This window comes from Glycine soja, chromosome 12 (genome assembly GCF_004193775.1).
Source record: "Glycine soja cultivar W05 chromosome 12, ASM419377v2, whole genome shotgun sequence".
Taxonomy (NCBI): domain Eukaryota; kingdom Viridiplantae; phylum Streptophyta; class Magnoliopsida; order Fabales; family Fabaceae; genus Glycine; species Glycine soja.
Window position 1 is genome coordinate 2,634,409 of NC_041013.1, and position 69,703 is coordinate 2,704,111.

General features: G+C 33.2%; 9 protein-coding genes, 1 non-coding gene and 2 pseudogenes across 13 annotated transcripts; 5 read left to right on the top strand and 7 right to left on the bottom strand.

Annotated features, from left to right (window-relative positions):
* Positions 1-12,145: 12,145 nt before the first annotated feature.
* Positions 12,146-12,954, bottom strand: LOC114378603 (auxin-responsive protein SAUR71-like). Its single transcript, XM_028337250.1, has one exon. The coding sequence runs from the start codon at positions 12,824-12,826 to the stop codon at positions 12,419-12,421; it is 408 nt and encodes a 135-aa protein (XP_028193051.1). The 5' UTR covers positions 12,827-12,954; the 3' UTR covers positions 12,146-12,418.
* Positions 12,955-18,633: 5,679 nt separating this feature from the next.
* LOC114379607 lies at positions 18,634-23,021 on the bottom strand (annotated as a pseudogene). Its single transcript, XR_003659541.1, has 2 exons — positions 19,748-23,021; positions 18,634-18,975 (listed from the first exon to the last, which is right to left on the bottom strand). The product of XR_003659541.1 is annotated as a 2-(3-amino-3-carboxypropyl)histidine synthase subunit 1 pseudogene (transcript).
* Positions 23,022-23,174: 153 nt separating this feature from the next.
* LOC114379608 lies at positions 23,175-24,752 on the bottom strand. Its single transcript, XM_028338295.1, has 3 exons — positions 24,584-24,752; positions 24,408-24,473; positions 23,175-23,460 (listed from the first exon to the last, which is right to left on the bottom strand). The coding sequence occupies exons 1-3, from the start codon at positions 24,629-24,631 to the stop codon at positions 23,413-23,415; spliced, it is 162 nt and encodes a 53-aa protein (XP_028194096.1). The 5' UTR covers positions 24,632-24,752; the 3' UTR covers positions 23,175-23,412.
* Positions 24,753-28,881: 4,129 nt separating this feature from the next.
* Positions 28,882-30,335, top strand: LOC114379660 (annotated as a pseudogene).
* A 2,564-nt stretch (positions 30,336-32,899) lies between these two features.
* LOC114379872 (amidophosphoribosyltransferase, chloroplastic-like) lies at positions 32,900-35,014 on the top strand. The gene has a single exon (XM_028338664.1). It carries the CDS (start codon positions 33,011-33,013, stop codon positions 34,709-34,711), a length of 1,701 nt encoding a protein of 566 aa, XP_028194465.1. The 5' UTR covers positions 32,900-33,010; the 3' UTR covers positions 34,712-35,014.
* A 1,660-nt stretch (positions 35,015-36,674) lies between these two features.
* On the bottom strand, positions 36,675-36,758 carry TRNAL-CAA. The gene has a single exon. It is a non-coding gene; the product is annotated as a tRNA-Leu (tRNA).
* Positions 36,759-38,040: 1,282 nt separating this feature from the next.
* LOC114379505 (probable transcription factor PosF21) lies at positions 38,041-42,560 on the bottom strand. Its single transcript, XM_028338187.1, has 5 exons — positions 42,336-42,560; positions 41,033-42,250; positions 40,822-40,954; positions 40,642-40,726; positions 38,041-38,592 (listed from the first exon to the last, which is right to left on the bottom strand). The coding sequence occupies exons 2-5, from the start codon at positions 42,223-42,225 to the stop codon at positions 38,351-38,353; spliced, it is 1,653 nt and encodes a 550-aa protein (XP_028193988.1). The 5' UTR covers positions 42,226-42,250; positions 42,336-42,560; the 3' UTR covers positions 38,041-38,350.
* An 8,258-nt stretch (positions 42,561-50,818) lies between these two features.
* LOC114378552 (polyprenol reductase 2-like) lies at positions 50,819-54,747 on the top strand. Its single transcript, XM_028337170.1, has 7 exons — positions 50,819-50,936; positions 51,024-51,230; positions 51,734-52,071; positions 53,443-53,677; positions 54,070-54,165; positions 54,249-54,320; positions 54,419-54,747. Exons 1-7 carry the CDS (start codon positions 50,826-50,828, stop codon positions 54,521-54,523), a joined length of 1,164 nt encoding a protein of 387 aa, XP_028192971.1. The 5' UTR covers positions 50,819-50,825; the 3' UTR covers positions 54,524-54,747.
* Positions 54,748-55,776: 1,029 nt separating this feature from the next.
* On the bottom strand, positions 55,777-58,322 carry LOC114379175 (NADP-dependent D-sorbitol-6-phosphate dehydrogenase-like). The gene is made up of 6 exons (XM_028337776.1): positions 58,148-58,322; positions 57,768-57,862; positions 57,532-57,649; positions 57,051-57,183; positions 56,343-56,562; positions 55,777-56,211 (listed from the first exon to the last, which is right to left on the bottom strand). Exons 1-6 carry the CDS (start codon positions 58,278-58,280, stop codon positions 55,981-55,983), a joined length of 930 nt encoding a protein of 309 aa, XP_028193577.1. The 5' UTR covers positions 58,281-58,322; the 3' UTR covers positions 55,777-55,980.
* A 193-nt stretch (positions 58,323-58,515) lies between these two features.
* LOC114379176 (V-type proton ATPase 16 kDa proteolipid subunit-like) lies at positions 58,516-60,294 on the top strand. The gene is made up of 3 exons (XM_028337777.1): positions 58,516-58,717; positions 59,213-59,498; positions 59,741-60,294. Exons 1-3 carry the CDS (start codon positions 58,525-58,527, stop codon positions 59,871-59,873), a joined length of 612 nt encoding a protein of 203 aa, XP_028193578.1. The 5' UTR covers positions 58,516-58,524; the 3' UTR covers positions 59,874-60,294.
* Positions 60,295-61,610: 1,316 nt separating this feature from the next.
* LOC114377910 (epimerase family protein SDR39U1 homolog, chloroplastic-like) lies at positions 61,611-67,158 on the top strand. 3 transcript variants are annotated; one of them, XM_028336384.1, is made up of 13 exons: positions 61,611-61,818; positions 61,916-61,969; positions 63,138-63,213; positions 63,646-63,705; positions 64,027-64,145; positions 64,487-64,531; positions 64,684-64,762; positions 64,976-65,037; positions 65,676-65,778; positions 66,019-66,079; positions 66,268-66,338; positions 66,645-66,784; positions 66,872-67,158. In XM_028336384.1, the coding sequence occupies exons 1-13, from the start codon at positions 61,741-61,743 to the stop codon at positions 66,971-66,973; spliced, it is 1,050 nt and encodes a 349-aa protein (XP_028192185.1). In that variant the 5' UTR covers positions 61,611-61,740; the 3' UTR covers positions 66,974-67,158. The 3 variants fall into 3 exon arrangements, with proteins under 3 accessions (XP_028192185.1, XP_028192186.1, XP_028192187.1); XM_028336385.1 differs by lacking the exon at positions 61,611-61,818 and adding an exon at positions 62,886-63,028; XM_028336386.1 differs by lacking the exon at positions 61,611-61,818 and adding an exon at positions 62,932-63,028 and having other exon boundaries at positions 61,943-61,969.
* Positions 67,159-67,320: 162 nt separating this feature from the next.
* On the bottom strand, positions 67,321-69,557 carry LOC114377909 (polyol transporter 5-like). Its single transcript, XM_028336383.1, has 3 exons — positions 69,389-69,557; positions 68,964-69,310; positions 67,321-68,573 (listed from the first exon to the last, which is right to left on the bottom strand). The coding sequence occupies exons 1-3, from the start codon at positions 69,549-69,551 to the stop codon at positions 67,488-67,490; spliced, it is 1,596 nt and encodes a 531-aa protein (XP_028192184.1). The 5' UTR covers positions 69,552-69,557; the 3' UTR covers positions 67,321-67,487.
* Positions 69,558-69,703: the final 146 nt, after the last annotated feature.

The following is a 69,703-nucleotide window of genomic DNA, read 5'->3' on the forward strand; positions in this document are numbered from 1 at the left end:
AACTCTTTTTTCTATTGACACCAAGACTTGGATGAATTTTACTTCCAAGTTCCACCTCAAACAAACGTTATCTGAAGACACATGCCAAAAATAAGATTGAAAGTAACTGGTTTTTCCTTTAGCAGGAGGACCAGCAGAGAAAATAAGGGTGCCTGTGCTTAGATGGTCCTCTCTGAATTATTATTAATGCTTCCTTTTTCTTTCTTTTGGTTTGAGCCACAAAACACTTCTGACACACAACTCCTCTTGTAAGTTATAACTTCCAAGCTAGCCAACTTGGCAACACCAAAAGATCATATGTCTTCACCTTTCCACAATCCAATTTTTTATGTCCCTCTTCAAAATAATTAAATATCTTCGCCCCATTTCTCTCTTGTCCATGCCTTTGTTTTCTCTCTCTCGAGGTCGTTCACAAGTACACATGAGGGTTTGATTTTGTCTGGACCATAAAATATTCAATCAATTTAAAGAAGCCAGTAGTTCAACTTCAAACAAAATGCAAGTTGGGACTTCATTATGTGGCGAGAGGAAATTGATTGATTTTTCAAATCTCATATAGTGTCAAGTGATAAAAAGAAAACAACTTCTGTATTAGTTTAAAAAAATTATACTAAGCTTTACATCAAACTTGAAAATTATTAATAAATCATTTTATTTTAAAATTAACTTTATTCATGAACAATTTTACAAACCATTGTTCAAACATAATTTAATTATATCTTTCATTGTTTTTCTTTATGTAATATCTATTAGTTTCTATCTCCAATAATGCATTTGCACTTTGCCATGTACTTCACTTTTAATTTGCTGCTACATCAAATTCCCAATATAGAATAATTCAGGGTGTTATTATCTATTTCTTTAACTATGCTAGGATTTGAGATCTACTGTATGCAATTTCTCTGCTGAAAATTTGTCCCTAGAGTGCCCCACCCATGTGTTCTCTGCTATTTCGTGGAAGGTTCCCATCTTGAACTATTATCTTAGAAACAGATTAAGAATCAGAACGGTAATTTCAATCAATGTTACCTTTTTTGTTTTGTATTAGCAATTATCTATAACATCGTGGAAATAAATAAATAAATAATCTTAGGACATATTTGGTTTGTTAGAAAAGAAAATGGTTTATTTTTATTTTTATAAATAATTATAAAAGGCATTTACTTAGTTTATTTTTTATTTTTAAATATTTATATAAAAATGATATATATATATATATATATATGTATATATATATTATTTTGTATCATTTCTTATATTTTTTAAAACAGTATAAAAATAAAAAAAAAATAAACTATTTTTTGTAATTATTTAAAATATAAAAACAGAAATCATTTTTTAGACCAAACCAATCATTACATGACTAGTTTTTGCAAGAAAATAATTTATAATAATATAATATTTTAAAAATAATTTTTCTATTTTACATTATAATAATAAAATATAAGAATAGTATAACAATATAATATTATAAATAGAAATATAAAAAGTTCCTGAAATACTGGAACAAACTAATTTTCTAATATTTAGTAGTATATAGAGTATAGACTATTAGAAATCTGGGGGTGGGGGAGCTAAAAAGGAGTGGAATATGACTAAACAAAAACGTGAAAGAGAAGAAGAGCTTTGTGTGGGAAAAAGTTTTATGGAAAAAGGACACCTTGTTCAACCAAGGCCAACGTTTTAATTATTATATATAGTAAATAAATGAATATTTACAATAAAGGGAGCTTACCGTGCATAAGGCCTAAGGGCATATTTTATCAACCCTGCATGTGCATGTGTATGAAAACATGAATACAAAGTCACGCCACAACCCTTCCTGCTGGCCAACCTACACCCTTTTCCCTAATGCTCGAACCTATAGGTGTCGATGTGATAACACATAACAGAGGAATAGGGATCATTTGTCATTGCATCAAAATAATGGTTATCAGTCAAAAGAAATAAAATGGCTTAATTTGATTGTAAAAGTATTTGTCCAAATCTAGTCTTTAGTCGAAGAAATAAAATGGTTTAATTTGATTGTAAAAGTATTTGTCCAAATCTAGTCTTTAGTCGATGGTATAAGCAGTAATCATTTTTTTTATTAATTCTCTGATTGATTAGGATAAAAAAGATCTTAATTCATTCAAAACTCGATTAAAAGATAAGTAAAATTTTATTAAGAATTATTTTTTTTAAGAATCGAATTCAGATGTTATTTAAATAATTTAATATTAACTTAGAAACATCAATCACTTGTGTTCAATTATTTAATTATAAGTAGTGATTATTTGATGAGCTTTAACCTCCTTTAAAAAAAAGAAAAAAATAGTTATTTGAAAATTAAATTTAGATACCCACAAATTTAGTGTTTATATAAATCAAAAGATTAAGATAAAAAATAATAAAACACGTCAAACACTATAGGAGTGATTGGTGAAGTCCTTATTTGATAAGCTTTAGCCTCCTTTTAACAAAAAAGAAAAAAAATAATCATTTGAAAACTAAATTCAGATACCCCACAAATTTAGTGTACTTATAGTAAAGCACTTTGAGATCACACACTATAGCGGTGATTGGTGAAGTCTTTATTTCTTATTCTCTTACTTTTATTTTTCTTCTTATTCTTGATTTGTTTAATTAAAGGGGGGAAAGTTCGAGCTCTCAATTTTTATTTTATTTTACTTATTTGTTTAATTTTTGTGATCACTATTGACGCTGGGCTAAAGACAATGAAAATGACCTAAAAAAAAGATGGAATGTGGGGTGTAAGTATAGAGAAAGCGTGTTGGGCTGCCCAGACAAATTTGAGAGAGATGGCACCAATTAAGATATAGTATTGCCTCCATTTGCAGCATGGCGTGCTATATATATATCATAAATATTACTCATTTCGCCTCATCTTATCTGTCATTTTGGGTGTTTTAATTTGTTTCAAAATACTTATCACTTTAAAGAATCAAGATAATATTAATTATTTTTTAAAAATAATATCTTCATTTATAGGTATCTCACATAAATACTTATATTATATAGTTCACGGGTACATTCTAATTCTTTTAATAAAAGATATTTATGTAAAAAAATTATTTATTATAATAACTTGTGTTGTTAATATTTTAATCTTGCTCGGTAATTTTATTTTAGTCATAAATGTTAGTCTTAAAAGTGGGAATCCAAATATCTATTTTGAAAAAGGAAATCAAGATTTTTGCGAAGAGTGTTTCATCCGAATAATTGTTTCACAAGATATATAGCTTGTATTTAATTCAGTTTATATATTTAAAGAATAATTGTTTATTTTTATAAATATTTTTATAACTTTACTAAACATGTTAATAAAAGATGACAAGATAGGATTATTATCCAGTGATGACATATTTAATAATTAATAATTATTGTCAAGCATATCTTATCAAAAACTAGGGAATATTCTATTGTTGTTGTCCTTTGGATCAAAACTTTCAGATTTGGTCTCAGGTACTAGTTTTATTGTTGAGGAAGAGAGAAGGGACAAAATTGTCTTCTCATATCAAAAGTACGAATTCCATATCGGGTCCAACCGGTTTAGGGAAGTATAATGTCACCCGCAGTCACCTATCCAAAAAAAAAAACTAAAACTAAAACTAAAATGCTATTGCTGATTGTGACTGAGGGCCACCGAATGTTGCGGTAGGAGGTGATGATGGACCCCACCACAGAAGATGGTAAGTATTTGGTAGGTATGAGCAGCACGTAATAGACGCCCCACAAAACAAGGGCATCACCACAAAAACTCTTAAGCCTTAGACCATCACATGACCTCTCTTCATTCACAAATCAAAACACTAATGATCCTATACGTAGAATGCATGAATGGCTCCTCACAACCGCAAAATGCATGAATTTTGATTATACATCAAATTATTATTATTCTCAAAGAGTTGTTTTATATACTCTTATAGCATCTTTGAAATAATTATTCAATGAACAATAATGAATATACTTGAAGACATAAAATGAGTATGGCGTAAAGATTACTAAAAGAAGTCATTGGAAGATTTGAATTCATGGTCTTTTTGTGTATTCCATACGTTTATCTGAAGATCATGATAGATACATGTTCCTCTTTATATATAAGATATACTTTGGTACTAATTGGTTTTGTTCAACAGAAGAGACAGAAACAGAAAATAGCATCTGAATGGACGAAGATAGAGTGTTGAAAATCTCCTCACTTCTTTTTCCCATGTCTCATTATTCTTCCATCTCTATCCCCAATCCTAGACTTTGTGTGTGTACAATGGAATTTTGTCATTCTTATTATACAAAAACTTGCTTTGACAGAATTGACACCCTTGTTTATGATTGGATTCTTAATCACGAAAAAAACTGTCATTAATTCTCATTAGTTAGTATTAGAAGTTTGTCTCTCCGTAACTCGTTTCTTCTTGGTTGGAAAATTTAAAATATCTTGTATTATACCAAAAAATAAACATTTCTTCACTTTTTTGTAAGAGAATATGAAAATAAATAGATTTGCAAACATCTCATATATTACCTCATCTGATTAAAACAAAAGTTGTTTAATTTTTAGTAAGAGGTCGTGTTTTTTTATTTGTTATTTAATAAAATTAAAAATGCTAATATTTTTAAGTTCATTCTTTTCTTTTTAGTATTTCTAGCTAGGAAATAGATGAGAAATGTCATGAATCAAAACAAGAGGATGAATTAGTTAGCAATTGTTTTTTTAAGTTATGAATATGTAATACCTTTATTTATTATGTAGAAAATATAATGAACCAATATTTTGAAATAGACTGGGTAGTAGATATATAAAAACCTTTTCATGTATCGTTATTAAATTAAACATTTAAGTATATAAAAATCAAAACATTAATGATCAGAATAATGATCTTTTCATTATTGATAACATATAATTTACATATACAATAAATTAAATCTAAATTCAACATCAATCAATATAAAAAGACCCAAAATTTGAATACTAGAGACATGCCATTTGCAAATGCAGTGGATTGGGTGTGCTCAGCGAATGGATAGAAGTTAGATGTCTATTTTAGAAATGACAAGACCAAGCTCTCGTACCCAAATCAATTAATGACGCTTTCTTTCAAAAATAAGTTCTCGAGACCTTTTTAATAACGGAAATGTTTAACATATACCCACTTTATCTTTTATATCTCCTTTTGCTTTTTAAGATAATCAGTGTGTTTATAAAATAATATTTCTCTAATGATATTTTTTAGTACGCATATACTTAAATGATGAATTCTTAACTGCATATTTAATAAATAAAATTATGTGTCAACCATGTTAGATCATATTAATATACGATATATTTCTTGGGGTGTATGTTGGACTTGTTTTACTTTTTATTGTCCCCTTTTAATATTTTATTTTCTCGTATATAAACATATATATCTTTTCAGAAAAGTTGAATCCTTCAGGCTTTAGCATGTGGGAAATGATAGCATGAGGGCCCAACAGGAGGAAAAATGTTGTGAAGAATCCAATTAATGAGAAGACAAGATCCATTGAGGCTGACCCAAGTAATGCTTTCCGTCGAAACAATCAGTTGGTCTCGGTTTGGATACTTTTAGACCATCATTATTCAAAGACTCCCAGTGGGCCCTTTCTTTTTACTTTTTCTAATCTTCTTAGGCATAGACATTAACGTCCTGATTAGAACAGGATCATTAGCCCTTCAATCACTCTTGGCACTATTCCAAGCATGATGTTAATCACAATGACAATGGGAACCCCACAATAATCCTTACCGTTTCAAACCACCCTCCAATAGAATTAAACATTTATGCATTATGTGTAGACATTAAATCATCTTATTGCTTTAACGTTTGCACAAGTAATTCGGTTTTTTTTTTCTGTCTTAGTCAAAGATTACAGATTATATATATTTGTTGTTTTTATTGGTCCAAATAAATTTCACACAAAACAAATTAAATATAATTTTTTTATTAAATAAATCATTTTATTATATGAGTCTTTTAAACAAAATTTAAAGTTTAGTCTCTAACTTAAAAATATAATCACAACTAAAAATATTTATTTTATTTTAAAATAGATCAACCCCGACAAGAGATAGATCCAGCGAGTATCAAATAAAAATCTCAGATGGATCCCAATTACACAAAAAAGATGATCTTGCTTTACTGAACAAATCTATTGCCGTTAACAGCGCTCCAATGACTATGATGATCGGCTTAATATATGCATCTGTGCTTGCACATGCAGTACTTTATTCTTTCTAGAATAACAGTCTATCCAGTCACTGATCACTACCTTTTCTTCCACATTGTCAGCAAAACAAACCCGTGATCCATGTCATGTTGCAAATTTAACATTTTGTTTTTCTCTTAAAAGTGAAAATATATATATATACTTCGTTAAAAAAGAATTAAGTGAGTATGATATAAGTGGAAAAATATATACGTACTCATTTCTTTGTGGTGTCAATTGTGAAGCTTATTGTGATTTGTCGATTAACCTATTAATTAATATATACTACTCTCTCCTTTTGAGTTTTGGGTTCCCTGGCCTAACCCAACATTGACTATGAATAACTTTATATCAGCACTAAAGAGTAAAGAATATAGTGATATGAAAATTGTTCAAGTACGGAGAGAACTAAAGCTGAATTGTTCGTTGATTAAGGGGGTCAAGCTCAAGAAAAAATAATATTCAAAACAACAATGATAGTAATTTAAATACCGAAAAGAAAATGGGAAGAGGGAGAGGACATGGCCTCCCACACACTAGAAGAGGCATCAGTCACTAAGTACTCCTGCATCCATTCATAATGATAAAAAGTGAGGAAGAAAAAGCTTGGAATAATCGATTTCATATCAGACAAAAAGAGATGTAGAAAGAAAGCATACATTTGCATCAAATCATGGTGAATTGAACAAGTATGATTTTAGATTTTTATTCAATTCAATGTATAATTTTCGTGTTTCGCCTACTTAGATCCTGAATATGATATTTGAAAAGTCGGCATTACTTTTACTTTATTAAAATAAAAATAGGATAAATCTTTATCGTTATAATCGTTTTCATTTTTCTTCTTTATGTCATTTACATATGATATATAACCCAATCCTTTCCGTTTGCGTACTATCGTGCTTGCTCAATTATTGCAAATATGAAAATTCTTTTGGATAAAAGTTATTTGGATGGGCAAGCTTACGTCAAATCATATAGTTATCCGGTGTATGAAGATTTAAGACCACATCTTATAAAAAAATTCCTTCAATATGTCTTAAATACAGACGAAGGAAAAGTTGTCTTTTGATACCGTGTTCTTTTGAAAGAGTTTTGCTATATTCTCTTAAAGAATCTTCTTAATAATTATCCAATTCAAGACAACGCTCAATTAAATTTTAACGATTTAAAATTATAATTTTAAACTAAATCAAGGGTAGATATACCTTATTTATTTAGAGAAAAAAATTATTTAAAAAAATTGGTAAAAAAAATAAAAAGGAGTAGATGTTCAATATCTTCAAGACATTTTTAAAACAATATTAATAAAAGATTTTATTTCAATTGGGGCCATTTATTTCTCGATGATAAAAAAAAAGATGGGGCCATTTCATAATATCATGTCAATCAAAATTACATAAGGTGCCTTTGGTTCAGCTCAAGGTTTATTTTTTTATGATATATAGGTTTGTTGGAATTTTTTTTTAAAAGGAATCGTTAAATTTATACTATGTTCTTTTTAAGGTTTTGTTTTTCATTAAAAGTAGAATATAAATTCTCTTTTGTAATTATTTTAATTAAAAAGTTGTCTTTTCTTAAAAAAATACAAAAATTTCAAAAAATAGTAATTCCTTGATCACACTATCTTAAAAAATATACATCCCATTCTTTTTATAAGGTATATACATTCCATTCTTGAATTATTTTTAAATAAGAAAAATGACGTAAATTTATTATACATATCTTTTTTATTACTTCAAACATTTTTATTTATATTTTTATATAATTTAATATTATTTTAGTCTCTAAATTTTAAAATTTTCTATTTTTTACATTCTTAAACTTATTTTTCATCTATTATGTGTTATCCATTAAATGCTCACATGACTTTTACATCTAAAATTTTGATGATGTGACATTATACATCAATCATTAGTTTAAAATTTATCATCTTTTTGATTTTTAATCTTTAGGTTTAAATGTAATTTTAATTTTTTTATTATTAAAAATTAGTAATTTTAGTATTTTTATTTTAAAATAGAAACATTTATTTTTTATTTTTTAAAATTCATAATTTTAGTCTCTTATTTTAAAATAAAGATATTTAATCTCTTATTTTTATAAAATTTATAATTTTGATACTAATGTAATTGCCACATATATTAAATAAGAAATCAATTTGATAGAAAGATCTTATAGATTTTATTAAACTAAAGGACTAAATATATTTATTTTAAAATATAAATATTAAAATTATGAATTTTGAGAAATATTATAACTAAATATATCTATTTTAAAATTAAAAAAAATTAAAATTATAAATTTTAAGAAATATAAAAACTAAAATTACATTATTTAAGCCTAAACCTTACGTGACCTTACACACCTCTAATTGTCTTGTGTGGTGTCGTGTTGTTTAAATAATAATATATCACTTACCCCATACAATGTTTATTTAAGTTACAAAACTAAAGTAAAATCATACAGACTCATTATATTTGTATATATAATATTTAAATTTGATTTATTTTTATGAAATTATACAAATTCATTCATCCATGAATATGTTAATATTCATTATTGGTTTATCCTAGAATAAAAATAACTGGCTCCGCCCCTAGATAGCGTATGTGTCTATAATGAAAAATAAAAATGTCAAAATTATCGGCTTGAATGAGCAGGACAGGCAATTAAGAGCCTTCCAAAGTGTCAAATTTTCCACGTATAGACCTCCTAACATTCCAGTTTGAAAATACGTATTTAATCCTTTTATTTGTTGTTTTTGATAACAATATTTTATTTGTATTTTTCTATTCATTTAAAACTTTAGAATAATATTTATTATTATTTAAATTATATCTTTACCTTTATAATTTTATTTGTTCTTTGATTATTTTATACATTTTTTATAAATAAAAATTAAATATTAAAAATTAAAATTAAAATATTAATTATATCTTCATTTTATTTATTATCTTTTATTTTAAAGTCAACAGTTAATTAAAAAAAAAAAAAGGAAAGAAGTCAACTATGCTATCAAGCTTCCGTCCTTTTAGCCTTTTAGGGCTCCAAATTCGCTATAGACATCATCCAATGCAGACGAGAAAGACCTCCTAGCATTTAATCATCATCATAATAATAAAAGTTCCTAACATTGGATTAACAACCATTAAAAATAGATATCAAGTGTAGTTAAGGGATTAATAAACATTTTTATGAAAATAAATTATTTAATTATATAATTGGTCTCTCAATTAAGATTAAAAGTTCAATTAAATTCCTTAATTATTAAAAAGTTTATTCAGATCCTCTAATAAATTAAAAATACTATAATCATATTATTTTTGTCAACTTTATTAGTTCAATCATATCATTCAATTATTTAAAAACACTATAATCAAACTAACAAAGTTGATAAAAAAAAAAAAAAAGGACACGATTGTAGTGTTTTTAATAATTGAGGAAACTAATTCAACTTTTAATTATAATTTAAAAAAATAATTTTATAATTAAGCATTTTAACAAATTTGATGTATTGATGCAGCTTAATATTTGATTGTTAACTTAGACATGAAATTCTCTTAAACTCCTCATTTGTTTCTTAGAAATATATATATTTTTTAATTTCTCTAGTTATTTTAGTGAATATTCCAATGTTTTTAATCAATAGTATCTAAAAGAAGATATTTATAAATTGTCATCAAAATAATATTTTTTAATTAAAATAATTTAAAAATGAAATGTCAACATTTCATATCTTAATTTATACTTTTCTATTATCAATAAAATATATTTTGTTAAATATATACATTTAGTATTTCACTTATATTTTGTAACTCAAACACTAGTTAGCTTGTAAAACAAATAAATTTTCAACTTAGCCCTTGAATATTGTGAGCATTATCACTTTAGTTCTAAGAATCTATAATTTGTTATTCAAGTTAGTCCTTCCATTAAGTATTTTGTTGTTAACTTTTAACCAAGTATAATATGTGGCATGTTAAAGTGCTTATGTGGTACACACATGGCATGTATCTATAGTTCATATATGTAGGATTATTTTGAAGAGTTTAAGACTAATATTGAAAAATTATAAACACTTCAATTTAGATCATGAATTTGACGCTTGTTGTCATATCAACTACTAAATTTAGCATATGTTCTCATATGAGTCTCTAGGTTTGACAATTTTTTTTTATAAAAAAAATAGTCTCTAATTTGCATTCCACAATTCACATTAGTCTAAAAATTAACTCATTTTTTTTTATGAAGCATCCTAGTCGTGCCTATTGTACACACATGAAATTAATGACCTTTATGTTCTAGTCAATAAGGACCAAGATCCTGCACCTTAATATTTCATTGCATCCTCACTTTGTGTTGATTACAACTATTATGAGTTAGTTTTGTTTAAATTTATTTTTTGAAGTAAATATTTATTTTAATAAAATAAGTAGGTTTTTGTTTTTTTAATGTATTTATCTAAACTGATTATACTTAAGATAGTAATTTTTTATTTATTTTAAAGAATAAATCTTATCTGTTTATTTAACAAACACTTATTTTAAAATTATTTTAAAAAAATTAAACAAACTCACACTTTGCATGTCTTCAGGGGCTAAAAGACTTGAAGCTCAAAGAATTTTCCTAATTGAAACCATGAACCATTATTAAAACTCACCTTGAAAGCTTTTCAAATTTCATTATGCTTCTTATCAATTATTTCCTTTAACCCCATATCTCACTCAAGCCGCAAAAAAGTGAAACGGAAGATAAAATCACTTGTCGCATATCAGATGGAGATCATCACCATGCTCTATGTGGACGAGGTAATGCATGACATTGTACCAATGACTGATCGCATGCGCAACAACATTAGTTCACTGTGTTGTCACTACATAATGATGTTAATTCTGGTGTTTATTGTAGAATGATTTCCACTTCATACCACTCCCTTAAAACCTTAAAAAAATCTAAGAATTGATCCGATTATTTATCCTTTGATTTATCTTTAAGATAGATGATATTTGATTTTATCAAATGATTCTGAATTAGACCTATTGAAATTTGTTTGTTTAGATCGACAAATATTAAAATAAATACATTTAATAAAGAAAAAATGAAATACATTTTTATATTTTTTAAAAATAAATAAATAAAAACACAAATTGTGTGTGTTCCACTAGCTAGCCAGCCGATCCACTGCTATGCTGATCATTGAGAATCATCATCCCAATAAGTATAGATTAGGACATGAAGAAAATCATTATGTGTGTGTCACAAAGAAACTTAAAAACGTCAACTATAACATTTTATAAAAAATAACTTTTTTTTATTAACGAATAATTTTTTAGTAAAAAAATTTGAACTCATCACATTTTCTTTCTTTTCTTATGTGAATATCACCAAACCAACCTTATCATCCTTTATTAGAAATAACATTAGTTAACTTTTTACTACAGGAGATGACTAAATGTAAAGTAAGAGAGTTTTTTTTTGTCTAATCAAAAGACTATAACATAACAATATATGTGAAATCCAAGAATTAATATGACAACGGGAGTAAAATTTGAGAATTAAATTGAAAAATTTACGTTTATTCACATTTAATTAAAGTTATAGGATGAACTTACTGATTCAAGAAAAAAAAATAAAGAGATTATGAATTCCAATTATTTTTACTAATAAAAATTATTAAATTAATAATTAGTATTTGTGAATAAAAAAATGAATTAAAATTGATAATGTAAATTTTTTAACCTGACAACATATAATCATTAACTTACAATTTTTTGTTTCGTTAATATTTCCCCACATTTAAGACCAATTTTTTGGGATTTACTTTTTTTATCTTTAGTTAAACTGAACTGTAAGAAAACTTATCCATGAATTGCACTAAAATTAAAACCAAAATTTAAAAGAGGAAGAAGACATCTTGTAACCTTGCTCAAAAATTGATCCAAGTAATTTGCATATATTTTACAAAATACAAATTACATATACATTTAATAGACAACATTGGATCTAATCCAATTCACCCGCTCGACTTATAGCGAATAAATGAAATAATAATAATAATAATCAAACCCGGCTCACTTTCTTTTCATCATTTCCCTAATAACTAAAAAAAAAAAACACCCCGGAAATCAATAATTAGGGTAAAAAATACAAACCCAAAAAAAGTAGTTAGTGATTAACGATTAATGTATTTTCAGCAAATTGGCTCGTCACGAAGCAACGGCCACGATTCTCCTACGACGTCAAAGCCAGTGGAAACATCCATGTGGCAGCGTCTCTGGAAATCCTCGAGCGTGGAGAATCCGGGTACGGGTCGGGACACGACCCGAAGAAGCTCTTCGAAGAGTGACTCGTCGCAGGGTATAGCGAGAGGACCGTGGTTGCAGAAACCGTATTCCTCTTCGGCCTTCACAAGAAGCATCTTGAAAATCGGGTGGTTCAGATGCGTGGCGCGAACGATGAACCTCCTCCTGCTGGGCCCCACGCACACCGCCACGTGTCCAGCCGGAACGTCCGCCGCTGCCTTCCTCCGCCACCGGAGAAGCATTTGCCTCACCCGAACTATGCGCCGGATTTTGCTGCTTCCCGTCGACGCCGACATTATCAATCAAAAGACTAAAGAGTGTGGAAATAGGAACAGAGTTGGTTCGGTTTTTTTTTTTTGAGGTTTCGATTTTGGAAGTGTGAAACGGTTTGTTTTGGTAGGTGGAGTAGTAGAAGAAGTAAAGGGGGCGCGTGGGGGTATATATGGTTGGAGGGAATGGGAAATGCCAGTGGAGTTTGAGATAATTACGAGATTGTGGCTGTTGCCTCAATCGTAGTCAAGCCCATGTGGAAGCGAGTGGGATGACTCATGTGGGCTTTGCCTTATAGCCCACTAAGCCCTTATCGTGCATTGTACTAGGTCCCCTTTTAGAAAGCTAAAATAAAATCTCCACTTTTTATCCTTAACAGCTGGTTTCTCTGTTCTCATCAACCTTTTTATTTATTTCTTTGCTATGCTACCCCTTCCACGCTCTCTTAGTATCCTTCGGATCTAGGCCGACCAAGCCTTAGACAAGCACCAAAAGAGACAACCCAAGTTACACCCTCAAGAATCTTGAACCCTAGCACTATAGATTATACTTTACACTTAATGTTTTTAGACTAAATCTCATGTTTTCCTAGACACGATCTAACTACCAGAGTAGATACAAATCACATGTATCTTCTACAATAAACAATTATACTCAAATTATTTGGATTAATATGAACAAAAAATATCTCTTTCATTCCTTTTGAATATTTGTATATTTAAAATTACTAATTAGACTCTCGAACAATTCATGTCAATTGATACCCGCCTTTGGTGATATTTTGATATAGTTTTTAATTGTCTTGTTTTAGTAGGGTTCGAATTCACTGTGTTAAAATTGAACGAAAAGTGGTAATGTGAATTATAATGAATGTGATAAGATGATTCGAAAACAAGAGATTTTAATTATCCGTGATGCTTTAGAAGACAATCCACCTGTTGTCAACAATCAACATAATTCATGGGACTTTGGATCCATCTATAGTGTACCAATTGCAAGAAGAGGTGGGAGTTGAATTAATGTTTAAGAGACCAGGCCACGATACAATATTTGACTCACATCTTGATATCTACAATTCTACATCACCGCATGTTAATAAAATTTAATTAAATAATTGAAAACTATAATTTAGTTATCATTAGAAACTAGAAAGGCGTGGAAGTGGCTCTTACTAAATTCATATGTTGTTTTTTTAATAAAAAGAAATCGTAGAAACGGAGATGTTGTGATTTGTGAATCAAAACAATTTTTTATTTTCAAGTTGGAATAAGAATTAAGCTAGAACAATTAAGGCGTAACTTTGTTTGTAGGTTAAGTTACTAAACAGGCTCACGTTACATGTGCTTGCCTCAATTAATTATTATGTTTCCCCATATATAACATCGAGATTATGGGAACTCAAAACCTGATCTTTGTCTTTGAACTAGATTAGATCCCAACTACATAACCCTGTTGAAAATTTGCACTGTAGCTTTGGTTATCTTGAAAATTAGATATATATTTTGCGCATACTGTAGTCAATTACTACGTATCAAGAACACAAAAATGGGAGTGCATCTGAATCGTTATGATTAGATGAATAATGAGAGAAAAAAATATAGCACCGTTAGCTTCGGTGGACATCGACCAACAAGAAAAATCATTTTGCTTTGAATTGATTAACTATAGAAATTGTTCGCTTTTAGAAACAATGATTTGATTCCAAAATGAGATAATAGGAGAGGGAACTTTGGTGTAATATAAGTCATGTTTCCAACCAACAAAGTATTATAAATTACTCATAAAAGTTAAAACGAAAAGAAGTATGGTAGCGGGGCAAAAGAAGACATAAAATATGGAGGTGATGAGATTTGGTGATAACACTCAGGTCAAATCAAATTAGTAAAATATACAAAGGATTGTGAAGAAACAGACAAACAAGGAGGGATAAAATAAACTGCATTTCATTTTGTAATGTTTCATTTTCTTAATATCCCATGATTTTGTTGTCCCCAGAATCATTTTAACACAGTAATCCTGATTAGAATACAGGCATAACTGATGATTTTCAAATATATGCTGGCCCCCGCATCGATCAACAATAAACAGTAGACAGAAAACGTTAACTGTTTTGCATTTTCTTTTCAAGCATCACAAATATAATGTGATAGGATCCAAATTCTTCTTAAATTTCTGTCCTTTTCCTTATACATATGGGCATTACTATCGGTCCTTATCAAATTACTCTTGACTCCTACCATTAATGAGTAATTATCAAATTATCATTCACCTTCTTTAACCCATCCAAAATACTCTCTTCTTTCCTTCCCTTTCTCCATTCATTCTTCTTTCCCTTTCTTTACTTGTTGTTAAAGGGTTTTTTTTTCATAAACATAACAAAATCATGATTTTATTGTACATTTTTACACAACAAAATGATGGTTTCATTTTTTTTCCTGGTTTTTGGTTACACAACAGAATTACGATTTGATTGTATTAGACAAATTAGTACATAATAGAATCACGATTTCGTTGGGTTGCAAATTGTTCAGCAAACACTTTTTTCTTAGAAATACCCAATTTTATTTGTATTGCTTTTGTAGGTCAATGAATTGGAATACATTTATATCTTATGAGGTTATAATATCAAATGGATGAGAAAATATGGATAATGAAAGCCAATTTTTTTTATCAACTCGACCTTTTATATGGAGCCCAGCCTAATGATATTGGTATGGAGAATGATAATGATAAAAATGTGGGTGGTGAAGACACTGAAATGCAATCACAACCTAGCTATTGTGACTTTTCTAGTTATTTCATGACTAATGAGGTATATTTCATTATATGTTTGTGTTTTGTTACTGAATAATATTTTTAATTTTTTTAGGTTTTTCAAGAGTGTGATGAATTATTAAATTGGACTTGACATGTGGAAAATGAGCACGGGTTTGTGGTTGTGATTTATAAGTCAGAAGTAAGTAAAAAAAAACATATTTATTGGATTACAAAAAAGGGGGGAAAGGAGTACAAACAATACAAAGACAAGTTAGTGTGCAAGTTCACTGGAATCAAAAAATGTAGGTGTCCTTTTAAATTAAAAGGGAGGTTTGTGAGAACTATAGACTCGAGAGTTATTGTATAATGTGGTTTCCATAACCATTAAGTGATGACAACACCGTTTGGTCATTCATATGTTGGTCGTTTAAGTAGTGAAGAAAAAACTATGGTTAACCAATTGATCAATAACATGGTGAAACTTGATCAAATTTTGTTAAAAGTCAAAGATCAAGACCAAGCAAATATCAACACCATCAAAATCATATGCAATGAACATCAAAGATATTGTCACTGACAAAGGAGACCAAGAACAAAAATACAACATCTGATGAAATTGATAGAACACGAAAAATGTGTTTACTTGTTTAGACTGCTAGGTAATGAAGATGTCATTAGAGATATATTGTGGACACATCCAAATTCCATGAATTCATTTCCAACAGTGTTGATTTGTAATACAACTTACAAGACAAAAAAATATCTTCTTTTGCTATTAGAAATTGTTAGTATCACTTCAACAAACATTACTTTCATTGTTGCCTTTGCTTATTTAAGTTTTGAGAAAACGAATAATTTTGAATGGATTTTAAATAAGGTGAAAGGATTGTTTGTGAAAGATGATGTGTTGCCTCAGGTTATTGTCAGTGATAGGGATTTTGTTTTCATGAATGCATTGAAGACTATGTTTTCTTCTTAATGTTGCATTGGTTCACTTATCTTGGCTGCAAAGTTAGACCTTTCCACTTAGGAGTCCCACGCTAGTTGTGTCCCATCTCATTTCAATTGGATTTGTCAATGAAAATCACTATGTGCAGGTATACATTATCCACTAAAGATACCATTTACCTATGTAAAATAATATTGATGTATTTGTTAACTCGGTCTTTTGTATGATAATGTAGCTTTTTTAAGTGATAATTGTTCCTTACCTCCTGTTCTACCACAATGGAGAAGATACTACACACCGAAAGCTTATTCATGGCAAAAATCTTACATGAGATGCATTCAAGCCTTCAACTAATACAATTTCAATCAGTTAGAGGATCTCAAAATATAGTAAACTTTTCTAAGGATTAAAATAATTTTAAACATTCAATATGTATCCAATTAATTTTATAAATGTGTATCTCAATATGTAGTATGTAGTAGACATTCCTATGAAATTTCATTTAATACTTAAGTTTTTTCTCTCTATATGGTGTCTATTTTTTTTACAGAAAAAATGCACAATGAAATCACAATTGAATACACAACAAAATATATTTCTAAAGTCACCTTATCCTGGTTATTAGGTAGAGGTGACTTAGACAGAGGTGACTTTAGAGTTTTTGAGGTAGAGGAGAATGCAAATCAAGATTCCATTGTTTATTTTCTTTTTTATTTATTTTTTAAAAAAATAATACAATAAAATTTCAATTCTGTTGTTTAAGTTTTTCTTATCACAATGAAATTGAGAATTCATTATAATAGAGGGGGGTGCCAAAACAAATAACAACAAAATCATAAAAAAAACTTACACAACAGAATCCCGATTCAGTTGTGATAAGAGGGGTGCCAAAAAACATATCAGAGTCGTGATTCCGTTGCTATGTTTGGGATAAAAGAAAATAACAAATAGAATCGTGATTCCGTTGATATGTTTGGGATGGAAGAAATATACAACAAAATTGTGATTTTGTTGTATAATATATAACATAATCACGATTCCGTTGTGATAAGAGAGAGTGACTTTCATTATGCAACGAAATCATAATTTTGTGAAAAGAACATTTTTGGAATAATAAATACCATTCATCCCTTGGTAGGGACCAAGAGCAACTCCAATGAAACCAATAGCAACCCCCTATACATATTTGGAGTTAAATTTAGCAACGTTAGCCCATTTTGGTCAAAGTAAATCCATTTAGATTTGTTTAAGTTCGTGTGTTGTTCACTGCATTGAGCAATTCTCTCACAAAAACAAACATGGGCTTTGGATATAACCATCTCGTCAAGCATGTTAAATCTATTGAATATTTGACGAAGAAATAGGACCATTTTTAAAACTTTGGAGGACGTCCTTGCTCATGCTTTGCTTGGGTTCAGTCTTAATATATGCAAGACTTCAAAATGATGAGATACATCGTTCCATTACCTTCACTCATGAGAGGAAATATTTGTTGCAATGTTGCGGAGATTGTGAAGAAATTTAATCATGATTCGCTTGTTATTCAGCGACAATTTATTTGAGAAACCCACAAATCCACATTCATAGTAGTGCATAGAAGCACAACCCCAATCAATTTTAACTTTTGAACCTCAATAATATCAACCTTAAATACCGGTGGAACCTTTGACATTGGACAGCAATAATTTAACGTTGAACGATAACAACGTAAGAACTCTTAAAACTCGAGCGTGAACACAAGGGCAGGTTTGGCGTGATATCTAGATAAAGTATTTTACACTTACGACAATACAAATTATAGAAACCATATACCATTTCATGCTAGTCTTGCTATAAAAAAAAAAATTGTTGGTGCATGTTTTATTGTAACACCAAGCATGGCATACTTTGTTGTGTAATATATTCCAAAAAAATCTTCCAATTAGGAAATTAGATTATCACCTTTATCTAATTTTTCATTAACACTTAATTTGAATAAGAAAAGAATTAAGAGGAAAGAAATAAAGTAGATTGAAATCAATAACGAGAAGTAGAAATAAATTCATTTTCTCTTCTTTTTTTTTTTCTACCTTTTGTCTTCATTTATTAATTTTTTCTCCTTTTTTAATTTACTGTCTGATTTGCACCTTTTTTTTTTTTTTACCTTTCGTCTTTATTTATTGGTTTGTTGTCTCTCTCAACCCTCTTGGTCCCTCCCACATCCACGCTCTCCTTCCTCTCCCTCTTGACTCCTTGTGTTGTGTACAAGGCAATATATAATGGGCCAAAGACTATGGAGAAACACCATATCTACCTACAATGAGTTATTTAGTTGAAAAGATGATCCTATATAATCTGTTGACAAAACCCATCTTCATTTATAGTATTTTTGTTTTTCTTTCCTTTTTGGAGAACTTCAACTTTGGCAAAAGCTATTCTTCTCTCCAAAGACTCCAATGTGTGTTTCCTTGAATCTGCAGCCATGGACACCTACCTTGGCACAATATGCAAAAGGAAAAAAGAGAATAAGTGGCATAAAAGATCAAAACAGAATATGGCTCAAAAGAAAACTGATAACATCATTTCATTGACAAGTTTTTCTCAATTGCAGAAAAAAAAAAGATTCTTAAGCTCTACCAGAAATTTTTTGGGAAAAACAACACATGCAGAACAAAATCCAAAGTTCCAAATGAAAAATAAGTTTTCTATATTAAAAAAAAAACTTTTTTGTTGTGTTCTTATGCAGTAGCAAACCATACTGTAACCTGAAAGTACTTAACCATTTATTCAGAAGTAAAAAAAAAAAGTAAAATGTCATTATTAAGAAATCAAGAAATATTAAGAGCAAGACATACACTAATTAATCATCATTCTTTTTCAGGTAATTCATCAAACAGAACAAAGACATCTCCCATTAATTAAAAACATGAAGCCATAGAGCATGAAATAATTACTAATGTGTTCAAATTTTCGAAAGTAGATAAATATGGCACATGAAAACTACGCCGCCAAAAAATGAAAATGAGTTGTAGAAGGATGAGAAGGCAAGTGCATTGCAGCTTTGAATGCATACTCAACGAGAGCAAAACAAACAAAGTGGCAATAAATGTCTGCTATAATTTGTGAGCTATTCTTATTCTTAATATAGGCAAAAATCAAAATAAAGAATCACATTTCGGTATAGCAGAGCCCATTAATTTTAAGAGATACGCATCATACAAAAGAACTTGTTTCTCTCTGATTCCGAAAATCAAACACTCACATTAACATGGATTCCATGCAAGGGTAGTGGTTACCGACGTGTCACCAAAGAAGGCCCAAATCAATTGATCACCAGAAAAGCTTGGTGGCTACGTCAACCAAATTGAAACAGAAACTGAGCTTATCACATTCTATCTTCTTCGCTCCCATATCAGACCAAAGAAAAGAACACTTCAACATGTTTTCTCACCCAAACACTCATCCAACATAATTTATCCTAAATAAGACAAAGCTAAAAACAAAAGAAAACAATAGACTATATAGACTCTATCCTTTCAGAGAAAAAAATTGTTATAACAAATGTTTTAAATTTCCAGTTGCTATCATTGATACTGCGAGAAATCACAGAGAAATACAGCCAATGCAGCCACAACACAAATCTTAACGTTGTGGCTGAAGTCATGTTCAAGACTGTCTTTTAAAACCTTGGACTTGTAACTAAGCAGCAAATCTAAGGCTGTTGGGAAATGGCAGTATCAGCAACAGACGACACGGAAACTCTTCTGGCAGGACGAGTAGACTTTTTCACATAAGATGAATTCCACTCCCCACCATCTTGAGCATAGTAATCCATCGGATAATCCCCACCAAAATCTTCCCCTCCCTTTGCATCCTCACAACAAGACCCACTCTTGTTGCAACAACCCTCACCCTCTTCACAAACCTCATTCTTCTCCCACCACCCGGGTATCACTCCGAGCGCAACCTCAGCCTCAAAAGGAGTAAGCACCGGTTTCACAAAAGCCTCCCCCCAGTCGATGGACAACCTCGGACACGCAATCTGTATCCAAGCATCCAGGGAATCCTCAAAGAGCGCAATCCTTGTAGGACTCATCTCCGACATCAAAACCACAGTATAATCCAAGCCTCTCTCCCTCATCATCCTCTCCAACCTCTCCAAAATCCTCGGATTCCCTTGCCTCCCCAGCGTCCCCAAAACCAGACCCCAACTCCGAGCCTCCCTGGCTTTAAAAATCGCATTTTTCCTAGACCTCTTCATACCCAAATGATCATATTCCTCCAAAAACAACTTCCCCATGTAAGGGTCATACCTGAATGCCCTAATCCCCGGATTCGCAATCATGAACGCCTCCAAGTGAAACCTTCCATCCGCCACGAAAACCAAAACACATTCACCAATGTCACCACCACCACCGAGCAATTTCGACGATGATACCTTGGGCGCGGTGCAGCCCAGAACCTCACCTGCGGAGAGCGGCTTGGACTGAGGAATCAAAACCCTAAATCCTAACTCCTCCAATTGGGGCTTGGCGGCGCGAATTGCGGAGGCGAATTGAATGGTTCCAGCGACGACGAGGGTTTTGGTTTGGGCGAGGAGGTTTAAGCTGAGGGTGTCGACGAAGTGAGGGACGTCGATTTTGATGTCGACGAAGACGTAGAGGCAGGGGATTGTGGTGGCGTCGATGGGGACGAGGCAGCTGTGGCCGTAGTGGATGAGGAGGTCGGCGCCGAGGGCGGAGGCAGCAAGGTCGTCGACGCAGCAAGCGCCGTAGGTGACGTCGGCGAGGACGAAGCAGTGGGTGACGCCGGCGAAGGTGGTGAAGATGTCGGAGAGTGGGAGAGAGTACATGAGGAGACCCTCCGGGAACTGGAGAGCCACGCGTTTTGCTCCCGTGGAGAGCACGCGCCAGACGCACTTGTGGACCTCGAAGTTGTAGTTGGAAGGGAGCACAGAGATTGCGGCGCTCAGAAGAGGGTTGTTAAGGATTGAGTCTGGGATTTGGTTTTTCACGAAACGCTTTGGTTTTGGCTTTGGCCTATTGTTGTTGGGTTGCTCAGAGGGAAGGACCAGAACGTTCTCTGCTTCTAGCTTCTCCATAGCAAAACCCTATTCTTTTCTCTGCTACTGCCTTTCAAACGCTTTTGTTGGGTTTATAAGGGGAGGACTTTGTTTTGTCCCTTGAGTTCCTTCATCAATTTTTAAATATATAAAAGAGAAAATTCAATTAATATTATTAACTAACTCTTACATTAAAATAGTTAAAAATATAGTCTATATCAGTATATTGGTACTTTTTAGGAGAAAATAGCATAATTAATATCTCCTGACAGAGAAATTTGATTTATTTTAATTTTAAAAGTCAAAATTAGGTAATTTAGTTTAATTTGATTTATTTTAATAAATTTTTAACAGATCAAAATAAATTAATAGGTTGGTTTTCCATCTATTTTGTCACCGTTAATTGTAGGTTGCTCTTTTCCCCCAACCAAGACTGAGGTCCAAGTCTTCGCCGATATACAAGCAAGCTATGCTGTTTGTACTAATGCTATTGGAAATTCTCATAAAGCTATTAAACCCTTCGAATATTTCATGAAGAAATAGAAATTATACAACATTTTTTAGACTTTGGACGACGTCCTTCCTCGTACTATTCTTGGGTACCGTCTTAATATGTGCAAGACTTCAAAATCATGAGATACACCGTTCCATTTAACTTTCACTAATTCGAACAAGCAATTCATGAAAGGAAATAATTGTTGCAAAGTTGTGGAGGTTGTGAAGAAATTTAAACAAGATCACTTGTTATTCAGCGGAACTTTATTTGAGGGAACCACAAATTCCCATTCGAGTAGCGCATAGAAAAACAACACTACCAGTTTTAACTTTTAAACATAGTATTTGGCAAGCCAATGCAGTTCGTTGCTATTTAGCCCACAAACAAATATGGAGAAAGCTAACGACTATAATGAACCGCTAGAATTTAACGTTCAACAATAGCAAAGCAACATAGGCTTGAAACTCGAGTTTAAAGGGCAAATTTGGCGTGATATGTAGATGAAATATCTCACTCTCTGAACCATATAAATTAAGGAAACCATACATTTAATTGTTAAAAAAAACTTAAGACTTTTCGTGTTACATGTATTGCAAAACCAAACATGACATAATTTGTTGTGTAACATATTCTTTAAATCAACCCCACTTAGAAAATTAAACTATCACATTTAACAAGTTTTTCATTTGTACAAGACAGAAAATGGAAATGAAAGAAATAGAGTGAAAAATAATAGAGAGAACCAACACAACCAAACACAATTTTCAGGTTTTGTGATTTGTTCAAACTGGACTCTATCATCCCCTCCTTTCTCTCATTTCTAAATCCCTTCCTTTTCTACTTTCCCTAATCTTAACTCTCAAGAACCCCTGCGTCAGTTTGAGTCATGAGTTCTGCAATTGATTCAGTTATATATATGCGACTCTATATGTAACTAAGAGAGAAGCTAAGGATGAGCAAAACCCTTGGGAATTGACTTTATATTTGATGGGTCCAACATAACTATTTCCATCTCCCTTCCCATTTCAGCTCTAACCAAACACTTGAAATGCATCATGTTCTCCTTTCAATTTAAGAATGAAATGGAAATTTCAAAATTCATAATTAAGAAGCAAATGGCAAACCAAGACATAGCAGGCAACTTGCAATATAAACATGGAACTCAAAAGAAGACATGGTATTCATTATTAAAACAAGGCAAGATATTGAACATTTTCAGTGCACTAAACTCAATGCTTCAAGATTATCCAAAGCTTAAACCAGAAAAAAAAAAAAGGGAGAAAACATGGTACAGTTCCTTGTAATGAATTATTTCAGTATTCTACTCCATCCATGGACAGATAATAGCACCGGGGATCTCTCATTGCTTTCAATGATGAGCCTTCTCCTGAGCTTTCTGATGAGATTTGGCTTTTGCCTGAAAGTAAAACAAACATGATAAGAGAATAAAAAACCAATGCTTACACAGCAAAAAGCAAAGAAGTTCAACAAAGTGCAGTACAACATTAAGATATGTAGAAGTAAGGTGAAGCATCCTAAATATCTCTCATTATCAAGAAATAACAAATGTAAGAATGGGAGGCATTTGGCACTATCAGACTATGAAACCAACGCATTAAAAACATAACACATGGCACAGCAATACATTACATGCCATATAATGATATAATTAAACAAAGATTACAAAATTATATAACAAAATTCATAACAGATTAAAACCATCAAAGCTCTAGTATATAACACGTTACATAAGCATTTCCCAACATCAGGGGACTATTTATCACTCATTTCAAGATCGTTATGAAAATATCAGTAAACCACTCAACAAATTGACCTGGCAAAAGGGCTTAATTCAAGCTAAGGCAGTAGATAGCCTAAAAGTAGAGTAGAATCAGTCACGAAAGGATCGGCAAGCTGAGGCGTAGATTAATCAAACCAACAACAATAAATCTGTGTTCTTCAGTACAAGAATTAAAATCCCTAAAACATCATCCACACTACGTTGACAGAAACCAAATAATAAAAAAAAAGGTTATCAATCCTAGTTGTAGGCTAGGGAGCGAAACCCCAGAAAAGAAAGCAGTCCTAAAATCATTTCGACAATCAAATTGGATCGAAGGGTAGCCAAATTTAGCACCATCGCACCTAAAAACTGATTCACCCAACTCAACATGAATGCAGGGATAAATAAAGCGCGTGAGAAGCAATTCGGATCAACATTGGTTTATAAGTATTTTCTATAAAAATTCCATCATGAATTTCTCTAGATCGTTTAAATTACAAATAAAAAATGCATAGCAAAATAACACAAAAGGGAGTCAAAGATCGTATGAATTAAAAAAAACGAGGGATTCGTTACACTACCTTAAGGTACTTGAGCTTAATGCTTCCATAAACAAGGCCGAAGGAGAAAGCGGAAGCTCGAGCGACCTGTGAATGCACAAAGGTTTTAGAGAAAACAGAAAAAAAAAATTGTTGTGACAAAATTAGTTCCTCGTTTTTCTCGAGAAACAAACGGAAAAGGGTAATTGGGAGCGTACCAAAGCTAGGGTGCTGGTGCCAGAATAAGGTCCTGGTGGCGGTGCCATTACGATCAAGAGTTGTCGGCGCAGTTACGAGCGGAAGAGAGGAACAAATGGAAGGTAACGACTCCGAACGAAGAACAAAACAGTGCTTCTCAAATTGTCTTATCGAACCCTACCGCAGAGAGAGGGCGACTCGCTAACTGCACAGTGTCGTTATGGACTGATACTAAAGCCCAATAGGCCCACAAATACTTATTGCAGGCCTCGATTTCAGATCCACTCTCTGTGTTATTTGGATACAGGATTGAGATTTGTTCCAAAAGAAAAAATAAATCTTATTATCAATGAAATTCAAGAGTTTGAAAAAAAAATCCAAGTAATTTCTATCCAGCTTAAATGTAATTATGATTCTTCTATTTGATCTGTAATTTTGGTACATTCATTTTAAAATTGAAATATTTTTTTTTATTTTTAAAAATCCGTTATTTTAATTATTCTATTTTAAAATAAAGACATTTAGTCCTTTTATTTTATAATATTTGTAATTTTGATCAAATTTCTAATTTTTATTATATTTTATTTTTTTTCTTTTGATGCAATTGAACTTAAATCTAATATATTCATTTAGGATATCATTAATAAATTATTTAATTAAATACATAATAAAAAATAAAAGAAATAAAACGTATGAAAAATTAAATGAGTTTAATGTCTACTCACTAACAATGTAAAAAAATTTTACACTATCATTCAATCACAAATCACCGTTGAATTAATTTAAGATAATTATTTTAAAAATCAACAAACTTATCCTACATGGTAGGTTGTGATTGGATGATTGTATAACATTTTTTACACTTAATCCATAATATTTTTTTCTTAAATTAAATATTAACAAAAAATTATGGATTTTTTAAAATACGGGAAACAAAATTGCAGAATTTTTAAAATATAAGAATCAAATGTTTGTATTTTAAAATAAGGGGACTAAAATTGTGATTTTTAAAAAATAGAAAAATGAAATGAATCAATTTTAAAATAGATGAATCAAAATTGGGAATTAAGTAAAATAGAAAGGTCAAAATTGTAATTGAATCTTTTTATTTCTGTATATTCAATCGGCTACTTCTATTTAAGTTGGGTGTAATCATTATTATCAACAACAAAGTTCTTTCTCTAAATATTTAATTTAATTAGATAGAACTCAAACCCAAAATATTTAATTAAATCGAAATAATTGATCCACGAAATGATTTATTTAGTTGTGTTGTACATGATTTGTTTCACGGAAATAATAACATCATATATTAATCTCTAATTGATTATTGTACGGCCCATTATATGCAAGATACTTTGCATGCTTTGAGTGACTGAATTGATCATAAGAGTTTAAATTATGCATTGTTAGAATAAAGACTTATACATTCTTAATTAATTCAAAATTATTCTAATTGTTATGTTTAAGTTATTTATTATAAATGTTAAGAAATTTGTTACATGATTGCATGGTTATCATTCAGGCCTTGAAGTGAATGTAAGGCCCCAAAATCAAGACGAACAACCAAGTCCATTGGCCCTTGATAATCACATGCCATATAAGGTTGTTAGAGTCTTTGTTTATTAGTTTGAAATTTTCATGTAGACAAAAAAGTTTATTGAACTTTTAGTTAAATCACGATGTAGGGACTTTTCTAACTTAAATAAAAACTCATAATTCATGTTTAACTATTTTGCATTCTCAAGAGTGCTCATACATTAGTTTGTGGGTCCAGTCTACTCAACCTTATCCAAAACGAGTTTCAATTTCACAATTATGTATCCTCTTCCAATCCGTTTTGTTGATTCCTTTCGCTCTTGTCTCACGATATGTACAAGGAGAAAGTTGACGTAATTTGTATTCTGGAGTTCAGTGTTTGAATGTATTATAATTAAAAGGCCAATTATTTTCCCTGCATTGATGATATGGCTTATCCTTTTGCTTTGTCATTGCAGACAGCATTGTTGATTTCGCCGAAAGCTACATAATTGTTGTTAATACAACATTTTGCATTGCTAAAAATATAAAGGAAAATAAAAAAGAACAATTTAGGATAAGTATAGTAATGTGGTCGTGTTATTATATATTTTTTCTTGTCTAGACGCGACTGCGCTCCAGCTTCTGCGTTAACTTGGCGAGTGGCCACATTTAGGGCTCCTCTTCAATAAACAAAGTGGTTAATCCTCTATTCGACGCCCTAATTGGCCAACACCGACCAATCAAATGAAACTATGAAATTGTATAGTCAAGTTATTTACTTGTTCATTCTATGCAAAACAATGCCCATAAAATTATAGTGCAAGTACGAGCATTCATTTATTCGTCTCCCACATGTGCAATTTCTCATAGGGCAATAAGCAACTATTTCTAGGCTTGTAGCAAAAATTAAAATCTTCGCCAGCTTTAACATATTCGAATCACCATCAAATCCCTCCGTCTCAATTTATCGTATTTTATTTTACGGAATAATTCTTTTGTTCCTCGGTATCGCAATTAAAGAGATAATTAGCTATACAGTTCAACTGTTAAAGTTACTGATTCAGTTCCAATTATTTCATAAACCAAAAGAAAAAAAAAAACTATTCGTGTCATCACTTGCTCTATCTGTGACTGAAGAGTGAAGAGGAAGGTACCAATTTACATAAGAATAAATAAATTATAGTGTTACTTGATGCGACGGAATCTCAAATCTTTTCTCACGTAAGTTGGAAATAATATTATAAAAACAGAGAGAGAGAGAGAGAGAAATGGCCGAAAGTGATCCGAATCAAATTTGAATAAATTCTCAACTCAACCAAAGAAGATGTTCAGTTCACACTCAACTTAGCCAAAAAATAAAAACACTATTACAAAAAAGGAATTTAATACCGTCAAGTTAATGTTAGTTTTAGGAAAATTAATTTTTAAAAATGCACAGTAATATTTTTGTAAATGAAATGTCATGGTTAACATTGATTTTAATATAATCGATGTCGACAACAAAGGCTTAATATCGTTTTTTAAAAAAATACATGTTATTAGTAATTAGTTAATATCAATTTTTAAAAAATTGATATTATCAGTGCTCAGTTAAAATCAATTTTATGTTAAACTGATATTGTTCTGGATACGTTAATAACGATTTTTTAAAAATCGATGTGAACGCTAAGATAACATGGAGAATACAATTAGAAATATTGTATGAATGCTAGCATAAGATAATGATGCTCGCAAAAGAATAAATAACATTATTGGTTTGCTTTCTAACAAAACCCACCTTGGGTTTGAAATATTGATCAATAAATCTCTACACCCAAGGAGGATGAAATTCACATGTGTTGCTGTCCCTGGTCTGCCATGTAAGTCATCCACCACTGATTTGCTGTCGACTTCAATTGTAATATATTCTGATATCCCAAATTCTTGGATCCAAAGAAGACATTGTAGAAGGGCCCAAGCTTAAGCTTCCTTGGGGTGAGGAATACCATGCTTTCACAGAGTTCTTGCTAGTAGAAATGTGCCCTTATATATCGTCTCCTATGCAGAGTCCAGCACCAAAACAAGATTGCTGTTGAAAAATGGCAGCATCAACGTTTAATTTTAACATACAGGATCAGATCAGGAGGACTCTATAATAGGATGCTATAATATATATATGACATGATAACACAATCATATTTTATTTTATCATGTTATAAAAATGATGAGATATTTATTCAATTCTATCATATTGGGACCAACAAACAAACAGATCCTAAAGGTTTGAGAAAACTATTAGACATAAATTTAAATGTTTTTATATAAAAAGTATTAAAATAATTATCTTATATATGAAAACGCTTTTAGTTATTACTATTTTTTGTTAAAAATGTTTCTAGTTATTTCTCTTGGTGAGAATTTTTTTAGTGATTTTTTAACTTAAATTAAGTGTACAAATAATATTAAGATTTTTTTACCAAAAATAATAGTATGAATTTTTATTATTTTTATAAATGTTATTTAATATTTAAATGTGAGGATAATCAAGATGAAGAGAGAGAAGGTTGGGGTTTGAGTTAGATGCAGTAATAATCAAAGAGAGACAAAGAAAACCAATTACATTGAATAAGATAGAGAAAAATGATTAAATTACTCTAATATTCTCAAAGTAGATTAATTTATCTTTCTGACTGATAAAAAAAATAACTTTTTCTGAAAGAGATTGTAGTTTTTTTAATTAAATCTTTTGGTGAAACTCTCAAAACCTATAAAAAAGCATTAGGTGTGTTGCTCAGTTTCTTTCCTAACTCCATGCCATCTCCCCTTGGTCACAACACAAACTCCTTCACTATGGCCTTAGCAGTGCCACCAACTCTATCCTTTTCCCTCTCCAAACCCTCTTTATTCCTTTTCCACAAATCCAAACTCCTCCCAATGACCACCACTCTCACTCGCGCTGACGTCAAAACCCCTCTCCTAGTTTTCTCCAAAAACCAGATTTCCGATACCATCGGCGCCTACAATGTCGACGACTACGATAAGCCGCGAAGAATGCGGCGTGGTGGGCATATACGGCGACCCCGAGGCCTTGCACCTCTGCTACCTTGCCCTACATGCCCTCCAGCACCGCGGCCAAGAAGGCACCGGAATCGTCACCGTCAACAACAACGTCCTCCAACCCATCACCGGCATGGGCCTCGTCTCCGAAGTCTTCAACCAACTCCCCGGCAGCCCCTTCATCGGCCACGTCCACTACTCCACTGTCGGTCTGTCCATGCTAAAAAACGTCCAGCCCTTCGTCGCCGGCTACCGCTTCGGCTCCGTCCGCGTGGCCCACAACGGCAACCTCGTCAAGTATAAGAGCCTCTGAACCAACCTGGAGGACAACGTCTCCATCTTCACCACCACCTCCGACACTGAGGTTGTTCTCCACCTCACGGGCACCTCCAAACAAAGACCCTTCCTTCTACGAATCGTTGACGCCTGTGAAAAGCTCAAAGGGGCTTATTCTTTTGTCTTCGTCACCGAGGACAAGCTTGTCGTCGTTCGCGACCCTTTCGGGTTCAGGCCTTTGGTTACGGGAAAGAGAAGCAACGGTATTCAGAGTTTGCACCTCATGTCTCATCTCAACCCAAACAATGCATTTCTGAACATATTTACTTTGCACTTCCCAATTCGGTTGTTTTTGGGAGATCTGTGTATGAGTCTCGTAGACAATTTGGGGAGATTTTGGCTACCAAGAGTCCCGGTGAGTGTGAAGTTGTGATTGCTTTGGCTGATTCTGGTGTTGTGGTTGCGATAGGTTATGCTGCAAAAGCAAGGGTTGCGTATGAGCTGGGTTTGATTAGGTCGCACAATGCGGTGAGGAATTTCGTTGCGCCCTCTCAGGAGCTATCACCCGTTCGTGCTGTGCTCGAAGGTAAGCGTGTTGTGGTTGTGGATGATTCCATTGTGAGAGGAACCACCTCGTCCAAGATAGTTAATTAGGTTGTTGAAGGAGGCTGGTGCTAAGGAAGTACACATGAGAATTGCGAGTTCTTGTTACTATGGTGTGGATATACTCTCGAATAAGATGAGTGTGGAGGAGATAATAGACTTTATTGGAACGGATTCACTTGTCTTTTGATCTGGGAATTATGCTATGGATCCCAAAGAGACTTGAGAATGATCCGGTGAAGAGGGTTCGGTACTTACAATTAGGAAATTACTATTAAAATTTATTCAGTTACTCATTTCCAATTTTATTTGTTAATTTGTTCATCATTCATGGTACCATATACGTTTTATTGTTTTTTTTTTCATATTTATAGAAATTATTATTTATTTCATTTAAAAAATTAAATTAATAAAGGAAATTTGTTACCATTGTGTAATATCTTGTTCCAAATATAATAGTAATATGCTTTTATTTTTAATTCTGGATCAAAGATTATGGATGTGTGATTATCGAGAATTTTGCATATCGAAAAAATTGAAATAAAAAATAAATAATTTTTTTAATTAAATCATTCTTATTAATTGTTGTTGAGAAGATAATAAAACAGAAATTATTTTTCCAGGAATAAAATGAACATGCATAGTAACTATATATAATGTATTTTTAAAAAAGATAAATTATTATTATTCGCATCATTAATAATGTACTACATAACTTTATTTAATTTGATTGAATGCACAATAAATTATATTATAATGGATGATTCACTTACAATTTATTTGGATTTTTAATTTCATAACTAATTATTTTTTGTGCGAGCCTTATAATTTGTTTATTATATATAGGTTAGGGATAAAAAAACCTCAAAGCGAGAAATCAAAAGTAATTACATTATTGGGGTGTGAAAAAATTGAGATTGAAGATTGGTATGTTGTGAAGAGAGAAAATCAATCGCATTGAAGATTGATTGCTAGGGTGTGGAGAAAAATGCGAATGGAGATTGCTGTAATTGAATGAATATGTTTGGGACAAACACATTTTCCTTCGCTGGAAAGAAAGGGCGCCACTCTAGTTGCCGCGGAAAACAAATATACTACAAAGTATCGTCGATTACATACCCACATTGTATTTGGCTTAACGTCGGATTTTACTAACCGTCGATAATAAACCACTGGTAGAAACCGGATTTTTTTTAGTGTATTTTAATACCAATTAATTTATTTTAGTTTATAAAAAAATTAAATATATTGAGAACAAAATATGAGTACACATCGCCCTCAATTTAATGTATATTGTATAAAGTGCTACATATCCCCACTTTAACAAATTCATAAAAAAAACTCAAGAGTTTAAAGAAAATTGGTATTTATCATAATATATTATCCAACCATACATTTAAATGGAATAGTTCTAGTTTAATGTAATCTTTTATCACGTAAAACTTTTTTCATCTCAACCAAAATACTTTGGGACCCGTGATTGCTGGCATAGCTTGCTTAAAACACATATATTTAATAAAAAAGGCAAATGTTAAATATTAGATATTAAGGAAATTATTTGAATGTATTTCGGAAGAATGAATAAAAAGGTAGAAGCTTACTTAAAGAAAGAAGATACGAAAAAAGATGAAACTATAAAATAAAATAAAAAGACAAATGAATTCAACAAATAAAAAGACAAAAGAAGTATACAATATAAGATGAGGCAATTAAAAAAATTCCAAATTTCATAGATTTAATAGGCAACGCTCACTCGACAAAATATTTATAAGACATGTTTAATATTTAAAAAAAAACAATTGAATTTTCAAATCATAAATATTATTAATTACCTTAATTTGAATGTGCTGTTATTTTGAATCAAAATGTTAGGATATATATTAATTAATACTATTTGAATCAAATTATACATTGATCATAATTTCCTTAAACTTGATTAAGGAAAAATCATTCAATTTTTTAAATTCAGATGAACAATTCCTTTTTCTATTGAGAAAATGAGTGTTTTTTGAATGGGGATTACGTCAAACACTAACATGTGACAAAATTACATCATAAGTGACACTTATCAAAAGTGAATTGAAAATGTATAGTTTAGAATAGCTATGTTGTATGGGACTGTTTTTACTTTTTAGTTGTCATTCTTCAACGAGATTGTTTTTATTTTTTTTACTATAATGTTTTTATGCTTTAAGTATGTGTCTTAGTTTTTTTTTATCTCTTTTAATATCTTTAACTTTAATATTTTTTAAATAATATCAATAATTAAAAATAATATTGTATCATAATATAAATCATTTATGATAAATATAAAATATAATTTAAATATTAAAAAATGTTTTTTTATTGTAAATGTTAAAAATATTTAATATAAATTTAGTTATATAAAATAAATATTTATTTTATGCAATGCACAGACTAAAATATTATTGTATATATTTTATAGGAATTATTGGTATTTATTTAAGAGTATTTGTGCTATTGTATTAATATATATTTTCGTTTCATATACTTTTATTTTCATTCACATTCTCTCATGTCAAATAACTATAAATTAGTCCCACTTTTAGCAAAAAAAAAAAAAAAAAACTTATACTTTTTTATTCTTCCTTTTACTTTACTTCCATCTACTTTCCCTGATAAACCAAATATAGTAGAGTATAAAATTCATTATTCGTAAGTGAATAAAAAAAATAGTTTTTGTAAAATGAATACACACATTTCACAGAATAAAGTATATTTATAATCATTAATTTATTTATTTTAATTAATGAATGATAATAATAACAAAAAATTATTTAAATAACTAATAGTAATTTTTAATAGTGGAGTCACTTCCATTGGATTGAGGAAGAGCCAAATTCAAAATTATTCTCTAAATAGTACTAGTACATGACATGGCGCAAATGCGAGCAATTTGGCATTAGAAGAAATCACTACCTATATTTATATTTGAGGAGAAAGTTGGAAAAAAAAGTGATTTCAAGTCCCAAAACCTAGAAGAAGGTATTATGGCCGCAGCAGCAGCAGCAACCACTCTCTCCTCTTCCCTTTCCAAACCCTCCTCTCTTACTTTCCAAACCCACTCTTTCCCCATAACCCTACCCACTCCCCCTCGCGCCGCCGCCAAACCCCCTCTTCTCGTCTTCTCCAAAAACCCAATTTCCGACATCGTCTCCTCCACCTTCTCACGCGCCGAAGAAGGCGCGTGGGACGACGAGAAGCCGCGCGAGGAGTGCGGCGTGGTCGGCATATACGGCGACCCTGAGGCCTCGCGCCTCTGCTACCTTGCCCTCCACGCGCTCCAGCATCGCGGCCAAGAAGGCGCCGGAATCGTCACCGTCAACAACAACGTCCTCCAATCCATCACCGGCGTTGGCCTCGTCTCCGAAGTCTTCAACCAATCAAAACTCGACCAGCTCCCCGGCAGCCTCTCCATCGGCCACGTCCGCTACTCCACCGCCGGCCAATCCATGCTCAAAAACGTCCAGCCCTTTGTCGCCGGTTACCGCTTCGGCTCCGTCGGCGTGGCCCACAACGGCAACCTCGTCAACTATAAGACCCTCCGAACCAACCTCGAAGACAACGGCTCCATCTTCAACACCACCTCTGACACCGAGGTTGTCCTCCACCTCATCGCCACCTCCAAACACAGACCCTTCATTCTTCGAATCGTTGACGCCTGTGAAAAGCTCGAAGGGGCTTATTCTATTGTTTTCGTCACCGAGGACAAGCTTGTCGCCGTTCGAGACCCTTTCGGGTTTAGGCCTTTGGTTATGGGGAGAAGGAGCAACGGTGCTGTTGTTTTCGCTTCTGAAACCTGCGCGCTTGACCTAATTGAAGCGACTTATGAAAGGGAGGTTTACCCTGGTGAGGTTCTTGTGGTGGATAAAAACGGTATTCAGAGTCTCTGCCTCATGTCTCATCCTCAACCAAAACAATGCATTTTTGAACATATTTACTTTGCACTTCCCAATTCGGTTGTTTTTGGGAGGTCTGTGTATGAGTCTCGTAGACAATTTGGGGAGATTTTGGCTACTGAAAGTCCTGTGGAGTGTGATGTTGTGATTGCTGTGCCTGACTCTGGTGTTGTGGCTGCGCTTGGTTATGCTGCGAAAGCTGGGGTTCCGTTTCAGCAGGGTTTGATTAGGTCGCACTATGTGGGGAGGACTTTCATTGAGCCCTCTCAGAAGATTAGGGACTTTGGTGTGAAGCTGAAGCTATCACCTGTTCGTGCTGTGCTTGAAGGTAAACGTGTTGTGGTTGTGGATGATTCCATTGTGAGAGGAACCACCTCGTCCAAGATTGTTAGGCTGTTGAAGGAGGCTGGTGCTAAGGAGGTTCACATGAGGATTGCGAGTCCTCCGATTATTGGTTCTTGTTACTATGGTGTGGATACTCCTAGCTCTGAGGAGTTGATTTCGAATAGGATGAGTGTGGAGGAGATAAGGGACTTTATTGGGTCGGATTCACTTGCCTTTTTGCCTTTTGATAGCTTGAAGAGGTTGTTGGGAAGTGAAAGTCCAAATTTTTGTTATGCTTGTTTCTCTGGGAATTACCCTGTGGAGCCAAGAGAGCTTAAAGTGAAGAGGGTTGGGGACTTTGTTGATGATGGCTTGAATGGAAGCTTGGAGTCTATTGATGGTGGTTGGGTTCAGGCAAACCGAAATCAAATCAAGGTTGGTACTGGTACTAGTACTAGTATTTCATAATATTCCTATATCTGGTTTTTGCAGCATAAGGCATCCCTCAGTGGACAAAAATCAGATGCAGTTCTTCAGGTGTTTTTGGTGTTGTTCTTCATTTTAAATTGAAGTTTTACCTTGATGATACGGATAATAATGTTTACATTATAGGTCAATATAAGTTCTCTAAGTAAAATTCTAATTCTGACTCGAGAAAGTACTAGAAGTACTTCAGAAACTGTATCTTAATCTTGTCCAGTTTGATAGTTTAAACCTAAAAATGGGGGTGTGTTTGATTTTTATTTAATAAAGTGTTTTTAGTTTCTAAAATGCAATCACACGAGGTTTTGTAGACTTGAGAGTGGCGCAAGGCACCAAAGTGTGTGGAATTCAGGGGAAAAGTTGAACAAGACAAACAGAGGATATAATGGGAAAACCTCTCTTAACTGTTTTAGTTTTTTTAGTTTTTAAAACACTTGTTTTTAAATGAATTTTCATATATTAATATTATCTCGAGTTACACATTGAATGTAACTTCAGACTCAAATGAGCGTTGATTATATTTTCAAGATTTTTTTTAATTTAGTTAACTTTAGAGACTAAAGTGATGACATATGACAATTTCAGAAACTACTAAACAAAAAGGAGCTAAAAATAAGCACTGGAATTAGACATTTCAAATTCACCTCAGCATGCCTGTCAACAACATGAGTACATGACTTAAATAAATTACTATTCATATTTATCGTCATCGAATATTCAAAGCTATTGTATACTATCTGTACTTGAATCCAAGGTTAAAGTGACACCACACAAAAGACAAGAAAGCTATTTGGCTCTTCAGACTTTTAAAGTAAAGTTTAAATACATATTTTATCATGACGTTTTTATATTATGATATTTCAAAAAAAAAATCATCTTTTATCCATTTTTAGCCTTTAAAAATGAAAAAAAAATGTATTTCTAATGCAATATCTAGAACCATTTGGAAACTTGCCAATGTAGCATCCCTCGTATCCAAACCTATTAATGAAAAGGCAAATATAGATCGAAGTTACATTTTTTACTCTTCAGCATTGCGAGGTTAGAATGGGATATTATACTGTCAGCATTGCGAGGTTAGAATGGGACATTTTTAGCATCGGTCTTTTTCAGCAAAAGACTAAATTCGTAGGATGCACTTTACCTTTTGGATCTTAAATTGAGTTTGCACTTTGCACGTTTGGATTAATTTATTTTGGTTGTAAAAAAAAGAGTGATGATACAAAATTCTTCAATCAACAGATCTAGAATAGAGTTTTGAAAGAAAAAAAAATTCCTAAAATAAGTTATTTTCAAAACATAGACCTTTTTTTTGGGTCCACAAAGCATGCACTTGTCTACTTTTTTGTTGACTGTTGCAGCATGAGTTGGAAAATAACTCCACGGACTTTGAAACACAAGGGAAGTGCATTATTCAATATTCAGTCAGCAGAGACTAGCAATGTTCCGAGCCCATCATGGCCATAGACATTAGAGAATGGTTGATACCAAGTTGGGTCGTTTTTTTTTTTTTTCCGATACTAAGTTGGGTCATTTTGTTGAAAGAAGGAATGTTACTTTTAATTTGAATAATTTTAATTAAAAAGGAAAAAAATAAATATTGTTGTGTAACTTTTCAATCACCCACTCTTATTTACCCTACGTTATAAAAATGCATACCTTCTCTATGTGTACTTGAAAACTTACAAGCTAAGCAATAGATTTTTTCAGAGCTAAAGAAAGAAATTCTACCTCTAGAACAACTAGTTTTTGCACACTAAAAAAGGGCATTTATCATGAGATTTGGGTTACCGCAACAATAATTAAAGAGGAATAATGGGACATAAAAGCAACATAAGAGGCTAGGAAGCCGACCCTTCCTCGTACACTTCAGAGTTCAAAACCATTTGCATTGTTCTTCAAGCAAGTAAATGAAATATGAAAAAATTGCAAAAGTTTAATGTAAAGTTGTCAGAAGTGGGATTTGAACCCACGCCCTCTCACGAGGACCAGAACTTGAGTCTGGCGCCTTAGACCACTCGGCCATCCTGACATATGTCATAATGCTTTAAATATAATTTTATTATTAAAACGAGTTTACTCCATCTACTTTTTCTTTTGTTTCTTTTCTGTAATTTCATGGCTATCGCTTTGTTGCCTTTTCATTTTCAACGATTATCTTCATTATTTGACTTCTTTTTTTTGTGAGCACTCAATTTCATAAAATCATTCCCGCCATCTAAAAAATCAATAACATGTTTGAAACTTGAAAGGTTTTCCAAGCCTCAAAGCCCACTGTACTCGTTTTCAATTTTTATTATATAAAAATTAATATCCAATCTGAATTGTTATTTAAACCTTTGTCCACTGTGGGTTTCAAAAGAATAAATAAAGGCAAAGAACATTATAAATAAAAATGACAATTTTCTCTGCCATTTAATAATTTTCGAGGAGACTGTTCTATGTAAAATCTTCAGTAGGGAAAATGTTCTCCCATAAAATAATGAAGAGAAAAAAAATCTTTAAATTAAATTTGAGATGGAGACGAGGACCACACATTTCGTCCCACGAACTCCCGTATATATTAATATTTAATCTGTTAATTTATTTTTCATAATTTAGTTTTTAAAATGAAATATAATATATAATATTTAATACCCTTAGTTTATAAAAAATTCCAAGATTTTCCGGGGCCTTCTGAAAAAACGAATTACGAGGGCTTCCTCACTTTCCGGAGAATTAAGAAACATGGACCGGGAAAGTTATTACGAGATAGGGATAGGAGATGAAGACAGAAACAATTAAGAGGCAAAGATATGAAAGAAGATACTCAAGGTAGTGCTATGAGCTATCCCTAGTTCTAAAATTTAAATATATTACTCTACAAACAAACTAAATTGTTCCCCTACTCCCTTTTTCTCATCATTTTACAAGAAATGTCCTCATTTACTTTGTTAGAAAACAGAAATGCTAACAACAAAACTCAATGTGTGATGTGTCCATATACATATAAATGTTAACGTTTCTACTTATTAAAAAATTATATTTAATATCTTTGAAACTTAAAATTACTCAGATAAAAAACCTATACCGCCGTCTGAGTCACTGAGTCTCACGTACAAGTAACTTCTTATTATTGTTTTACAAATAACTACAACTGGGCCATTTTCAAGTTAAGCTAGAAGATAATTTAATCCAGATATAATAGTATAGTATAGATTACGTGAGAAGATGTCGGTATGGTCCCTCTTGAATTATTGATTGATTCTGACTTCGATGTGATGCATTGAATTTTTTGGATTAAATTACCCCGAACAGATTAGAAAATTGAAACAGATCCACAACAACAGAATGGTCATTCTTTACAAAAAGAAAGATTGAACAGTTTCTCTAAAATGCCATCATAAAACAAATCATGTCCAAATAATGCTTACAATTTAATATATATACTGAAATTAAATATGCTCTATAATAATTTAGATAAAAGACAGGAATTAGAACTTGTATATGGACTTTCTGTCTGAGCTGGACAGGTAATAATGCAAATCAAACTTGAGACCATAACAACTAAGGAAAACCTTTTTGTAAATATGCGAAACTGACTGCAGTGAACCAACCATGCAGCTGCAGGAACTCCTTCCCAAACTATTGTTTTAAGTCGGAATTTGAGTTGGCATTACCATTCTGATGCTGCTGCTGTTGCTGTTGTTGCTGTTGAAGATGAATGTTTTGTTGGGATGCAGTAGGAGGCTGCTGCTGTTGCTGGAACATCAGAGGATTGACAGAATGTTGAGGAATCAAACAGCCAGAACCATGCGAATCGCCACTTAGTTCAGCTGTGGCAAGCTTTAGTCTTTGAACCTCAGCAGTAAGCGCCTCATTTAGAGCTATTAGAAGAAAATACAGGGCACAGACTTAGTCAGAAGGAAGCAATCTATAAAGTCATAACTAGTTTCCAAATGTTAATAGAGGTACAAATGGCAGCTACTAGTAATTGTATGAAAATGTAGCAGGCAAGTATGTCTTTTAGGCATGACAATGAAACCCGTACGTGTGAGTATCCGTCCAAACCTGTCCTGATTTTGATGGGAAATACCCGAGTTGACCGGGTATGGGTTTGGGTTCAGAGATTACCCAATTTTTTAAACCAAGGTTGGGGTCGAGGACAGGGATGTCACCACTCATCCCATATCCATTCCCGTATCAATTATTTTTTAAATCAAATTTTTAATATAATTTTTTTACAAAAAAAAAATACATATCTAAACCGGGGACGGGAATATCCAATACCCGACGGGGATATGTTGAGGAGTCGGGGTCAGGGACTGGGGAGGCAATACCCGTCCCCGCCCCGTTGCCATGTCTAATGTCTTTTATTGATAACTCCAATAGAAAAGGAGTAAGCATCAGAAAAAATAAAATAAATTCAAGCATGCACACACAAAGGTCACTACTCCATGAACACGTATCACTTTCAAAAAAACTCTCGAAAGAACTTCACATAATGAGCTTCTATGCAAAGGAAATTCATGCATAATCATATTCAGCAGAAGGGTGCAAGTGCAGATAAGGGCATATCAAGCAGATGCTACAATGGGATTGCTTCATTAATAGTCATCTTGATTCTTGACTACAACAAATGACTTGTGTAAAGAAAAGGTAGTTGACTTGGTTTTCGCTCACAATATTTCTCAACTCTCCCCAAGAAATTTGGACACGAATAACTGAGTAGGTCACCTAAACATTAGCAATGAATTGGGTCGTCCTCTCTGCATTATCTCTGGAATTCCTACATGCCACTTTGAAAGTTAAACCGTGTCACAAGATAAACTTAAATATAAAAAGGCTATATAAAGCATTCCAGCCTACTATTAGCAAAAAATGTTAGTCGGTGAAGGCTCATGATATGAAACACGCCCTTGCACAAGAGACCCCTTTGGGTTTGACATATAGATAATTAACAGTTGGCTTTAACTTATGATTAAATTCAACGTTTTAGAACAAAGGGAGTGACAAGAATGAAACTCCTAACCACTGCTGGGTAATAATGTTCTGGTGAAAGTGCAGATAAATTCTGATATCAAGAACCAACTCTCCTACGAGTTTAAACTGTTAGGTGAAAACTCATGATAGATTTTCACATGAAATACCTAACATATCTTATAAAGATTACTCCCAATAAGATGAGTAATCAGCAGTAAAAATAATGTTAACAGAATGAGATAATGTAAACGGCCCTGGTCTTCGTACATAAAATTTAATGGAACAGAATAAAATTGAGCAACTGATGTAAACTAAAATCCCAAATTAGAATGAAAATAAAATCTAATCCAACAACTTGAAGGTGCTACATGAACAATTTTTATACACTACTAGTCTACTACTGTTCTCCACAGTAAAAGTATGTATTGTTGTCAGTTTTCCATACTTGTAATATTTCCATTATGACACAAACATACAATTAAATAGCTTATCAGCTCTTAAGTATAATAATAATAAAAGTAAACAGAGGCAATTTTATCGTTAAATGTATGATGTTTCCGCTTTACAAGCAGACTGCTGAATTGTTCACCCTTACTCTTACACTCTTCGCAGGAAGTATTCACTATACATGATGACATGAAATATAATCTATGTGGAGATATAAGGTTGATTGGATGGTTAAGAAAGAAGGAAAGGAGGGAAAGGTTGCAGGTTTAATCACATTTGCTAACAAAAACTAACAAACTAACGATTAACATTCACTGATAATATATATATATATATATATATATATATATATATATATAATCTATGCAACATTGCAACTACAAGTTCAACCAATGCTATAGGTGAATAATTAACTAGTGATGCCTGGCAGATTTCAGCCACAAATCAATAAAACAAAATGGAGAGAAAATCTGATAGATAGACTATGAATTAAAGGACAGAAATACCATCTCGAAGCTTTGCTTGTTGTTCCATGGATTGAAGGCGAAACTTCAACTCACTATTCTGGTTAGTGAGTCCAGCCGAATCTCTCTGTGATCACATGATTGAAAGGAATTAAATCAAATTAAACAACAAAAATCATGATCACAGTACTAAATTACCAACAACAAAAAGAGGTCCCCCACCTGTAACAGAGTAAGCTGTGCAGATAGTGTGGTGGCTTCTGTCTGTAGAGTCTGAACCTTGTGTTCTAGCTCCGAAATGTACCGCATCTTCCGCTCTTTGGATCGCGCAGCCGATTGCCGGTTGGCCAAAATCCTGAAAATGACCCCAAAACCAAGTCAATCAGTTCACAGGCAACATGTTAGTATGTCAAATGCCACAACATCAACACACCTTTTGGCACGCTTTGGATCGATCAAGGCAATCTCAGCAAGCTTTTCATTGGCCATAATTTTCTTCAGTTCAGGCCCACTGAACTCCCCATTTCCAAACTCCAAGCTGAAGGCCGCCGAATTCCCATCAATTCCACCAGCAGGCGACATCAGAGCACTTCTCTGCCCGGGGGAAGGAGGCAGCTTGGGCGACTCCTCATCGAAATTCAACTTCCCAATGAAACTATCCATGGAGACACTCCTATAGTGCCTAGTGGTGGGCGCAATCTCACCCCCAGCACTCCTCTTCATCCCTTCCCTCTTCTCATTCCCTCCCTGCCTCACCCCACCATCCCCACTCTCATTAACACTACTTTCGGCCTCATTATCACTACTGTCACCACCATTGGTCTTAGTCCCACTCGCTCTACTATCCAAATCATCGCGATTTTCGCCTCCATTTTTATCATCTGTCCCAGAAGAGTTCAACGCATCAAAGCTATCCAAATTCATGTAAGCAGAGAAAAGATCATCCACCACTTCCCCTTCAGGGGATTTCTTCTCCCCGGACCCCTCTACATTATTATTATTATTATTCTCAACACCCCTGTCCCACGGTGTTTCTCTTTTGACTAACTGAGCAGGTTTCGCTGAAACGGGGTTCCGAAGAGGGATAAGCGGCGGAGAGGATTGCAAAACGGTGGAAAACCCAAACGGAATGTCACTGTTAGAGCGTCTATGCGCTTTACGAGGGGGTAATGGTAAATTACTGTTGTTGAGTGTTCTGGAGAAAGGTGAGGGTGGCAACAGGGAATGAGAACTCACGTCGCGATCTTCCATGGACACGTCAGCAGCTTCCGACACGGAAGTCGAGGAGGAGTCACGGAAGGGGGAAGGGCTGAGGGGAGGGAGGGAGTCGAGCGAGAAAAACGAGGGCTGCGAGAGTGATCGGGTGTGGGTGGGTGTAGGGGAAATGTTGTTGTGCTGACGCGACACCGGGATCTGAGAGTAGGGGGAAATGGGAGGGATCGGGTGCGGGTGGGAGGGTGGTATACCCGCCCGCTTGTTACTGTTCCCACCGTCGAACTGATTCTGATGATGATGCTGCCTCGCGCGCATTTGCGAGGGGTTGAATTGCGGGATGCTAAGTTGCTCCATGTTTAACGGCTGCTTCAGAAAGTGAAGCCTCTGCATCGCTTCTTCATTTTCTCCCATTCTTCTTTCAGCTTCAAATTAAAATCTGCAACCGAAAATAACAAATAATAAGAATGAAGGTGAGTGGAGTAACCATCGATATGATACGAAGTTATTATGGTGAGAGTGACCTTGGGAGAGTTCATGTAATAGGGAATGGTGAAGGGGCGAATTGATTAATCGGTCTTGGAAGTGTTAACTTTGTCTGACGGAAATGCCGAAGGAGCAGGCACTTATCCCTCTCTCTCTCTCTAGAACAAGAGCAACAAACCAAACCAAGAACCAGAAGAAAAAAAGAACTCTCTTTCTGCTTTCTCTCTCTACACCCACGACGATGACTACTACACGGATTTCATGACTACTACGCGTGAATTTAATTTAATAACAATTTCATTTCGGACAAATTTGCATTTCGCTCGCATTTCAATTTCATTCCGACCTCATTTGTTCTCTCATAGGCCAGGTTTTTCTTCGCCTTGTCTCCGCAACTTATTTAGCCACCCTTTACCCAATCCACAATGTCTTCTTTTCTTTTTTTCTTTCTTTTTCTTTTGCCTCTCCCAAGTTATTGTCTGTCTACAGTTCCGGGGTAATTATCTATTTGATTTTGAAGGCTTAAAAGAACATTTAATTTTTTTTTATCTCTTTAAATAAAATTCTTTTTTCTCTTTCACTAATTGGATTCTGATTAACTTATATTCAAATCAGATTTTGTTACGAATGTTTTTCCTTTTTTGTTTCATTTTGCCTAAATTGACATTTTACTTCACGACGCGCTGCTTAAAGGAAACCGCTCACCCTATTGTTTGTTTTTCCCGTTATTCTTTTATTTCCTATGGGCAGTTTTTCAACGAATGCTTTTTTTTTCTTTTTTGGAAAGAAATTAATCCCACTACAATTCTTACATTCCGTGCTTTAATTTGCAATTTTAAGACCAGATTTTGATTTTTAAATTCCTGTATATATCTGCCACATAAATCAACAAAAGTATCCAATTTGACATCGACGGGGCATAAAGATTTGTTCAGATTCTTATTCCTATGATTCTGTCTGATCTTAACAAAAATACTCTTTACGTTTACATAACTAGTTGAGATATAAATATATCATCATCATCGACGACAACAACAACAAAACAAGTTGTGTGAACATTGAAAAAAAAAAAAAAACTATGCGGGAAATTTTGCCATCACCATAAATCTTGGGTCTAGGATTTTCTACCCTGTCCAATATCAGTGGCACAAAATTGCGAAAGAGTGAGATATAAAATAGACATTCAAAAGAGAGATATTTCTACATCATTGGCCATAAGCTTTGACTGTTTAGCAGCCCATTATTAGAGAGTTCATTTCTAGCTTCCATAAAATCATCGAGGGTGAGTTAAAGGGTGGTTGCCAAAAATGTTTAGTCTATAATAATGAGAACGAAGATCAAATTTATGATTTCATGCATTTACTTCAATCTCTCCACTATTAGCTCAATCCAAATGAGTAAAAAAAAGAGTTTGTTAAACGGTGGATGAATCTTAGCATTTAGAGTAAATTATATTCGTACAGTTTAAGACTTAATATACTCGTATTTCCTTCCTATTTTACCCATACACAAATCCTCCATACTTTTTACAACTCTATTACAAAGGTATCCCCCGGACCATCATGGTATTAATTCCGTTAACAGAAATGTCTTCCCCACAGCAGTTGTTAACGTTGAAAGAGTGTTTTTGAAATTCCAAAAATTGAACATGCTCTCTTTCTTTTTTCTTCATACATAGTCACATATAGGATCTTTTTATTCTGATAAAAAGAATATTATGAAACTATCACTGGATGTGCAGCATCTTCTATGAAATTTACTAAAGTCAAGCATCAACATTTCAAAACCAAAACCAAATATTTCAAAGCCATTGTTAGTGATCCAGCTACTATACCCAAGTATATGACAGTATAATAAATAATACAGTAGTAGCTAACCACAAAAATCCCCTCATCCCGTAAACATGTCCTTGGGTAAGTCCTACTTGCATAGGTTATTGGAAACCCAAATCATCCAAAATAGTATCGTAGTATTGTAAGTCCAACACGGGTTACTGCAAGTCCAGAGCACGTTATCGTCTTTACATAGGAAAAGTTCCAGAACCAATATTGACAAAAAAAATTGAAATTTCAAAACCATAAAAAAACATCAACAGGAATAAAAAAAGAGGATAATTTGAGAACCAATTTAACGAAAAATAAAATGAAATTTAAGATTCGTCAAGCCACTCGCTCTCCTTCTTAAGCTGCTCCACGAGCGTCGTAGGCTCTTCAATGAAAGAATGGGTGCGTTCGGAGCGTTTGACGGCGCTGGGGGCTGAAGCGTTGATGGCTTGGTTGTTGAAGCGATTGAGACCTTATCGCAAGCGGCGAGTTTGAAGAGGCTGAAAAGTGGTTGTGGCGCCGGAGCGGTGGCAGATACAGGTGGTTTATGCACATGGCGCGGCGAAGTGGTTGGCGTTGTTGTACATTGCTTCGCCTCCCCTGTGTTCTACAAACCCTAGCAGAGCACAATTGGAATTTTCTAATTTTAGAGGCGATCCACAAGGGTTATTTGGACATTTCACACAATAATAAACATGGTCAATTAACTGAGATGACTCGGGATACAAAGGAAATGTATTTAAGTAGAGGAAATGTTAGTATAATAAGTCATAAACTCAGAGGTGAACCTAATTTGCTCTCGCATTTAAGGATATATTTGGATAAATCTTGAAAAAAAAAATTGCAATTTTTATTTTTTAATGTATGGTATGAAGATGGGAGAAAATTTTATTTTGAGAAATAAAATTTTATCAATTCTTCCAATTGAAATATAAAAATATACTAAGATTAGAGCGGTCAAAATTGATCCGATCCAATTTTAATGAATGAATCTAGGTATTAACTAATTGAAAATGACTTATCGCTCATGATGATCCTACTTAAATAGAATTATTTCTTGTTAATATACGTATTGGCTCCACCATAAAACATTTAATTTATAATATTATTGATTAAATAGTCTGCAAAACTATAATAAAAATATATTAAGATCTTTCCAAATATTAGGGTTTGCAAAAAAATGGTTGCAAACTCACCTGATATGAATGCATTCACCGATGATTTCAATGACCCCTATAATGGACAAATTTGTCCATACCATAACGAATATCTCAACGTCCCCCACGTTACACAGAGCAAGCAAGGGCCTGTTTCCTAACTCACACTACATATGGGGTGTGTTTGGGCAAAATGTCAACAATAATACTCCGGTGAGCAAAACGCCTACAACAATCCTCCTAACAACGGTCAACCTCCCTGGAGTGAAATTGCTATGAAATGTCGCTGGTACACATGCCCTTGCAGCTACCAAACTTGTAGATGGAAAACTCTTAAATTGTTGCATGTTATGGGTGTTGTAACAACTTGATATTGCTACTTGGATTTTGTAAGTAAAGTTTTTAGTGTGTGAACATGAAATAAAATACAGTCATGTAACTTTAATCAAGCATTATACTGTTAAATAACTTTTAATTAAATGTAATTTTTTTAAAATCTAACTTTGAATTGAAAGTTTATTTTACATATATTATATATATAAATTTTCATATAAATTCTAAAACATTTGTTATTTCATTCGTATAGATTTAAATTAATGTAATATAAATTTTTAAAAATATATTAAAATATAAATCATTAATTATATTTTTATTGTTGTTTAATTTTTAAAAAAATTGAAACATATTTAGTGTATAGTAGATGGGTGAGATTTGGTGTAAGTTTAAAGACTTACATTTTGTGTAAGCAAATCTTATCACGAGGAAAACAAATAGTGTTACGTATATCTTCGGTGGGTTGGGGATTGGTCAGCCCCCAACTTCAGGGGACCGATCTAAATGTATTTCTCATTTTTTCCGATCTTATTAGACATGGTTCTGGATTTCAAAACTGGTTCATCAACAAATAATGTACTGAACAAATTTGGTTTAACCATGTATAATAATTTTTCTGTTCTAATATAAACTTCAACCTGTTCATTTTAATCCATTGACATTAATGGTAGAGGTTGTTAATGACATTGTCCACAGTGGCGTGAAGAAGATGAAAAAGAGAGAGCCACCATCGTAGGGGTAAAAAAAACAAATAGTTGAAAAGAGAGTAGAGAAATTAAAATATTTTCAAAGCCTCTGTGACCAGGAACTAAATTAGTTACTATCACTTGAAGAAATTTGCAACTAGTAGTAGGAATAAGGGGAGAGAGACGTGAGAGATATTGGGAAAGAATGGAGAAAGAGAATTGCATTTCTTCCTCAGACATGATTTACGAAATAGGAGAGAGAAATAAGATTTTTTAAGCAAGTAAAATACCATATTGCCCTTAAACTAACTTAACTAAATTTTTTTTTTAGTTCTAAAATTTTGGTGTAGGGTGTTAATACATTCCAACTAAAAAAGAAAAATATGCATATTAGAGAAAAAAAAACTTATTTCAAAATATGTCATTTTATAAAATTAATGTCATATTAAATATATTTTTTCAAGGTTACTCTTAATAAATACTTAATGGGAATAGTGCATAATAAAAGTAAATGAGTCATTAATTAAATATATATATAAATGATATATTAGGAAGTTATCCAATATTTTATTTAAAATTCAACAAATTAATTGTATTTATTATTATTTGTGAAAAAACTTAAATATCATATATTCTAGAATTAAGGGAATAGATAGGATTTTGATAATCAGTGTCTTAATACATTGATTAAGGGACTAAAAAACAAATTTTTTTATTGTGTAAATTATGAAAAGCTAAAAAATATTATTGATAACACAATTTTTCACCTCTTAATAAAAATATTCATACTTTTAAGTTTCTTAATTTTCTTAATGAATATCTTTAGAACACTCGTTAGTAATTGTTATATATATTTAATTTTTTGTTGATAAATCGTATAGAAATTTTATGGTTATATGAATTTTTAAAAAGAATCTTTAGCCTTTTATTTTAGTTTAACGGACGAGAATGGCAATTTTTATTCTCACATTACAAATGTGATTATGATACGATATTTGCTCTGTATATATCATTAGTCGGCACTGAACGACAAATAACAAGAATGTTAAGTGTACATTTGGTGGGGGAGTGCTAGGAAGTGAATAAAATTACAGTATTTAAAGGATGGATGATTAAACCAATAGTCGGCACCAAATCCTTCTTAATCATTAACCTTTATGGTGCCTCTTTTGGTAAGTGGCCAAGATTCATTCTAAAGTGGAAATAAGCAACATCAATTTCCTACCTTTACTTATTTCTTTCTCGTAAGCACAGCAATCCACATCCTTGGTAACCCTTTTGGATTAATTATAAAATAAAATTATTTATACATTTAAGACTATGTACACGTTTTTGTTTTTATTTTTTTTCTTATGTGAACATTCGTTCAACGTCCCACAAACAGAGAGCCAAATATATGCTACATATTTTACAATGCAATTTTACTTGTGCTACATTTTTGGGACCTTTAGAACCGTGATATGTAGCTTATTTCAATACGGTTGTTTTTACTATTATTATGTTATTTGGTGTAAAATATTTATCAATTTTATTATTGATTAATTTTTGCTAAAAAAATCCACTTAGTTATAGTTAATGAAATATTTTTTCTTAATCATATTTTTTCTGTTCATAGTGTGTGAACCTTATATATTATAGAATGATAAATGTCACTTGGTGTCTTAAGGTCACTTAATGAATATTGATTAAGAAAGTAAAATAAAACTTTTTTTTATTGGAATGCAGAAAATATATTTTCCTATAATTTTAAAATATGCTCTCACATGATTTCCATTAAAACTTTTTCTCTTTTAATTCTTTAACTAGTGCATTAGTTAATAAGATTCTTAGCATATCTTCAATGATCATACTTACATGAGCTGTTTAATTACACGCAATGATGTTCAACTCTTTTGCTATTATAGTAAATGACATGAAGTTGCTTATATAATAAATTATTACTTAAAATATTTATATCATAAATAATATATTTTTTAAGTATTTTATGACTCATAAAATTAAGTTAAACACTTATTTTAATGATGTTAATATTTGAGTGAATTTTTATATGAAGTGTTTAAATGTACGTGGAATTATAAGGTTGACAAAATTAAAATAAGTATTCCCTCTATATAATTATATATTGTAGACGTTTGAATATAAAAATATATATATTTTTTTATACCAACACAATGTTGGTTTTCTATCTTAGTTTTGATGAAAAATATACATTGGTTTTAATTTTAAAAGGAAAATAAATGAGAAATTTTAAAAAACAAAGGAGTAAGAGACCCACGGTTGCCATCAATCGTGGCATAATGAAGGGTGTTGACTTGTAATCCTCCGTGAGATGTATTTTTTTTTAAGATTAAATATATTTTTTATTTTTATAAGTTAGTATTTATTTATTTTTAATCTATGTAACTTAATTTTTTAATTTTAATGTTTGTAAGTATGCATCTTTTTAATTTTGATTCTTTTAACATATTTATTCATTTTTAATCCTATAAATTTATATTTCTCATGTTTTGGTTTTTATAAGTACGAATTTATGAAAATTATAAATAAAAAAATGAAATCTTATAAAAATCAAAATTAAAAAAACACAAAGAATTAAAAATAAATAAAATATCTTCTGAGATTAAAATTAAAAAAACATAAACTCATGAAAATTAAAATTAAAAAAATAAAATTACACAAACTAAAAATAAAAAAGTGAACTTTAAAAAACAACATATTTGAGCTATGTTTGGGTGATTGGTCGCAATTGCAGTGTCCTTCTCAGTATTATCATCAATAATTATATTAGAACTGTCTAACTATCGATCAGTATCGACCGGACAGTTTTTCAAATTATTTTTTATTTACTTAGTGACTATTTTTTTCTTTGTATTTTTTCCCTTCAAAATCCGTGTGCATTACACGGAGGCCGATTCTAGTTATGGTATAGTCATAACTTCGTTTTTAGCACTTTCTCATGTACCAGTAAATAGTATATTGTGACGTGTCGTCATATATTGCTTTCCCAGCACACGTGACCCTGGCCCATGGCTCTGTAGTAATAACAGGCCATGGCCGAGAAAAAGAAGAAGAATTCAAAAAGGCCCTTATCCACTTTCTTGAATCAAACGAAGGGCCCAACAATGTCCAATCGCAATAATTCCATTCCTATCCATCTTCTTTTGAAAACGAGACTCAGTGAACTCAACCTGCCTCCTTCCACTCCCACCCCCACCAAAAGTTAGACATTTTATTTTAGACCCTTCATTTTTTTTTTCATCATACACAAATTGAAATTCTTTTCTTTGCCTCTTTTTTTTTTTTTGCATCAGACACATATTCTGAATAAATATCTTTAGCCTTCGTATCTTCTTGCTCACTTACCTTAATATTCCCATACCTTGGTATATATTCTGATGTTAACTTATCGATTCAGTTGCCTAAATTTCTAATCTCTTCTTCAAGCGTCAGCTCATTTTTGTCTTTTATAAAAAGATTATTCCTTGGCCATTTGGTTCTTAATCCCACGGGGCATATCAGACTTTGTTTTCGTGTTTTAATTCTTTCACTCCATAGACAAAATTTCCATTTCACCAATAGTGAAAGGAGGATCAAGAACTTGTTACTTTTCTGCTTCCTTTAAACCCTTCTTCTGCATGTATCCTCCAAAGATGAGGCCATTTATATGTCGTCCCCTAAAATTAATCCTCTCACAAAAATTTAACCATAATTAAAAGTAAACTAGCTAATTTTTCAAGTATATTTGATAAGTCTCTTGTCAATTTTATAAATTTTTTTTACTGGCTTATAAATTACTTTGGTAAAAAAACTATGCGCAAAGAACTTTTGTTTTTTTAAACTCAGATAAAATTATCAAGTTTAAAACTATATATATTTTTATACCCAAGTTGAAACTAGACAAGGAGGATACAAGAAGACAAATGAAAACGAAAAGAAAAAGAGAAGATATTCATAATTATAAAATAAGATGAAAATCTTACTTAAGATGTATTTTGATAACTGCACTTTTTTTATTTTCAGACTTTTTTAGCGATATGTATTGGATTATATTAAAATTATCTTTTAAACTGGAGGAAAAAGAAAAATTACAGTAAATTGTGTCAAATTAAGATGTATTTTTTATCATCTAAGTTTATATATCGGAGTGAAAAAAGGAACTAAAATGCTTTTTTAATTAGAATACACTGATAATATAAAAGTAGTTTTATATTATTATTCCATTATTGATCAACACATAAAAAAATGTTAAATTCTATAATTGATTTTTAAATAAATAAATTTAAAATTATATGATGAATAAAATTGTTAATTTAAAATTCAATAATAAAATAAGTTAAACTAAAATACTTTTAGTTCCTAATTAAAAGAAATTTGAAAAACAAATACAAGTTTAGAGATCCAAATGATTTTTTTTAAAGAACCTAATTAAAAATTTGGTAAAAAAAATAAAAAATCAAAGACTCACATGCTAGTTAAACCTTAATTTCACTACATTAAAAATGACTCTTACCCAAGTAAATGGTTAAAAGATGCTGATTGGTTCATGTGGTAAAAAAATGAAAAATTCAGGAGAGTGGTGTCAAGCATTGGGAAGGGGTTCTGGGATGAGTTTTGAGAACCGTTCTGATGGTTTGAGGTTGGTGAGTTGCCGTCATTCGTCAATCTGTGTCCTTGCCTTACTTTCCATATATAGCAGTTATTAATTACTATCAATCTTTTTAAGCCAGATCCCTAACCCCTCCCTTTACGCACTTGAAACCATGCTTTTTCATAATCAACCGATGGAGCTGGTTCTCCTTCAAATCCTGAGGCTGGCATGGCTCGCTGCCACATTACCCATCATCGTCGCTTCTATTCCCACTCCCAAGCTCAGCTGCCTCCGTGCCACCTTGTTGGCTTTTGCTCGTAGAGGCAAAATCATGCACTCCTCCCAAGTAACACCACTTTTGCATTCATGTATTTACCCCTTTTCACGCATTTCTCACAAATTCTTTTTTTTGGTTTAATTACTCGTTTAGTCTTTATACTTTAAAACTACTCTTGTTAGTCTCTACGCGTATTATTCTTTTTACTCGTTTTTGTCCCTACAATTTTGGTCGGTTGTTTGTTGGGACTAAAACAAGTTATAAAAATTGTGCAGGAATAACACTAAGTGCATGTTTCAATTTAAGTTTACAATGTTGGGCGCGTGTTCTAATGCAAATGTAATGGATAAAAGTAAAATGAAAGCAGAAGTAAGTGTTGAAAGCAAAAGCAAGAGTCTCCATCCTCTGTCAAAATTACTTTTGTCTCAAAAGCATTTTTTCACATGAAAACCAAACACTCTCTAAATGAGTAATTAAATCTATTTATTATTGATACAAAGTTGCGCCCTAGGAATTGATGGGCTGAGTAAGTCATGAGTGAATGTTGAAACATTTACCGTGCTGTGTTGCAGAAATTCACTATTTCTCAGAGGTTCTTCTTGCACTTCTACATTGTGGCTTTTATATGGACAACGTTGCTACTTCTTGGGACTTGGGCGTATGCGTACAACATGGTGCCACTTGTTGTGGAGCCGTTTTCTTACTCTACCATCACTAGCTTCTTGACAGGTGGTTCTACTATCAAAACTGATACGTATAAATTGAGGCAGGGATATGTGGCTTGGCAAGCGGTTTTTCTGCTTTTGATGATGGAAGTTCAAGTCCTCAGACGACTTTATGAGACTAGACACGTTTTTAACTATAGTCCTTCTGCTCGTATGCACGTCATTGGTTATCTCACTGGATTGTTGTGAGTTTTTTTGTTCATTGTTCCTCAATCTGCTTCACTTGCAATTGCTTTTTGAAGTTTGGAAATTGTTTTTACTATGCTGAATTGAGAATGTAAGTGTGAAAATGTCTGTTTCCTGCCGAGCGCAAACTATTGCAATTCTGGTTGGAGTTTTCCTGTGAAATTTGTGGCTTCCTGTTAAATTCCTTGGGATAAATCCCTAATTTTTGGTTGATTGATCTGAAATATATGGGGCTTCCAAACTTTGCAAATTTGGTTAATATTATATCTGACATGAATGAATTACTGTAATAAATGTGAGAATTGTTAGTAACACGCTCTCTGATACTTTCTTTCCAACACACTCTCCTGTTAGGTGAAATTCGTGCGAGTCCCACTAAATATGTGGGTTCCATTCCCAGTTTGGTAGGTCTCATTCCTAAACTAGTTGGATCCACATGAATTTCAACTAATAGGAGAGTGTGTCAGAAAGAAAGTGCCTTAGGGAGTATATTGCTAACATGTCTTATAAATGTATATCCTATTCAGTGTGTATATGTGTAACTCATGACAATATGACAGATTAAAGTATAATGTTGGTTCTCTGTTGTTCATATTTGGCTTCATCATAAGGCCTTCTCAGACTCAACTGAGCATGCTATGGTGCTTGGAACAGCATTGTTCTAGTTGCCACAGAACTTTGTATATTTAGCATGAGATGGGAGAAGTAGAACATGGATATTTTGATTATTGTTCTATTACATATGACTTTGTTTAATATGGTCAGTTACTTTTTTTTTCTGAATTGATTTTGTTGTGTTACATAAACCTGTAAAAGTCCTTTCCTGAAAAAATTTCCCCCCATTTTTATTTGGATAATCTGAAGCATTAATGTGTAAGATTTTGTGTCTTCTAATATGTGAAGTTATTAAGATAGTTTTCATTGCCAATAATATAATATTTATGATTGTTTTGATAGAACAGGTACAATCAGCATTTGGATTTAGTCTGTATATTTGAGTGTCGTTGAGATAAATATTTTGTTTTTAAATCTGGAAATGTGGTAATCAAGCAAAGGAAAGAAGTAAATGACTGCAATTGAGAATGACTAGTTCTATTTATTTTCTCACTTGTGAACTAAATGTTATTTACACGTGACTAGTCCTAGAAAGATTTGCAGTACTGGTATTACTTGTTGATGTGCAATCTAAAATAATTTCAATGTTTCTTGTTATTTGAAGGGGTGAAGGTTCACACATGTGTTCTTAGATAGCACAATATTATATAAATTAATAGCATCATTTCCTGCATTTGTACTTCTTAGTTATCACTGGTTATTGTCCAGAAAATACTAAAATGAAGAGGATTGATTTGTTATTTTTCTGAAGCTAGTTTCTACGTAGGAGCACCACTATCGCTGTGTGGCGGTTGTGCAGTAGAGGTGTTTAACTTCCTAGCAAATCTAGTGACCAAGTTCATTGTCAAGGGCAAGAATCAGATGCAAGTAACAGAGTTAGAATTCTGGCAAGTTGTAAATCCTCTCTTCAAGCTTGGGTGGAAGCATTGGATTGGTGCTGCTGTTTTCTTATGGGGTTGGATTCATCAACACCAGTGCCATAAGATTCTTGTATGCATCATTTACTTGATTGACATCTAAATCTTTGGTTTTGGTCAGTGAAACGTGAATATCAAATGGTTTGAGACCATGGCTTCATAACTTATAGTTGCTACCTCCTTTTATCTTCACAGCTTCTAATTGTTATTTATTTTCATCTCAGTATCTCACTGATATTACATAATACTAATGGTACCAAGTCACAATAGATGGTGAATTTGCTCACAGAAATTAAATACATATGATTTTCTTCATTTACTTTGCATGTGGAACTTTGTTTGACATTTTGTAAATATATCTACATGCAATGATTCTTTAAAATGAAATGTTGAAGTTTAAAGCAAATATACCATTTTTACAATGAGGTGGATTTGGATATCTTAACATTTTTATAAATTTGGCAGGGTTCTCTACGACATTCAAGACAGGCAGATGAATATGTAATTCCTCATGGTGATTGGTTTGAAATCGTCTCCTCTCCTCATTATCTCTCTGAAATTGTAAGCCTCTTGCTCTCTGTCTCTGTAACTTCTACTTATGTGACTGATATGAATAAGCCTAATATTTGATGATGATGATGAAGGTTATATACGCTAGTTTTGTGGTTGCTACTGGAGGATCCAACCTAACAATCTGGCTACTTTTTGTTTTTGTGGTAATATTTCCTTTGCAGATTTTGCAAGGTTTTAAAGTTTTAAACAGATAATCTTTGATTTTGATTTGCTTTTTGCATATTTCTTTTATTGGGTACAGGTGGCAAATCTGGCATTTGCAGCTGTGGAAACTCATAGCTGGTATCGTCAGAAATTTGAAGATTATCCAAGTAGTCGGTTTGCTATAATTCCATTTATTCTGTGAGATTGTGAAGCAATGTGTAATTACCACAATTGATCACCTCAAAGAACTTCATTATTTCTCAAGGTGTACTTGTTTAGATTAAGCTTTTATAGTTTAGAGAATGTTATACTTAAACTACCGAATAATTTTTGGTGTAAAAATCCAAACATTCAGAGCCAGTCTTGTATTATTCTTAGCCACCAAAATAAACCCTAAATAGTTATTGATCGCATTCAATATGGAAATTCCTGAAAATTACGATTATTTACAAATTACAATACTCATTCGATTCTATGACTTTGTGATGCCAAGATAATTTTATTATCTTAAAAAAAAGTAATTTAATAATTGTTGATCCTGAAATAACCATGGTTAATCAAGTTATTCAATACCTCATTGTCATGGTAATTAAAATTTAAAACTAGTATTGCGAATTTTGTCTTAAATACATTGTCCTGTCAAATAAATTTGGCTCTGCCGAGAATTTACGTTGGGTTTGATAGTTCAATAACTACGTGAAAGTAAAAAAGGCAGGTAATTGTACAATAACTCCTAAAACTCCAAAAACAAGTTGATAGCTTTCCAATTTTAGTGTCATGTGGAATTGTGGTCCTTCACACTTAAATAAGTTACTGATTTTTCATTTTTGCCTTTGATTTTTCTAATTTTAGTTAATGTAAGTTGGTGTTTTAGTAATTTAGTTCCCGTAAGATATCTTATTTATTTTTAATTTATGTAAGTTTGTATTTTTAAAATTTTGATACTTGTAAGCATGAAGTTATGAAAACTATAAATAAAAAAAATTGTAATCTTCAAAAAATTAAAATTAATAAAACTTAAACTTATAAGGACTGAAAATAAAAAATAAAAACTTACAAGGACAAAAATTAAAAAAAAAACGACTTTGGATGACTAAAATTAGAAAAGTGAACTTATAAAGATAAAAAATAAAAGAAACACTAACTTATGGGGACCAAAAACATAACCAAGCCTAGTTTAATTTATGAGAGCCAGAAAACACAAACTTATTCTGTTGGCTAGCTAAAATGGGTATTCAAATTTAAAAATTTCTGCATTCTGCAACGGAGACGGAACTAGGGAGTACAGTATTCACATTCATATTCACGTTTTAGTTGATAAAATATACCAAATTTCATATATGCAATTTTCTATATTTCAGAAACTTATCAACTAAACGTTAGCATTTCCAAAGACGAGGACTCGAAAATAGAACGGGAGTGAAATGGAAGGAAGTAAACAAATGGACAAACAAATTAAGCAACAACATTCAGAAGTCTCTCTTATTTAGTCCACGAGATTGGATATGGGATGAGAAGATGATTTTTCAACCATCAACAAAGAAAGTTTACATTATCAAATAAACTGAGCTACTAAGGAGCCTGAAAGATCAGCTTATACCAAATCTGAATCTTAACACAAGGTCAAACAGCCATGATACAGACTTAGGAAGGGCATTCTCACGCATACAAATCTATGCCCCAAAACACAGCTGGTTGATTGGTTCGATATTTTCTATCTATACTTCCAATGAGCTCCATGTCCTCTTTAGACAACTCAAAATCGAAAACCTGAAAGTTCTCTTTCAACCTCTCCAGTTTTGACGATTTAGGAATGACCACAGTGTTCCTTTGAATTCCCCAGCGAAGGCTGATCTGGGCGGCAGTCTTTTTGTATTTTTCAGCCAGACCCTGAAATAAAAGAAAATGGTATACTCTCAAATTAATCAACTTTATGAAACTGTTTTTGGATAGACAATGCCTGGGAGTTATGGTAGTTGGCTAATAAATATTGTGCTCGGAAACTAGTATTGACAACTCACTTTGAGAACTTGGTCATCCAAACATGAAACTGTTCCAAACCATTCAGCATTTGCTGCAGCACCTCCTAGTGGAGTGTGTGCAGTGACACAAATCCCATGCTTCTGACAAAATTTGACTAGAGAATCACGCTGGAAGTATGGATGAGTTTCAATCTGATTTACAGCAGGCTTTATCTTGGAATATGCTAAACAATCTCTGGTCAGAAAGATATCATAGTTGCTGCAAAAAGCTTTTTGTCAGAATGCAATTTCATTAAAAAAGAATCGAGCATTTCTCAAGTTGAGACAAGGGGAACAAACCAGCATATAAAAAATCTTGAATGTGTACCATGTAAGTCAATACAGTTGATTGTTTAATTACTTAGAGGGATCATTAGAATGATGAGATGGATATTGCAAAGACACTTGGCTGCAAGTCTTTAATCATCCCCAAATAATAAAAACTTCTCATAAAGGAACTGGAGTGTGCATTGAAAATCATGTAACCCATGACTAATAAGAGGCTGTCATGATGCCAACCCTTATGAACTCTTTTTTTTTTATATAAGAGGAACCCTTGTGAACTTAACAAAACTAGTTGGTTTACTTTCTTCATTGATGATTTTTCTGTTTCTAAATGACTGGATAAAACTTATCCATAAACTATAGCCATTAAAAGGAATTTCTGGAGCATATATAGCAAAGAATGTTTGCAGCACCAAATTGCACCTGATCCCTATGCTGCGAACCAAGCCCGATGAAACAAGATCTTCCATTGCATGCCAGGTCGTTTCCAGGGATATGGTGGTATCTATGTCCAGGACCCCATCATCACCCAAAGGACTAGAAGTATTACCAACCCCTGCATGTATGTGAAATATGTCAAAATTATATTAGAAGACATTCAAATGTGCTTGTAATAACTTGTTAAAAATCCCAAACAAAACAACATGACAGGAGGTGATTGCGTAAAGTAGGCAGTATATAATAATATATACATGAACACAAAAGAACAACTTGAGGTATTTTTCATGTATATATCTGAAGAACATCCGTGTGTATGGAATCGAAGTTCATTTGTATTTTCTGTGTGTAATCTTAAAACACTGGTAAGTTAGATCACTCCTTTAACAGTGCTAATTATAGTTGCATTGTAACTATAACATGCACAAAAAGATAAATTCAAGGGACGCATAGGAAACGGACATACCAGTATGCCTTACGGCAACAGGAAAGTGAACAAGATATAAATCTAGATACGTTAACTGAAGCTTCTTGAGACTGTCTTTACACGCCTCAAGAACGTGGCCTTGATCAGAATTCCAAAGCTGAAAGCAGATTCAAATGCAAAGGGTAAGACAGTAATTATCCGACCCAGAACAATAATCATCAACAAACGTCACAAAGAAACAAGATTAAGTCCACAGGAACGATTGTGAAACTGACCTTGGTGGTAATGAAGAGATCCTCTCTCTTCACAAGGCCACTATCAAAAGCCTCCTTAAGCGCATCTCCAACTTCTGCTTCGTTTTTGTAGTCAGCTGCAACAAGCCAACAACGCATCCAAATCTAATCAACCACCATATGCTTTATCCACACATCAACTAAGAAACAAGCTTTGATATTCATTAATCAACAAGTTTTGGTGGGGTTAGTCTAACAATATACCAAAATGGGATAAAGGGGCATAATAATATTTAGCTTTAGCAAAAAGAAAGTAACTATAGGGGGAAACTAATTTTTTTTAATAGTTTAAACTGCCCCAAAAGGGACAAGATTCCAAAGTAGATTAAGAATCCAAAGCTAAATTTGGAAAAATAGTATACCAGCACAATCAAAATGGCGATAACCAATTTTGATGGAATTGAGAATTAGGTCCCTGATTTCGTTTCCTTCCATGCGCCACACGCCCAATCCAATGATAGGCATCTTGAAGCCATTGTTGAGTGTTATTGCCATGGTTTTTCTCTCTTCCTCCTCAGCTAATCAAGTGTGTTTGTTTGTGTGTGTGACCAAGATCTCTTATGCTTCAAGTTCGGGCCATTATGTTGGAAAAGCCCAAGTCCAAGCCCATCATAAAACAAAGCCCAATAAAAGCACCACCTTATGACAACTAAACCGGGCCGGTTAAATTCGGGTTCGGGGTTTTTTCACCCGGTCCAAATGGAGCACCGGAAGGGGGTAATTAACTAACTATAAAATAATGGAAATGGTTCCTTCCCCTCCACACTGTACGGTAACAGAGATCGGAACGTGGAACTGCGGAAACCGGAATATCTCACTTCTCAGATCAGATCAATCCGACGTCGTTGCAGTTATAATGGCTCCATTCAGCGGCGATGAGACGGCACCGTTTTTCGGCTTCCTTGGAGCCGCAGCTGCCCTCGTCTTCTCCTGTAATTCAATCCCTAATTTCTCAATTAGATCTATGCTCGTATTTTCTTGATCTCTTTTGAATTTCACTTTATCAGGAAATTTTAATGTTCGATGCGCAATTTGATCGCTGCATGTAAAAAAAAACATATGTTATGATTGATGATTCAGTTGTGCTTTGGTGGTTTTTGTGGAGCAATGATTTTGTTGGATTCAATTAAGCTACTGCAAATCGTAGACTTAGTTTTACATATAAACTCAGAGGTTTTATCTCATAGATCAGTAGTCATTTCTCGTAATTATTGTTAGAATCTTCGTTGTTTTGGTTGGAACTCAGCGGACAAAATAAGTCTATTGAAATTGCTTCACGTTGTTTCGATTCTTGAAATTGATTGGTGGAAGAACCGTTGAATAGTTATGTATATAAAGAAAGAAAAAGAAATTCTGAGCTTCTTCGATAGCTTTGCATTTTCTGTAGATTTATCTTTAATATGAATTGTTTGAACTGATGGAGGAAGGTATGGGAGCTGCCTATGGCACAGCGAAGAGTGGCGTGGGCGTGGCTTCGATGGGTGTGATGAGACCGGAGCTGGTGATGAAGTCTATTGTCCCTGTTGTTATGGCTGGAGTTTTGGGTATTTATGGCCTTATTATTGCTGTTATTATCAGTACTGGCATTAATCCCAAGGCCAAATCTTATTACCTCTTTGATGGTTATGCACATCTCTCCTCTGGTCTTGCCTGTGGGCTGGCTGGTCTCTCTGCTGGCATGGCTATTGGTATTGTTGGTGATGCTGGTGTTAGGTATAATTCTTCTGCCTTAGTATCTTATCTATGATTAAACTCGGTACTGATTTGATCTTATTCTGAAGTCTACAGATTTCATGGTGATACTTAATGTGATTGCTATGCTTTCAATCAATGAACATGTGAATCCTTGATGAAATGTATATTTTGCTGATAGTTTGATACATGGATATACCTTTTATAATGATTCCTAATAGAAATTTTACCTTGAAGTTTGAACAATTTATCTTCTTATGCAGAGCCAATGCACAGCAGCCAAAGCTTTTTGTTGGAATGATTCTCATTCTCATCTTTGCTGAGGCTCTTGCCCTGTATGGACTCATTGTTGGTATTATCCTGTCTTCTCGTGCTGGTCAGTCTAGAGCTGATTAAGAAAGATGTGCTGCAAAATATTCTTTGATCTCCCACCTGTTTTAAAACCTTCTTATTGTGAGGGCAAGGGGGGTAAATTGTTAGTTGTGAGGTTAGTGATGTTGGGATGGCACTTGCAAGGTTTAACAAATACATGTGAAAGCAGTAGCTGCACCAGTCATTTTTGTGTTTGTTTAACTAGTCTTTCTTTGCTTAATAAAGCTTCTTAAGCTTTTTTTTCCCTATGTGCCATATAATCTTAGACTTTATTTTTGCCTGCTGCCATTGTAATTTATATGTATTAATGGGTCTTTTAGTATTGGATGCTGGTGTAGCTAAACGTTGCCTTGTGTTTTGATCAGTTGTATAATCCGAATCGACATGGATGTTCTCAATAAAAGAGCATTTATTTTTTATCAATAATAAAAGAGCATTTTGAGTATTCTAATAGTATTTTGAATGATGAGATTGTTGAAGCAAGCAGGGAATATGATTGAATTGATCTTTCATCGTGCTTCTTCGCCTCTTTAAAATCATTCATTACATTGTTAACCCAACCTCCTCTCTTCGTACATGACATACGCGGTACCACATGATCCATGAGTTACGATATTTTTCTTTGAATGATGCACTCTGGTCACGTGTAGCAAATTAAATTGGATATTTTCCTCTACTTTTGAACTGTCAACATTGGTTACGTTCTCCTTGGCTTCCATTTCTTGTGTAACAGAGTATGCTTCTATTATTTGCTCGCTTGTATTATTTGCCCTTATTTTTTTTAATATAAGATTATAAGTTTTTTTACGTAGATGATCTTATTCAAATTAAAGCCATAAAGAGTAGGAGATATATAGATTGATTCGATGGTTAAAAAAAAAAAGAGGAGAAAATTGTGGTGAATTTAAATTCCTTTTACTAACAAAAAAACAAATTAATAATTAATATTTTCTAAAAAATATATCAGAAATAATAAGTTAGTTCTTTTGGTAATTTTTCTTTTAATAATATTTTGTATATATATATATATTTATAAAAAAAAATGCATATACAAAGCTTAAAACTTTTCTTAAGAAAAATTAAACATATTACAAGAAAACTATAACACATTATAAGGAGGGGTCAAACTTCTTCCTGAATTATCCATTCTGTCCGCTCATCTTTATTTTGGTTACTTTCATCTTTATACAGTTGCTATTATTCTTTTTGCTTTGCTGGAGTCTGATTGAATTGAAATTATGTTATACTGCCGAAATTTGTCAATACAGGGAGGCATGTACATTTCACTTTGTTTATGGTTTCTATTAATTCAATCTCAACTGGTTAAACTGTATATATGTCACCCACTACCAATATGGCTTTTAATTGTATCATGATACAATATTCAGCCTTTGTTTTTGTTTAATACCAACAAAAGTGCAAGTCATAAACTAAAGGGAAAACTATTGGTAGTCATTGAAAGACCGAACATTTAGGGTCACATGGCTTCCATGTTTTACATACCAAGCTACTACTAAACTATTAATAATAGAAGGATTTGTTAAAGGCATTGGTTAACAAATTAAAAGAAAAAAGATTTATTATATAAATTATAAGAAAATGTAACATAATTTTTCATCTTTTAATAAAATTATTTTTACTTTAAATTCTGTAATCAATACCATTAGAGGAACTGTGGTAGAGTATGGTCCAGTCAGAATTAAAAGGGAGAGCAACAAGTGATGGATTATGGATATGAGAAGGGAAGTTGCTGTGGCTCCAAATTAACCACGAAACGATTCGAGAATATGAAATATGAATAGTTTATTAACACACACCTCATCTTGTTGGTGAGACAAGTAAGAGTCAAAATCTTGGCTTAACAGGTTCAACACTGCGTACCAAATTCCGAATGGAAATGTGTGGAGCCACAGCACTGACATGGTCCCATACCATCTGTCCGTCGCTTCACCTTCCTCGATCCGTCTCTGTAAGCTCATTCAATGAAATGAACCAACCAAACCTTCTTTTTTTCCTTTCTCAGTTTTTGCATTGTTTATTTATACCCATTCATTCCATTTCACTAGACCAGGGAGGCTAGGAGCTTCTGTGTTTGGTGTGTCTCTGATCAAGACCCCAAGGTATTATTATTATTATCCATTCATTCCCTTTGCTTTTGCGGGGGATAATAACAAATTAACAAAACATTAATCAACGTAAGTGAGTGGGATGTTAGACGTGGTAATTGCTAAAGCCACTTTTGTGGCATGGAAACTCATAAATAAGCTTAGTAATGCCGTCAAATTCTTAGCTTACGTTTCATTCCATGATTTAGTGTATAAAATTGAATTTAAATGATTAGGATTCTTTCAGTTGAACATTCAATTCAACTGAAGAGAACCCTTATCCGCAAATTTACTGCCAACCATTGAAAATTTTGTTGAAGGCTTACTTTTGGTGGTGCAAATTAGAAGCAATAGATGGAGTAGTTCACTTGAGCAGCAGATAGTTGGAACTATTACTCTCCCATGTTACTCCGTGGAGCAGCATAGAAGAAGAGCATCTCCTATATTATACATAATAAACACGGGCTTTCATCCTCAAATTCTTGAGAGAAAATTCATATAATCTGTTTTGAGTGTTCCTCCTATTGAGGTGTATTCTCCAATTTTAAGAGAGTTTAATCATTCTATATTATATTCAGAGACCAAGTTTCTTCACGTAATGAAAATTTCTCTTACTTTTCCCCATGGTTTTTCCCTTATATGCATTCCTCATTAAATATTATATGCCAATTCATGATTTTCTTCTCAACTTTAACTTAGTTGCATGATATTATTTCTGTAACCTCAGTACCCAATATGGGACTGTTCTAGTTGTTAATTTTGTGTTCTAATAATCAAGTTAGGCTTCTCTTGGCCTTGCTTTAGGAAACCTGATACTGAGCTAGGATTGTTAGATCTCAATGTTAAAAATAAGCATTTCATTGGCTCCATTTTAGTGGAGTGCCACCTGTGATTATTACAATCCAGGTTATTCCCTTCTCTGGCTCTGCAGGTAGTATTACAATCTTTAATATTTCCACCTCTCAACTTCACAACAGATTATGAGCCAAAAATTGTAGAGGGGTGAGCTATGGAACTTCATATACCTTGGTTTCTATGTGTCTGGGAAGCATGATTTCTGTTAAGATTATATTGGTAATTTTCAAATTAAGATATTATTTAACTGTTTCTTAGTTTTGGCTTTTCTAAGTGGTCATTTAGTTTAGGTTTCTTCTAGATTGTTATCACTTGAGTGATTTTGCAGGGAAATAAAATGATCATATCTGTAACTGGAGCAACAGGTTTTATTGGTAGAAGGTTGGTGCAAAGATTGCATGCAGGTTATGCCCTATGCTCTAGCTTACTTGGTAAATTTGTATAAGTTTTATGATATGATATGACTCTGTTTTTTGGTACATTGATATGCAGCATTTTCCTAGTGCTCTCTTGCATATCTAGATTTCAGCTTTTTTTGGCCAATCCTGGATAAATTTTACTCTAAAAGGAGCATTGTGGTTGTATTGTTCTCGTCAGTTTGACTTTGCAAAATAATACTACATATAAATTCAAAGCCCGAGTTAAACATTTGGTAAATAGTTGCATCTAATGGACTGTATTGGTTCCTTATATTGTTACCCTGTGTGATGAATCAGTAGAATCCCTGGATTTTGTTAGACTCTTGCTTGCCTAATTTTATCAATTGAATTCTTAGCTTTTGCTGGTATGTGTGAACAGTTAAGCTAACTTACTGTCTCAAATAACAATACTTGCAGACAATCACAGTGTTCATGTCTTGACACGATCTAAATCTAAAGCAGAAACAATTTTTCCAGGTAAGAAGGTAATAAATTAATGCTATAAATGTGCACTAACACTCACACTTCACAAAATAATACCTACTAATATTCATTTGCAACTGCAAACCTTTTCAAGAGATCAAAGTGACACATCAACTTCACTTACATCTGAGTACCTTCAATTTATAAGTACTATATATTTTGTTGATTTCAATTCATACATAATTCGGATTCCTCCAGTATTGAATTTCTAGTTTTTTTTACTCGTCATGGTAGAAAAATTAATAATTTTCTGCACAACTTGACTCTGTCAGACAACTTTGGATTAGTTGGTTAATTTTGTCCTGGTATCTACAGCAAAAGACTTTCCAGGAATCAAGATAGCAGAAGAGCCAGAATGGAAAGATAGCGTTCAGGGCTCAACAGGGGTTGTGAATTTGGCTGGACTGCCCATAAGTACCCGGTGGTCTCCTGAGGTTATTGCCATGTCCTTATCGCTTCCACTACTAAAATGATGTAGACTTCAACTTACACCTAGTTGGCGGTTATTAAAATTTACACACTACTTTTTTATATCATAAAATCTGAAATTATAAATATGTTAATGTATATTTGGCAACTTTTGCTATCTAGGACGGACACTGGTGTAAGGTTTAAACTGCTGAACATTATTTCTTAGAGCCGGTAACAGACTACACATACACATACAGTGTCTTCTTGTTTTTCTATCCCTTCTTCCTCCAACCTTCATTTGGATGCTGGTAAAATTAGCACATGCATATCCCCTAATTTGTTAACATGCATTTTAATGCTGCAGATAAAGAAGGAAATCAAGCAAAGCAGGATTCGAGTGACCTCAAAGGTAAGCATACATTTCCCATTGATGAAAAATTAAAATAAATATATTCTTCTTTTATTTACTCTTGGTAAAAAAAATATGTGCATCAATGTAAGTCACAGTTATTTATATAATCGGTTGCTTATTCTTCTTGACCTATTTATTTCGTAGCAAAGGTTGCAGAATTGATAAACAGTGCACCAGATGATATTCGACCTAAAGTTTTTGTTAGTGCAACAGCTGTTGGTTATTATGGTATGTTTGTATGTCAAAACTGGTTCAATGCTAATTGATCATTGATCATTTTCTTGCATGGTAATTAATATTATAATTGGTTGTTTAATGCATTGGTTAGCAAATGTAATTATTTTTGGAGCATGTTTTATAATCACTTCTTGTTTAATAAATATGCATTATTTTGCATACGAAGTAAGTATTTTCATTTTCCTTCCACTTTAATATGTTCAGGCACCAGTGAGACACAAGTCTTTGATGAACAAAGTCCATCAGGAAAGGATTACTTGGCTGAGGTAAGGAAAAAAATGTTTGTTTTTGTTACTGTTGCAAAGGAAATAATATAAGATCTTAAAATCTGATGAGAGAATAGGAAAAAAAAACTGTTTGCTTTGCGAGTGGAATTGAGGATATTGCTCATGAATTTCGTAAGGATATTGATATTTCTTGTTTAACTTTTGATAAGAAGATGGTGTCGAATCTAATAGCTTTTTGTTTATCTACTTAATTGACGGTGTTTAAGGATATTGAATTATTGATCATTCATTGTTGTACCATATACATAGCTTGTCTATTTTTCCTTTGAAAAGGCTGTTTCTGATTATTCAGTTCAATGAATTTGATATTTTCGGGGTCAAAAAAGGTTATTGTAACCAGTCAACCTTGCTTGGTTTTGGGTATTTAAGTCACTAAATCACAATAAATTTTCTCTTTGATCGTGAGTTCCCATACAAGGGATACAACATGAGACTGTGAACCTTTAAAGTGTCTAGTACAATATATACAAGTTAAATGAAGGCAGTGATTATGAAAGATTGGAGCTACTTTTGTCAAGTTCCTAAACCTTAAGATGTTATTCAAATAGATGGAACATTTTGCATTGTACAACTGTAGCTTCTTGATTGCATTGACCAAAATTGTGCCTTCTGTTCAGGTTTGCAGGGAATGGGAATCCACAGCCCTAAAGGTAAATGGAGATGTTAGAGTGGCTCTAATTCGCATTGGTGTTGTTCTTGGTAAAGATGGTGGAGCATTAGGTATGACTTCTAATCTACATAGTTCTGGCCTTGAATATATTATTTGACATCCTATGTTGTCCACTTATCCCTTTAGACTTATACGTGAGCTATTCTTTTGAATAGGATCTTGAAACAAAATCTATTTCGTTACACTAATTTTTCTTTTCATATCATAAAAAACTATAAATGATTTATAACTCTTGAAATTCATGATATTGTCTGGGTATAACTGATAATTACATTTCTGAGTCTCTGCAGTTAAAATGATACCTATCTTCAACTTGTTTGCTGGTGGACCTCTAGGCTCTGGAAAACAATGGTATTTCACTCAGTTTCTTGCTCTTGTAAGATATTGCTTTGTAGTAATTCTTAGACACTGTGTGATGGGTTTTAGTTTGTCCTAATTTTCTTGTGTCACGGTGCAAATGTGTTATGAGATGGGTTTTAGTTTGTCTTAATTTCTAGGTTGATGTCATAGTTGAGTTATTTTTATTCTTTCGCGTACAGGTTCTCCTGGATTCATTTGGAAGACATTGTCAATTTAATATATGAAGCACTATCAAATCCATCTTACAAAGGTGAATTTTTCACTCGCATATCTCCAAAAGGAAATTCATCAAAATTCTTAAAAAAAAGTTGTAAATGAATAATGGACGATTGAGGTTGGATGTAGCATAGACTTCTTATAATAGGATTATCCATTTTCCACCTATTACATTAATTCCTCCAGCTGCAATTACACTAATTCCTTTTGAGATATCTACCACCTACTCCACACATCGTCAAGGCAACATAATGGATATATTTCCTTTGGTTACTTTAATCGTGATGAACCTATTGCATTATCATGAATCATGTTTATGAATTATGAATATTTGTAATAGGTGTTATCAATGGAACTGCACCAAATCCTGTGCGATTGGCAGAATTGTGTGACCAGCTGGGAAATGTCTTGGGTCGTCCCTCATGGCTGCCAGTACCGGACTTTGCGCTCAAGGCTGTCCTTGGAGAAGGTGCTACTGTGGTAAGTAATAATCTATGGTGACTTTGTTCTCAGTCCCCATAACTTACTAACTTTTAGCATGAAATCCTTGTTAACGTCTCTTTGTAGGTTTTAGAAGGGCAGAGAGTGCTTCCTATTCAAGCTAAGAAGTTGGGTTTCCCATTCAAATATCCTTACGTGAAGGATGCCCTTCAAGCAATTCTTTCTTGAAGCAGTTTTTAACATAGCAACTGCCACATTCTTTATTCTTTTGAATTCCGGACACTAGTGGCATTCACCGTATTGAGATTTTTGAAAGCGATATACTTTTGAAGATGTGGTTGAATTGTAATCTAGTTAATTATCATAACGTAACTATTAACTAATACATACATGATACCGTGTGTTCTATAGCATATTAACACTGGCACGAGATCGTCTATATCTTCCACAAAACTGAAAACGCCACGTTTATTTTCCTTTTCATTCCCAAAATCTATTATAGTACTATAATCATCCTTTTCACACAAGCTCTTCCCCTGGTTGTGGTTTTCGATTTCAAAACTGTGAAAATACTATTGCAACGCGAGTAAAAGTTGTAAATATTATTACTACCGTATAATCCCAAATCCCACAACGTCATTCAGAGAGGTAAATACAGTTTAGAGTGGAAACTACGATTATCTGACAACTTTACCTAGGAGAAAAAAAATGGATACCTTTATTCAATATAATCACCCTTATTCTAATCGACGCTTGTCAAAGTTTGGTCACGGGTCTTTAATTGGATTTCAACGTTATCGTCAAGTCCTTCTTCCGCTTTGGGTTTCCTGCAGAAATTACCGAAAGACTTTTCAATTTCCTCGAGAGTCTTCCCACGTGTTTCAGGGAGCAGCGTGTAGTGAAAAATCCACGCAACAGCAGCGACACCAGCGAAAAGAAAGAAAGCACCCCCAATGGTAATAGCGTTCTGGAGGGACAAAAAAGTCATCGCAATGACCCCACTGGTGACCCTATTAACCGCTGCCCCAATTGCCACGCCCTGAGCCCGCAGCCTCAACGGGAATATCTCGGAGCTATAAACCCACGTGATGGGCCCAGACCCGATAGAGAAAGTTGCCACGTAGGACAACACCGCAGCGATGCTGAGCCCAACGGCCCAATTCAGCGTGGTCTGCGAATGGTCCACCACAGTGAGACTCAGGCCCAGAGTCAAAAGCGAGAGTATGAGCCCACTAACGCTGCAAAGCAGCAACACGCGCCGCCCGGCCCGGTCCAAGAAAAAAGTGGCGACCAAAATGGAAACGGTCTTGACGAACCCAACCGCAACCGTGGCGAGGAGACGGTAGTTATCGGATTTGATCCCGGCCTTCTCGAAGATTCTTGGGCTGTACAAAACGACGGCGTCTATGCCCGTGGCTTGCGCGAAGAAGTGAATCCCAAGCGACGCGATGAAGATGTGGCGAACCGCGGGAGTGGGGTGAAGGAAAAGCTCTCTCCAGACGCCGTGGCCGTGGGTTTGCTTCGACACCAAAACGACGTCGTCGTCGCAGTCTTGAGGGATCCCAGCCGTGTCTTTGATATCGGCTAGTCTGAGCCGAGCCTCTTCCTCCGACTCGGAGATTTTGTAGAGAACTCTTTTGGCTTCGCCTAATCGACCTTTTGCCACCAGCCACCTTGGCGACTCCGGCATGGCTAACACTGCCACGCCAATCAAAATTGAAGGAATGGCTCCCACTCCCAGCATCAGCCGCCAACCCAACCGCAGTGCCAGCTTCGAAAATCCGTAGTTTGAAATGTATCCTATTAAAATCCCTCCGTTCAGAAATACCTGAATATCAAAATTGTTCTTACTACATTTGCATAATAAATAAATGGAAAATTTATCCATTTAGATTGGAATGAGATGAATATCACGGATAATATTTAATAGCAAATATTTTAATTAAATAAAATATATAAATGAATATTATATTTGTTTTTTTTTTAACTATATTATTTTAAGTGTATTAACGATGTAAAAGTGATGAATTTGAAGGAAAAAAAAATTGAATCAAAATAGCTAATAAAAAGTATATGTTGGAAGCATATAGCACGGTGAGACTTGGAACAAGAGAATTGTTGGTGTCTCCTTATACATTTGTTTGATTGTTAGGGATAAGAAAAATATGGATAGGATGAGTGGATGAGTGGATGAGTGGATGAGATTAGAGAAGAGTACCTCAGGCAAGGAAGTGAGGAAGCCGCGAGAGGAGCTGGGGGAGATTTCGGAGGTGTAGACGGGGGCGATGAGGAAGGCGAAGCCGATGCCGACGCCGGCGAAGAAGCGGCCAAACATGAGAAAGGCATAGTTGGGGGAGAATCCCATGAGGATGGCTCCGACGAAGAAGATGGCGCCGGCGAGGACGATGGTGTAACGGCGACCTATCCAGTCGGAGGTTCTGCCGGCGATGAAAGAACCGACGGGAGAGTAGAGGTTTATGATACCGTTCAGGATTTCGATTTGCACGTCCGATACCTTGAGATCTCTTTGTATGTACAGTGCTGCTCCGCTCATCACTCCAATATCTGTAATCAAAGTTCACATTTGATTTTATAGTACTAACTATAGTTAAAGAAACGAAAATAAATGGTGGTAGTACTCACCGTAACCTAGTAGGATGGAAGTCATTGAAGCCAAAATAGCACATGCGAAAGCGTACTTGTTCCTTCTGGGCTTCTTTTCAGGATTTTCAAAATCCTCCTCGTAATCTTTCAGAGATTCAGCCATCTTAATTAGCTGAAGAGGATAGTATTCATCTCGGATCATTATATAATTGGAGTTAGAATTAGGACACGGCACGTTCCACTGTCACTGTCACTGTCTCACCTCCATTTTCTATATATTATTTTCCACTCACCACTCTTGCTTGGACTTGACTAAAACGTGCAATAATCATCCACAGAAAAACAAATGGGCTA

Excerpts from the sequence above, each read along its gene's own strand:
- LOC114378603 (XM_028337250.1), bottom strand. The coding sequence starts at position 12,826 with ATGTCGGCGTCGACGGGAAGCAGCAAAATCCGGCGCATAGTTCGGGTG.
- LOC114379608 (XM_028338295.1), bottom strand. The coding sequence starts at position 24,631 with ATGGCACCGCCACCAGGACCTTATTCTGGCACCAGCACCCTAGCTTTG. Across the intron at positions 24,474-24,583 it reads GCACCAGCACCCTAGCTTTG|GTCGCTCGAGCTTCCGCTTT; the intron begins GTACGCTCCCAA and ends GTGCATTCACAG. Across the intron at positions 23,461-24,407 it reads TTAAGCTCAAGTACCTTAAG|GCAAAAGCCAAATCTCATCA; the intron begins GTAGTGTAACGA and ends TTTTACTTTCAG.
- LOC114379872 (XM_028338664.1), top strand. The coding sequence starts at position 33,011 with ATGGCCGCAGCAGCAGCAGCAACCACTCTCTCCTCTTCCCTTTCCAAA.
- LOC114379505 (XM_028338187.1), bottom strand. The coding sequence starts at position 42,225 with ATGGGAGAAAATGAAGAAGCGATGCAGAGGCTTCACTTTCTGAAGCAG. Across the intron at positions 40,955-41,032 it reads GATCCAAAGCGTGCCAAAAG|GATTTTGGCCAACCGGCAAT; the intron begins GTGTGTTGATGT and ends GGTCATTTTCAG. Across the intron at positions 40,727-40,821 it reads CACAGCTTACTCTGTTACAG|AGAGATTCGGCTGGACTCAC; the intron begins GTGGGGGACCTC and ends ATGTGATCACAG.
- LOC114378552 (XM_028337170.1), top strand. The coding sequence starts at position 50,826 with ATGCTGATTGGTTCATGTGGTAAAAAAATGAAAAATTCAGGAGAGTGG. Across the intron at positions 52,072-53,442 it reads GGTTATCTCACTGGATTGTT|TTTCTACGTAGGAGCACCAC; the intron begins GTGAGTTTTTTT and ends TTCTGAAGCTAG. Across the intron at positions 54,166-54,248 it reads CTCATTATCTCTCTGAAATT|GTTATATACGCTAGTTTTGT; the intron begins GTAAGCCTCTTG and ends ATGATGATGAAG.
- LOC114379175 (XM_028337776.1), bottom strand. The coding sequence starts at position 58,280 with ATGGCAATAACACTCAACAATGGCTTCAAGATGCCTATCATTGGATTG. Across the intron at positions 57,650-57,767 it reads ATCTCTTCATTACCACCAAG|CTTTGGAATTCTGATCAAGG; the intron begins GTCAGTTTCACA and ends ATCTGCTTTCAG. Across the intron at positions 56,563-57,050 it reads GTTCGCAGCATAGGGATCAG|CAACTATGATATCTTTCTGA; the intron begins GTGCAATTTGGT and ends AGCTTTTTGCAG.
- LOC114379176 (XM_028337777.1), top strand. The coding sequence starts at position 58,525 with ATGGAAATGGTTCCTTCCCCTCCACACTGTACGGTAACAGAGATCGGA. Across the intron at positions 58,718-59,212 it reads AGCTGCCCTCGTCTTCTCCT|GTATGGGAGCTGCCTATGGC; the intron begins GTAATTCAATCC and ends TGATGGAGGAAG. Across the intron at positions 59,499-59,740 it reads GTTGGTGATGCTGGTGTTAG|AGCCAATGCACAGCAGCCAA; the intron begins GTATAATTCTTC and ends CTTCTTATGCAG.
- LOC114377910 (XM_028336384.1), top strand. The coding sequence starts at position 61,741 with ATGGAAATGTGTGGAGCCACAGCACTGACATGGTCCCATACCATCTGT. Across the intron at positions 64,763-64,975 it reads AACAGCTGTTGGTTATTATG|GCACCAGTGAGACACAAGTC; the intron begins GTATGTTTGTAT and ends TAATATGTTCAG. Across the intron at positions 65,779-66,018 it reads TAAAGATGGTGGAGCATTAG|TTAAAATGATACCTATCTTC; the intron begins GTATGACTTCTA and ends GAGTCTCTGCAG.
- LOC114377909 (XM_028336383.1), bottom strand. The coding sequence starts at position 69,551 with ATGATCCGAGATGAATACTATCCTCTTCAGCTAATTAAGATGGCTGAA. Across the intron at positions 69,311-69,388 it reads TTCCATCCTACTAGGTTACG|ATATTGGAGTGATGAGCGGA; the intron begins GTGAGTACTACC and ends CTTTGATTACAG. Across the intron at positions 68,574-68,963 it reads TCCTCACTTCCTTGCCTGAG|GTATTTCTGAACGGAGGGAT; the intron begins GTACTCTTCTCT and ends TTTGATATTCAG.